Source organism: Lactuca serriola, chromosome 4 (genome assembly GCF_051521515.1).
Source record: "Lactuca serriola cultivar US96UC23 chromosome 4, Lser_US96UC23_V15, whole genome shotgun sequence".
NCBI classification, from domain to species: Eukaryota; Viridiplantae; Streptophyta; class Magnoliopsida; order Asterales; family Asteraceae; genus Lactuca; species Lactuca serriola.
Genome location: NC_136411.1, coordinates 216,413,282 through 216,485,370, shown reverse-complemented (window position 1 = coordinate 216,485,370; position 72,089 = coordinate 216,413,282). Strand labels below are relative to the sequence as shown.

General features: G+C 39.1%; 2 protein-coding genes across 2 annotated transcripts; both read right to left on the bottom strand.

Annotated features, from left to right (window-relative positions):
- Window positions 1-45,408: 45,408 nt before the first annotated feature.
- LOC145103278 (akuammiline synthase 1-like) lies at window positions 45,409-46,932 on the bottom strand. The gene has a single exon (XM_079040830.1). The coding sequence runs from the start codon at window positions 46,858-46,860 to the stop codon at window positions 45,514-45,516; it is 1,347 nt and encodes a 448-aa protein (XP_078896956.1). The 5' UTR covers window positions 46,861-46,932; the 3' UTR covers window positions 45,409-45,513.
- Window positions 46,933-61,062: 14,130 nt separating this feature from the next.
- Window positions 61,063-64,068, bottom strand: LOC145103277 (putative TPR repeat-containing protein At2g32450). The gene has a single exon (XM_079040829.1). The coding sequence runs from the start codon at window positions 63,724-63,726 to the stop codon at window positions 61,282-61,284; it is 2,445 nt and encodes an 814-aa protein (XP_078896955.1). The 5' UTR covers window positions 63,727-64,068; the 3' UTR covers window positions 61,063-61,281.
- Window positions 64,069-72,089: the final 8,021 nt, after the last annotated feature.

Sequence of the window (72,089 nt, the reverse complement as noted above, 5' to 3'; positions counted from 1 at the left end):
TACCCGTGAAAGACGGCTTGATCTTTCCTTCCCTGATAGCTTGCAGGTATTCTGGGCAGCTTCTCTTCCAATGCCCTATTTTGTGGCAATGGTGGCACTCTGCCTCCTTTGGGTTAGGATTGGGCTTAGCAGGATCAACTTTGGTCCCACTAGAAGAGGAACCATCTCGGGTCTTTCCCTTGCGGAGGCTCTTAGACGGAGCCTTCCTCTTCTTGCCTCTTCCCTGCCCAATGGCCAAAACAGGAGCAACGGGTGGATTGGGATTGGGTGCAACTGACTTGTCCTTGAGGTTTCTCTCAGCAACTCTAAGGAGACCTTGGAGCTTACTTAGGGTGACCTCTTCTTTGTTCATGTGGTAGGTCATCCTAAATTGGTTGTAACACGGAGGTAAGGAATGAAGCACCATGTCGATAGCTAAATCTTCCCCAAAGTCGACATTCAACTTGTGAAGACGATCGACATACCTTTGCATCTTTTGCAGATGAACGGTTAGAGATTCTCCATGACCCATCTTAGCGGAGATCATGTTAGTGAAGATCTCATAACGTTCCTACCTCTCGTTTTGATGGTATCTCTCCAATAAGTCTTGGTGCATTTCGTACGGATACATGTCCTCATAGGACTTTTCGAATTCGGAGTTCATTGTGGCTATCATGATGCAATGAACCTTCGTTGCATCACGTTCATGAGTGTCAAAAGCAGTCATTTTAGCCGGAGTAGCGATTTCTGGATTGATCTTCTCGAGCTTCTCATCAAGGACATACTCCTTGTCCTCGTAGCGAGCAATTGTGCGAATGTATCTTATCCATTCGCTAAAGTTCTTTCCATCGAAAGTCACCTTTTGGCAAAGGCTCATCAATGTGAATGAACTCGCAGCAGCGTTGTTTGCGTTCGACATCTACAAATAGAAAGGACAAAGATAGATTAGAATTTGAATCCCTAATTATCACCCAACATGAAAAATTAGGGCTAGGACCCAACAAAATTATTCACACATTAGAAAAGGGATGCCGTAATCCAACATGCAAATATTTTGAAGGTAAGTGAATGACGATTCACTAATTCTCCACTATGAAAACATAACCTTAAGTTCTAAATGTATTAAGAAATCCTAGGTTTCGATGAGATTCATTGAACTTTTCAATGGCATGTTTAAATCTCAATATGCCCCTCTCGTTTGTGACTGGGATACCGAGGATCACAAAGTGGGTGTGAATAACCATGCAAATCTACACGGTGCCTTCATTGTAAGAGTAAAATTTTTCTACTCTTGTACATTTGAAATTGGTAAGTTGTGATGTTTTGGATAAAACAAAGACCAACTAAGGCCAATTGTGTGAAGTGTTTGTCTTGATTAGAATCCACACTATCTCTTGGATATTTGACAAGGGAGTCTTATAGGTCAAGAGGACAGTGGGAGTCTTAAAGGTCTTGAAAGTCTCAAGAACTAATCAAGAATAAAACCTGAAGTTCTTCACTAGCACACGACTTGAGGTTTATAACCTATCGTGTTGACATATCTGTGCCCCTTCCAGTTAAAGTTGGCTTTGCATATGAGTTCTTAGAGTTCTCAGTTTGTTGCATAACAACTTGGAAGCAATGGAAGGCCCTTGAGCTGCCAAGTGGCAAGAAATTAAGATTGAGTTCAGTCCATATGAGTTTGGATTTGTCATTATCCTTGTCTTGTGACTATGGTTTTGAAAATTCACATGGATAAGAACACATACACCATTAAATCTAAGTGTCATAAGGTTTCTCTCCGATTCATGAAAATGATGGTGAGGAAACACTTTCACTAAGTAGATTTTAGCTAGATAGCAATTGTGATATTTGCATTCTCAAAGTCGTTAGTGGAGCGCGTGTGGTTAACCGGCACACTAACATGGACTTGTGAGAAGTGGCAAAAAGGTCTAAACATTATGATTACGGCATCCCTCTTCATAATTGTTTAGATACACAAGTGTGCTATCTAAGGGAAGGTGTATGATTTTGATAAAGTCTTATCAAAACAATCTAGTATCAGAAATCTGAACTTTGGTAAGAAAGTCAATGAAGTATTGATTTCTAGAAGTCCAGCTGATTTCTGAGTACATGTCAAAGCTAGTGGGAGCATAAGTGTTATGCTAATAATCATCATGTTAGTGGGAGCAATGATAATTATGTTAAGTATTGCAAGCTAGCAATGTTAATTATAGAAAACAAAGATTTCAATTGGGAAAAGTTGTTTTGCTATAATTAAGGGAGAGGAAATTATACTTCATCTCAAATCTATAAGCTTAGATTGTGAGGTTTTAATCATTTAGTCAAGGATATATATATGAATTTCATGTTGGAATGGCTCAACATAAGGAAATTCTGTATATGGGTCCATTATTTGCGTTCTAAAATTCGATTATGATTACGGCATCCCTTTTCATAATCTGAATTATGAGAACTTGGCAAATTGAAATGGAAATATTATAGCAAAAGACTAGTTTAGTCTTTATGTGAGACATCATGAATCGTGTCCCATATGCTTCGGATATAGGACCGATTACATGTGCTATAATCATCCGTTCTAAAATTTTCAAAATGCCTGGGGCATTAAGAAGGGAAAAGGTTTAGAACTGGATATGACTAAAAGGATTAAACAATTTTCGAGGACAATCTAAGGTTTACCAAAGATTGGTTGCTCAAGGACAGTTGGAAGTATAGTGATAATTCTGGAAGGACCATATTGACATAATCTGTAAGGAGGCAACTCTTGGTCAGAAGTGATAGTCAAAATGGAATCTGGAAATGTTTCAAAGTTAGAATTTTTCAATCTGTGTAAGATTAAGGAAACTCAATGCAAGAAGGATGTTTCCAAGGAGCTGATCTCCTTTGGAATACTCTGTAATGATTGTTGCCAAGTCTTTATGACTTTGTGCATAATCATTACGAGAGGATCAATGCATATAAGTTTAGAATCTAACAGATTTCAGTAAATGGCATGAATTTGGAATTCTTGCATTTGCAGTAAGGATTTGGGAGTGTGAAAAGAGAATCGTTGAAGCTATGTTCAATTGATCTAGTTCACAAAGTAAAGATCATAGACAAACATAGTATGCATACTTGGTGTATGGCATGACTAGTGTTTAAGAAAACATAGTGTACATGCTTGGAGCATGGGACAACTGTTGTTTTAAATTCAAGAATAAAGTTGATAGCTGAAACAGTATACAATGAATAATGTGTAAATCATATGGTGATAAATAAAAGGTGTTTTATTTATGTTCAAAGGGTTGATACCATATTGGATTCAGTTATTATTGTGTTTCATTTTGCATGTTTTGACTTCCCGAATAAACTGGGTTATTCTTCCGGAATGACTAAGTTATTCAAACTATCCACAGTCGGTCATATGTTGGAAGTAGATATGAATTAAGACTGTCATGGGTTGGCTTGTAGAGGTCTAAGGTGTTGGACAAGGCTACAACACTCATGAGTGCTCATAAGTTCTGAGTATTGGATTCAACCCGCGCTCATTGGAATCACTTCATGGATTTTATCACGAGTGATCATGAGATGATAATATCTTATATTCTTCAAACCTAGAGATATGAGTTGTTACTATGAGTTAATAGTACATTGATTGCACGAAAACGCATTTGGTAACTCTGTGCTATAAAACGTGCCTTTGTGTATGATTCAACAAGTAGTAGAACAAGCCATATGAGTCGAAGTTTATCCATTCCTTTTACCTTCGGGATAAAAGCGATATCTGTGGGCCCCTCGATGATTTGATGATGACAAATGGAAGTGCTCGGCCGGGCCAGGACTGATTTGATTTGTTCAATTAGTCAGTCGTCATAAATCGGAAATTGGGAAACAACAAATGGACAGAGAGAATGATTATAATCCATGTCTCAGTCCATATGATATCTAGAATGGAGGAATATATGATCCCTTATCTAATGGACAAGTCACTGACAAAGGTCAGAGTTCATCTACAAGGTTAGAGTTCGACAGAAGCTTTTTGAGAGCTACGATTGCCGGTTGGTTCCTGAAGTCATACGCAATAATAGTTTTAGACTTATCCAAGTGGGAGACTGTTGGATTAATGTCTAAGTCCATAACTATAATTGGTAAGACTTGACCCGACCCGACATGGTCCATTTGGGTTGCATACCATCATGCACTTGGATGAGAGAAATAAGACACTTATGGTTATTAATATATTATAAGTTCTAGTATATTAATAATAAGAATAATAAGATTATTTAATTAGTATTGATCAAGAATTAATCTAGGATTAATTAAGTGATCAAAAGAAGACTAATTAAATATATGGGTTGATTGTGTAAATCATCCATACTTGTATAGTGGGCTAATGCTCCATGGATAATCAAGTTGGGCTAAAACCCATAGGATGGTCCATGGATGCTCCATGGTGTATTTGTACCCATGGATCCAAGGAAATGGAAATTCATGACAATTAGGGTTTACCCTAATTGTAACACTATATAAAGATCTTATTCTTGACAAAATTGGTAACTAGAATCACACTAGTATGATTCTAGAGAGGGCTAGCCGATTTTGATGAGTGTAGAATTCTCTCAAGTCATTCCAAGTGTTTTGATGATTGTGATTCCATTTGAGGTGTCACACTTGGGGCACTAGGCACTCAAGCTTCATGAAGACATTCTACACCAAAGAGGTATGTATTCTATCTTGCTATAGTCATTGTTTTGTATGCTAGATTAGGATAATACCTTGGAAGTTCTTATTTGCATGTATAATAGAGAAAACATAGATCCAAGGTATTTAGGGTTGCATGTACACTTAGGAAGTGTTAGAATGCTCAAAACCCAACACCCCTACGATCATGTCAATAACTCAACCAGATCTAACCCGTCTAGGAAATCCTGAAATCCAATCTGTGGATTTCCACATCCTTACTGTTACACCCGAGCTAATGGGTACAACCGTTCATTTTGCATCCTAACAACACGCTTATGCTATCTACCCACCAAGTGAGGATTGCGGCTACACCCACAGACTTACCTCACTCAAGCACTATCTGCTGCTACTGAATGCTACGACTACCCCCGTAGTCTTAGAATACCTTCCCATACTACCTGATCGCTAGTGAATGCTACGGCTACCCCCGTAGTCTTACAACACTTTCCATGCTAACTGGCCACTAGTGAATGCTACGGCTACCCTCGTAGTCTTACAACACTTCCCAACCGGGTCGAATACGTACCCGACCTAACACACAACTGAACTTCAGCCCCAACTAGAACTCTAACTTGGTTCCTAAAACCTTCTATTTGTCTCCAAGGCAAAGTGTGAAAAAATGTTGGAACGTCTACTAAACTCCCAACTCATACAATCCTCAACCGAGATGGCCACTCGTCCGCCTTTTCCCCGACGGGGATGCGAAACTCATCCTAGTTTCACACCTTGGCTGCCATGGATACCTAATCAATTCTCCCCCACTTAACTCCAGCTAAGTCTTCACAGCACGTGAGAGTTGAAGGGTTCCCAATCCTTCTTACCTTCTAATAGTCCACTGACAGGAATCTGAGCGTACTAATGCTGCAATCAATTACCAACCAAACCTCAAGATTTCCCATTTCATAAAATACATCCCTCTGTAGGTTCATCAAGGACTTCTCGATATGCAGGATGGCATATAACAACCCTTGATAACCCCAAGCAATAGCGGAGAACCGACCCGGGATCCGACTTATCCCACCCCACTGATAACTATGAAGCGATACATATTCCCAGTATCCACTTTGAAATGGCAGCATATGACATTCCTACGAACATTTGACGAATCCTGATCCTGATGACAGGAACCAACTATAGAACCATCATTCTCGAAGAGTTCTAAGAATCCACAGACCTTGGGTTTCAAACGAACCCCTAACTTCCCCGCGACAAATCTGGCCTGAAGGCTTGAGACGTATACCAAGAGCCCCCAAATTCCTTCCTTTGCTGAACGGAATACCACCGCGGTCCATTCCCATAACTCTGCAAGTAGTCTCCGATGAGATAAACTCTTGCGATCGCGCATTGACTGGCCCAGGCTTTGCTCCCGAGCCGGAGCCAAAATATAAATCTTACTCTTGGGTACTTGACACCATTTCGAACTGACATTCCAAGAATTCAAATATACCCGCGAATTCTTACCACTTTCTGCTGGCATATCCAAACCCGCTACCCTGTAGCAACCTAAGTCCTTGGAGCGACAACTCCCTCGCGCACTCTCCCGTACGTTCTGTACTGACTCCGGCCCTGCTGGCCTTTCACCTGATGGTCAAAAATCATGGGTCTCTTTTCGAGACCCTTCACCATACGCACTTGGTACGACCCTCTCTTCCCAGGGTGCTCCAAACCAATCTTGTATCTACATACTCTTGGAAATCATATCCTTTAGGGTCTGACACCCTACCACGCTCACTAGCTCACTTGCCAATGTCCAAAGCTGCAACAACCAGAACATCCTTTATTCCCAACCGGGTCACAAACTCTTCCCCGAAGCTTCTCAGATTCTCCGAGACTCTCACCGATTCGAGTACGGATCTTGTGCTTTCAGTAGTACGGGCCCAATACTACCTTCCATACCTATCCATACTTTCCTCAGCAATCCTCCCAGATCCTCCAACTCACTTCCTCAACTGGTACCCCCAAGTCTCGCTGATCCACACTACTAACCCACTGAATCATATCCTAGGCTTCCCTAGATTCCCGAACACATCCAGTCCTCAGCTACTAAAGGATTTCCTACTAATGTCAACTAGCTACCTCGTGGATATATCCATTCACGATTTAGCATATTCACTTAGTAGCTAGTTCACATTACCAAGAGTCCCTCAAATCACAAAGCAAGCAACATTCAGACAATAGGAAATCTAACCAACCTATTCCAATCAAATCAGTTTATCCTCCTATCAGGAATCTATACTACCATGTAGCTTTAAAGGCTCATACAATCAGGCATAACCTAAACAGGCTATCCTATCACTGACTGATCAGTACTATCATGTAATTCAGCAAGCACATACAACATGCACATAAGGCATCTTCCTAGATCCTTAGTCCTAGTCTAGCATGCAGTTCTCATAATCATAGCATATCATGACACAACATGTATGGGTATCTTGGGGAAAACTTACTTGAGCTCGGCTGATTGCACACATCACACACTTTGTTCTTTTCGAATTGTTGTTCTCTTTTCAAAATTGTTTTATAAAATGATCTTACTTTTGAAAATTTCCATACCAAGTCCTTAGTTTGAGTTCAGACACACCCGAGAGTGTGCCCGAATCCCTCAAATCAAGGCTCTGATACCAACTTGTAACATCCCAAAATTCAAGGCCAAAAATTTCATTTTTAATTAAGTTATTACATAAAACCAAAGTGTGAATAATCAAAATATAATATTATGAAACCATATAAGAGAATAATCCCAAGGATCTCGTGTGCGGAAACATAGTGTGATGCGCTGCAACCAAGCCAGCTCCTTTCCTTTGAAACAAAGTACTTGAAACCAAAATTGTAAACCGTAAGCGCGAAGCTTAGTGAGTTCCCCCATCATACGACATACCACATAACATCATTGGTATCTCTCAACCGGTAATTGCCATCGGTATCTTTCAACCGGTAACCAGGGCCTATTTCACCCCTACCGTTATCACATAATAATATGTCATAAACATACTGATCACATACTAACATCATAAACATGTTGATCACATACTAATATATCATAAACATACAGATAAGCATTGCATGGGTTATGCATAACCCTTCGGTATCTTTCAATCGGTAACTGCCATCGATATCTTTCAACCGGTATCTGCCATCGGTATCTTTCAACCGGTATCCGCCATCAGTATCTTTCAACTGATATCCGGGGACTATTTCACCCCTACCACTATCATATAATATCATGATATAATTATGTAGTTAGGCATTTCCGGGGTACTGACCTACCCTTCGATCCTAACGACCGAGTCTGGGAAAAACTATTCCCTGCTACTACCACTAACACACATATCATATCACATAAGCATATCACATGAGCATATCACATAAACATACCAAGAAAATTATCACACAGATAATTATCTACCAACTACCCCTGTTGGTGGGCCGATATTGTGGCCTTAGACCCACCCCTACTGAAAGGTAACTCACCTCGCATTGCTGAAGTCCCGTAGACTCAACCCCACACTGCTGAAGTCCCGCAGACTCAACCATAGCTGCCGGATGACAGATTCCCGATCTGTCAATATCAAAACATTACCCAATTAATAATTGGGTTCCATTACATAACCATGAGTACATGCTTTGGGTAATTAATACATTACCCCTAGCTTGGCTTATTCCAGTCCAAGGCCCAATTCATAGGCCCAAAGTCGACTAGGACTTAAAGCCCAACATATGGCCCAATTTTCCAAATTGGGCCCAAGCCTATACATAACCTTATTCTAAGGCCCAACATCATATGTAATCATTAAGGCCCAGACTATGGACCATCTATGGCCCAATTTTCCAAATTGGGTCCAACTCCTCAAAGCCCATTAATTTTTCTAGTCCAATTGCTTGACTTTGGATGGCTCAATAATAATCCAATCATCAAGGCCTAATAGAAAAGGCCTAACAATAAACCCAAGTGAAATTAAGGTTTCACATAAAATGATGATTAGGGTTAAGTGTTTCTCACTTAACCCATTAGGGACTTAATCCACTAAGGACTTAATCCGTTAAGTCCAATATTGCTTATATTAATTTTTTGCCAATGATTATTACTTAATATTCCAAATTATTAAATAATTCCCGAATGTTCCGATTAATTCCCCAAATTAGGGTTTCATGGCATTAGGGTTTTCCAAACCCTAATTAGGGTCTCCAACCCAAAGACTAGCCCATTTATTAACTTGCTGCGCTTCTAGATCATTTAGGGCTTTATTGGGCCTATCAAGCCCATAAGAATGTCATCAAGCCCATTGGGGTTTTATTAGGGTCCATTAAAGTCCATTAAGTTTTATTGGGCCTATTTGAGCTTCCTTAGGCCCATTAGGGTTTCAAGCACCACAAACGAACCAGCACACCGCCACCCGACACGGCGGCCAGTGGCGGCAGCCACCACCCTAAGGTGGTGGTTTTCAATTTCTTTCCATTATTCCACTTTTACAATTTACAATGAAATACTAAAATAAACGTACACACACCCTACACTAACATAAACAGACACACGCAACCACCCTTGCGGTGGCCGGCGGTGGCACGAGGCGGCAGCCACCACCTTACGGTGGTGGCGGTGGCTTTCTCATGGACTTTCCGATCTAAAATATCTCAACAACCATCACAGCCCTAAAATTACATGCAATGACACCCTAATACTCACCCAAAGCCACCCACCCATAGTGGTTGTTGGTGGCGGAGAAGGAAAGAGTGGCGATAGCCACCATGGTTGGCAGCCATGGTGGTCTTTTCGTGATCTCCGACCATTCTTGCATATCAAACTGATGAACACATGTTCCCTCGTTGCCCTAACCGGACACACACACACACCAAACTCACGGGATGACACCCACACCCCCTGACATGAACCATTCTGAACAATAGCTCTCACAGAATAAGGAAACGCCATCACAACCGCCATCTCGGTGATAGGCCATGGTCGAAGGTAGCAACAGTGGCACGGTGGCAGTCTCGGGCTTAAGTGGGGCAGCCGAAAACCTAGCCACGAGCTGCAATAACACCCACGAACAGTGATTTACGATCTCCTTGTAACCCTTCATCTTCGTTGGCAACGAAACCAGGATGCTTTGGTCATTCTTTGGCGGTGGCGAGGAGGCGGCAATGAAACAGTAACGAGACATGTCTTCGCCGGTAGCAAAGCCACGATGGCTTCTTCGATGATAAGGCAGTAGGCGGCAGCGTTCGAGACTTCATCTGATCGTCGGCGGCGGCTGAGGAGCATCGAAAGGAGGTGGCGCCGGAGATGGGAGATATAAGGGTGAGGGGGTGACGGTTGTAATATGATTTAGGGTTAGGGTTCCTTAAACAATATATACCCGATGCCTTTCCAAAGTTGCTGCCATAATGGCAGAAATGGCCCTTCTCCAGAATTACCTTTTCAAATTAAATCCCATATTTTGCCCTTTAAACCCTCAACATTAAATCCTTAACAATTCAGGTCCAGTTTCTACTAAAATAGCCCCTCCCCTACAAACTATTTTCAAAAGAAGTCCCAATAATTACCAAGTAATCCCTGACCTCATAATTCTTTAATAATTGATGATTTTAGGGCTATATTACGATCATTAATTTATTTTTTTATTTATAAAAAAAATAAACGGGTGTTACATAAATCTAAAAGGGTTATGCTAGCCATAGTTGTGTTTCATGATTATGAAATATGGCAGATGGATGTCAAAACCGCTTTCCTTAATGGGAAGTTGGCTGAGGATGTTTAGATGAGTCATCCAGAAGGTTTTGTCAATGCAGAACACCCTAATAGAGTGTGTAGGCTTGAGAAATCCATTTATGGATTAAAACAAGCGTCTCACAGATGGAATCTTTTTTTCGATGAGAAAGTCAAAGAGTTTGGTTTCTCAAGAAGCGAGGATGAGTCATGTGTATATGTCAAAGCAAGTGGGAGTATATTTACCTTTCTCGTATTGTATGTGCATGACATACTGCTCAAAGGAAACGACATTCCATCCTTGCAGGAGGTCAAGTCCTGGCTTGGGAAGTGCTTCGCTATGAAGGACCTTGGAGAAGTTGCATATATTCTTGGGATAAGGATATTTAGAAATAGGAGTAAAAGACTAATAGGACTTAGTCAAAGTACTTACTTGGATAAAGTGTTGAAACATTTTAGCATGGAGAATTCCAAGAAAGGGGAGTTCCAATCCAAAGCAATACCAAGTTGAGTAAGACTCAAAGCCCGAGTATCGATGTCGAGATAGCAGAGATGAGCAGAGTACCTTATGCTTACGTAGTTGGCTCAATCGTGTATGCTATGACATGTATTCACCCTGATGAGCCTTCGCTTTGAGCATGGTCAGCAGATATCAAGGGAACCCTGGTAAAGCACATTAGACCACAGTAAAGTATATTCTCAAGTACCTTCGGAGGACTAAGGAATGGATTCTTATCCTCGGTGGGAGTGATGACTTGAGAGTGCGAGGGTATAGTGACGCTATTTTTCAGACTGACTGGGATAATTTCCGCTCGCAGTCGGGCTAGGTCTTTACCATGAATGGAGGAGTACTGACATGGAAAAGTTCCAAGCAGGAGACTGTAGCTGATTCAACATGCGAATCAGAGTACATAGCAGTGAGCGAAGCGTCAAAGGAGGCAATATGGCTAAAGAACTTCAGTGGAGACCTTGGAATTGTACCGGCCATAAAGGAGCCTATGGATATTTTCTGTGATAACGAAGGTGTTATTTCCTTAACCAAGGAACCGATGGATCATGGCAGATCCAAACATATCGACAAGAAAAATCATTTCATTAGACATCGGGTAGAAGAGGGACTCCTCGTGGTAAAGAGGGTATCGTCAGAAGAGAACCCAACAGACCCCCTTACGAAGGGACTGAGTAGGGTTAAGCACTTGCAGCATGCTAGGAGCATTGGGCTGAAGGACGATATTAGTTTTAGTGATTAGATAGACTTAGAAACTTGCAATAGATAAATTGTAATTGACATTTTGATGATTAAATAAAGATGTATTATTTATAAGTAATGTTACTGTCTTATGTCAATTATTTACTATTGTTTCACTTTTCATGTTTTGACTTCCTAAATAATAAGATTATTTAAACCATCCACAGTCGATCATACGTTGGAAGTAGGTATAAAAGAAGATTGTCATGAATTGGCTTGTAGATTGTCCAAGTGTTTAGACATAGCAAAAGTTTGCTGCAACGTTCATGAGTAATTTTGAAATATAATTTGAGTATTGGATTAAACCCACACTCACATGAATCACTTTATTGAATTTAATCACGAATGATTGTGAGATGATAATATCATATAGTCTTTAAACCTAGATATATGAGTTGTTGTTTACGAGTCGCTTATGCATTGATAATGCGTAAACGCATCAGTAACTTGAGGTTATAAAACACATTGTTGTGTACGATTTGATGAGTAAATAGTACAAGCATATAATTCGAAGTTTATCTGTTCCTTTTATCCTACGAGGGTAAAAGCGATATCTTGGGCCCCTCGATGATTTGGTTTGACTTATGTGTCGGGCCTGATCAGGAATATATTGATGTGTTCAATTAAGTTCTATGTCATACGAATAAGAGATCGAGAAACAAATTGCTGGACAATAAGTATGACAATGTTCCATGTAATTATCCATATGATATCTTGAGAACGAAGGACTATACGATCCCTTATCTAAAGGACGTGTCAGAGTTCAACATTGGCTTTTGAGAGCTACGATTGCTAATCGGATCTTGAAGTCGTACTTGCATTTATAGTTATTAGACTTATCCAAGAGGGAGACTGTTGGATTAAATGTCTAAGCCTATAACTATATTTGGTATGTACTTGACCCGGTTATAGCCTGGTCCTTTTGGGTTGCCTTCACCAAAGCAACATAACTGGATGAATAATGGAGAAAGAGGTTATTATGATTTATTAATATATTATATGAATAATATGTTAATAGAGAAATCATATTATATAATTAACATTGGTCAAGAATTAATTTAGATTTAATTTTGTGGTCAAAAGAGGTTAATTGAATTAAAGGGAATGAACTTGTAATTATAAGATAATTGAAACATGGGCTGTGGAACCCTTGGAAAGGGGTTGGACGAAATCTTATGGGAGCCCATAAGGATTTCGTCCAAGGGACCAAGTTCTGGAAGGTTCTTGCGGATTGCTTAGAGCCTAAGCAACCGGATGAGGACTTTGACTGAAACCCTAATTCCTTACCTATATAAGGACCCTATTGGCATCTGATTTTCGGATACACTAACCCTAAGAAGAGTTCCAAGAGCCGAAATTACCTTCTCATTTCTCTCTAAGATTTTCCAAACTTTTTTGGTGTTTGTGATCTATTAGAGGCATAACATTTGAGGTGCTAAGGTTCTCAAAAGCTCAAGATCTTCAAGCTACAACCAAAGGTGTAACATCCAGTTTCCCTGGTATTATATTTTTGTTCTTTTATTTTTTTGGGTATTGAGGGGAGACTCGGCGAGTTGGAGTCTAGACTCACCGAGTATGGTCGCGGATTCGTATGCGAGTTCACAACTGGACTCGGCGAGTTCATGAGTGGGCTCGGCGAGTCCACACTGTTTAATGAAACCCTAATTTCCAGGGTTTGAGACCTATTTAAAGGGTCTTAGGGCCGTCATTTGCGGCCACCAACCCCCAGAGAGAAACCCTAAGAGATCTAAAGCGTTTGTGAGGAAGTAGAGGCCATTCTTGAACCTTTTGTGGGTGTTTTTGCAAGAAGGAAGCGTTAAAGGCAAGAGGAGGCTGAAGGAGGTGCGATTTTGGTGGTTTTTGAGCTCATAGAGATTGTATTGAGGTATTATTCTCGGACCTTCTTCAGTTTTTGGTGTTGATTCTTAGTGTTAGTGTTTTCTAACCCTTTTAGAGGTTGATTAAGTGGAGCACTTGGTCCTTTCTCGAGTTTGTGTTCTGGATCTGGACCCAAAGAGGTCCAGAGGCCTTAACCCTTGGAGCTTTATGAGTTATTTTGGGAGCCATGAGCTAGGAATGTCATTTTTGGGGCTATATCACCATTTTGGGCCATGTAGATGTTATATGAGTGCCAAGGTCGGAACTTTACTTAATTATCATGCTTGGGGAGGCCAGATATATGATTGTATGGAACAGATCTGACCTCAGGAGTTGTATAGAGTTTATGCATGGCATGAACTCACCGAGTCCGAAGAACAGACTCGGCGAGTAGTATGAAGGTTGCCCGTTAATCACTCAGTGAGTGGACTTGCCGTGTTGGGGAATAACTTGGTGAGTCAGGGAGAGTCAGGGGAGTCTGAGTTCATGTTGGAACTCGCCGAGTTGTTCTTGAGACTCGACGAGTTGAGTCGGGGTGGCCCCGCGATTCATGTCAGGTGGAACTCGTCGAGTCAGGGGAAGTACTCGACGTGCCAAGAGAGGGACTAAGAGAGTCAGTAGACACGTGTGGACTTGCCGAGTTGCCCTAGTGCACTCGACGAGTCGAGTCAAAGTTGACCATTGACCTTGTTGACTTTTAGGGTTGAGTACAGTTGTATTTATGAGAGTATTTACTTTATGTGATTAGGCGGAGGCTAGATCACATTTCTACCGAGTCAGATACTTACCGAGACATCGAAGTGATTCTTCTCACTATACGTTACCTAGAGTGGTATTATGTGTTGACTAGAGGGTCTTATGTGTTACGTATGAGTTATGTGCTATGTGATATATGTATGTGTATGATGTTATAGACCGGACCGGAGGGTCCAACGAGCTATGACCGGACCAGAGGGTCCAACGAGCTACGGGACTGGAGGGTCCCGCTGAGACACATCGACCGGAAGGTCGTATTATAGCCTCGAGTGGCGTATATGTTGTATGCAGTATTTTGGGGAACTCACTAAGCATTTATTCTTACAGTTGTTGTGTTATGTGTTTCAGGTACTAGTGATGAGCGCGGGAAGGCGCCGACATGATTCATATACACTTATGGAGTTTATGTTTGAGATTCAGGGGAGATGTTTTGTGATGATAACAATTGATACAATATGTTTTGACAATATTTTATGAGTAAATGTATGTTTTAAAAATGAAAAATTGTTTGAAAATTTACGTTGTTACAAGTTGGTATCAGAGCCTTGGTTTGAGGGATTTGGATGCATCTTCGGGCATATCTGAACTCAAACTGAGGATTTGAGGAAAATATTGATAATGAAGTAAAATTTTTGAAAAGAATAAAAAGAGTTTTGAGACAAACAGAGCAGAGCTGGTGTACGATCAGCCAGCGCCCGAACGGTGAATCCCCAAAAAGTACCCTTACATTATGTGATATGAGATATGTTATGTTACATTATGCATGCTAGAGTAGGCTAGGTATACATATTTGGACTAGAGTGGTCTGATTTATGATGCCTTAGCCTAGGAGATTTCTGCTGCAGAGATGCTTTGAGAGCGAGTAGATAGCAGTTAGGAGCTCATGAGAATAGAGTACTTGTAATCCAAGATCCAAGGAGGAGGACTTGGAGTGAATACTGATGCGGTGTGGTCAGTAGTATTGGGCCCGTACTACTGAAGACACCGGATCAGTGGGCATTCCAAGTAAGAATCTTTTGGACAACGGAGGACAAGTAGGGTTGCGTCATCGAGTATGTGTACGCTTGATCGAGTCTCTGAAAATTTTTGTTGCATTTCAGAGGCATCATGGTTGGGACTCGACACACACCTGAGAGCAGTGATGTCAGCTACGAGGAGATCCGTCGATTGATTCACGAGGAGGTGGCTGCTCCCATCCGGGCTGAGATTCCTAAGATGTTTGGGGACATAAAGACCACGTTGAATGAGACTTTTGATGAGCAGTACGTAGCGCTGACTGAGGGTCCTGCAGCTGCAGCTACTGTCACACCCCCAAACCAGACGGCGGAAACGTCTGAGGGCTGTCGTGACTTAATTGAATACCATAACATTGAATATATATGAAACGTAACAACATTCGTCACCATGCATTAATATAGTACAACCAATAAAGTTTACATGAAGTACATTGTTTAAACATTACATTCCCAAAATAAATTGTTCGATTCGTTAATAAGTAAACTACAAGCCATCACCGAGTACATTTTCCTTTGATTCACTGGTTACCTGAGAATACAAGTATTTTGAAAAACGTCAACATGTGAAATGTTGGTGAGTTCATAAGCGATATTTGAAAAGCAATGTTTTGTATCATTTTGAAAACCACCAGAAAATCCGATATTTTCTGAAAAGAGTTCTTGAAAACTTTTGTGAAGATCCATAAGTATGCTTGTTTGTTTCTATAGTTGTAAAGAAAATGTTCATCAAAATTGTGTACGTTTTGAAAACCGTGTGTATTGAAAAACCCTAGGAAAACCCGATGTTTTCCTAATTCTTTGAATTCCATGAAGTTAAAAATAAAACCATTGCAGCGCGTGAAGTTATCAATTCTAGGCGACGTCGGATTATTTTTGCGCATGATTAATTGCTATAAACACGCGTTACACAAACGACCAGTTTATAACTATACTAACGATCCCGTAGGCGACGTCCGTACTAATCACGTTATCCGACCGCCCTGACTTCGAGTAATCCCACATCCGAAGAGAAAGAGGGCACGAAGACCTCGATGACTCCATTAGCCGGTTGGGGATAAAAAAAGGTACGAGGGGCCCTTGACCCGCCTCGCATGAAATACCGACTTTACTAGCAATACCAAAGGACCCTTGGGGACCAATATTATAAAAGCCATTGAAAGTCCTTTTACGCTGTGTTAGATCGTGTAAGACGCAACAACTCATAAGGTAGAAGTCTTCGGGCCTTAAGATCAGGTCATTGGGCTAGCTAGGCCCAACAAACAAGATTTTACACTTTTGGGGCCCAAAGATAGTGCGTAGATGTCTGTGCACTCTCACGTGTGTATTAAATTCCCAAATGTTACTTGTATGAATCGAGGTATCGTCGCGTTAGTAGTTTCGGATTTTTATTGGTTCGAGACCGAACCAATTCGTTTAACAACGATTTTTGGTATTGTTGTGTATTGTATTTCGTCGATAGTCGCGGTGCCAATATTTGATCAAGTTGCGTGTATTGAATTAGCCTTGAAAGTTTTCTGTTTTCAGCCCCTCATTGTTTGTAAAATTTACTTTTTCAACCCTCTAATTAAATAACTTTCCGGTTTGGTCCTTAAATCATTTTTCTTGACATTTTAACACCAAAAATTATTGAAATTAATATTTTTCAGCATATTTTTCATTGAAAACAGTTTAAGTCCCTGAAAATGCAGTTTTCTCGGTTATAACCCCTCTTTTTCGCAATTTTGACAATTTTGGCCCAAATTGGAAATTTTTTGCAACTTTGGTCCTTTTTAAATTTGAAAAGCATTTTAAACCTTTGAAAAGTACTTGGAACACTAGTAGTCCACTGTTTTACAGAAAAACACAGTTTTGGCCCTCCAAAACAGAAAATTTCGCATAATGGGCCTTATTGGGCCGAAATTGTCATTTTTAGCCCATTAAGCTTGAAATTTATATTTTTAACCCTCCAACAAGTATATTTTCAGAAAATACATTATGGAAACTGTTTTGACTCATCTCACCCATCAGATTTCGAAATATTTCAATTTGGGCCCTTTAATTTTATATTTTTAACATTTTATGTCCAAAAATTGAGTTTTTAGCCCAAAGAAAATGTTACTAAGCCATTTAGCTATTTTTCCTGGAATACTTTATATGTAGAAATATATTTGATGCTAGTATCATTTAACATAAAGTATATCTCGGTTTTTAGGGGTTTATGGCTAGATCCAACATTATAAACACACAAAAACACACATATAAGCATAGAAATCATACAAGGCATACAAAACACATATAGATCTACACTTTCACTTGTATTCCCCCCCCCCCCACAAAACTCATAAAAACAGAAAATAGGGGGTATGAAGCTCACCTTAGTGTGTGATTTCGGTTTTTGAAGAAAAGATGGAAGAAAACTTGGTGATTTTTGGCCTTAGCACCCTTTTCTTGAAGATCTCGAGTTTGATGTGCTTCTAGGATGTAAGATCACGATTTTGGCATGGATTAGGAAAAGATTTTGATGACAAAAAGAATCTAAGTCATAGATCCAAGCATAATCTTACCTTAGATGAAGAATTTGTGGAAATTTCCTCTTGAATGCTTCCTAAATTTTGAGATCTTTGAGTGGAGAGGGAGGAAGTTTTCTTGAGTGTTCTTGAGAGAGTTTGTGAGGTGTGTGTGTGTGTTTGCAATGGCCGAGAGTAAGGGAGAGAGAGAGAGAGAAATAGACCCTTGAGGTGATATGCATGGAGATATGGAATAAGTTGCATTGATATCCAAAAGACAATAATGAGGTGGCAAACCAAAGTCAACTCCTCACCATTTCTTCTTGGACTTGGGCCTTGGGCCGAGAATCTTGAAGGAAAAGGAAAATTTGGGCTTTTTGCCCCTAAGCCCAATATTAGAGTTTGTTTGGGTGTGTTTCAACCTAAAAGAATGTGGTATGATTTTTACATTTTTGTTGGACTAGTTTAGGTTATTCATGGATCAAAGCTTTTAATTCATTTCATTCTAGGCCCAAAATGGCCCAAAATGTTGAAATAAATTAATGTGGGTCCAATTAGAGCCCAATTAGGGTTCTATGCCCATGATAGTCAAATTGGAAGCTTATTGGTCCATTTGGGTCCAATAAGGAAGTCCTAGTCCAAAAATGGACCTAAACAAGAACTTCTAGGGTTTCCAATTGTTTGATGACTATTTGTAGCACTTGTATGATGTATTTGATTGAAGTTTTTGATGTCATAATAGTAGGTATCACACATGCTCTTAAGTTTTTGATTCACATTAACTTGAGTATATAGATTACATGACACAAAATTTCCAGTTGTGACATCATCCCCCCGTTAGAGGGAATTTCGTCCCGAAATTCTGTTTGAAAGCTAGATTTGAGAATGCTAGAATAGGTGAGGGTACTTTTGCTTCATTTGGTCTTCGCGTTCCCACGTGAATTCTGGCCCACGCTTTGCGTTCCATCGTACCTTCACGATCGGGATGCGACTTTGCTTAGTACGCTTCACCTCCCTGTCCATGATTTCGATTGGTTCTTCAACGAACAGGAGATTCTCATTGATTTCGATTTCGTCAAGAGGAATGACAAGGGTTTCATCTGATAGGCACTTCTTCAGGTTAGAGACATGAAACACGGGGTGTACGCCGTTTAGCTCTGTGGGTAGTTGCAGTCTGTAGGCTACCGGGCCTATTCGGGCGACGATTTCGAAAGGTCCAATGTATCGCGGGTTCAGCTTTCCCCGTTTTCCGAAACGTATAACCCCTTTCCAGGGTGAGACTTTCAACAGTACTCGATCGCCGACCTGGAATTCTAAGGGCTTTCGCCGTTTGTCGGCGTAGCTCTTTTGTCGGTCACGCGATGCTTGCAATCGAGCTCTGATTTGAACGATCTTTTCCGTGGTTTCGCGAATGATCTCCGGTCCCGTTAGTGCCTTGTCCGACGTATGTGTTCTTGCTAGCTGGGTATCACCTACTTCAGCCCAACATAACGGTGATCTACATTTACGCCCGTACAGTGCTTCGAAAGGAGCCACCTTGATGCTCGAATGATAACTGTTGTTATACGAGAACTCGATCAAAGGTAGGTGGGTATCCCAATACTTCCCAAAGTCTATCACACATGCACGAAGCATGTCTTCAAGCGTTTGAATGGTTCGCTCACTTTGGCCGTCCGTTTGTGGGTGATACGCGGTGCTCATGTCGAGATGAGTTCCCATTGCCTTGTGGAGTGATTGCCAAAAGCGCGATGTGAACCTATTGTCCCTATCCGAGATAATAGACTTTGGCACTCCATGGAGTCTCACGATTTCTCGTAGGTACAAACGCGTCAGTCTCTCCATCTTGTAGGATTCCTTGATTGGCAGGAAATGGGCAGATTTCATCAGTCGGTCGATTATTACCCATATGGTGTCCAGTCCGTCCGACGTCTTGGGTAGTTTGGTCACGAAATCCATAGAAATCCCCTCTCATTTCCACTCAGGGATTGCCGGTTGCTGTAACAATCCTGAGGGTTTCTGGTATTCCACCTTTACTTTGGCGCACGTAAGGCACTTACTAATGTAGGTCGCGATTTCCGCCTTCATGTTAGGCCACCAATATTGTCGTTTAATATCCAAATACATCTTGTCTGAACCGGGATGAATGGAGTATCGTGTCTTGTGGGATTCCTTCATAACGGCCTCCCTAAATCCTCCGATTTTTGGGACCCAAATTCGGTTCATGAAGTAGTATACTCCATCCTCCCTTGCTTCAAGATTCTTCTCCATCCCGCGCAATGCCTCGCTAGCTCTATTTTCCGTCCTCATGGCCTCCGACTGGACTGATGCAATTTGAGTGGCCAGATGAGATTGAATGGTTACCGAGTGAGTTTTCGTACGGCGATTAGAGTACTCCTTCCGACTTAATGCATCAGCTACCACATTGGCCTTTCTTGGGTGGTACTTGATTTCGCACTCGTAGTCGTTTAGCAATTCAACCCATCTTCGTTGTCTCATGTTCAGCTCCTTCTGGTTCAAGATGTGCTGGAGACTCTTGTGGTCCGTGAAGATGGTGCACTTTGTACCGTACAGGTAGTGCCTCCAAATTTTTAGAGCGAAGACCACGGCTCCCAATTCTAGGTCATGGGTCATGTAATTTACTTCGTGCGTCTTTAGTTGGCGGGACGCGTATGCTATCACTCTTCCACGTTGCATGAGAACGCAACCTAAGCCCTGATTCGACGCGTCGTAGTAGACTACAAAATCATCCGTTCCTTCAGGTAGAGATAGTACGGGAGCGCTACAAAGAGCTTGCTTCAAGGTTCGAAACGCAATCTCTTGTTTGTCTGTCCATTTGAATGGTACGCCCTTTTGCGTAAGTGAGGTAAGTGGCTTGGCGATCTTAGAGAAGTTTTGAATGAATCTCCTATAGTAGCCTGCTAGGCCTAAGAACTGACGAATTTCGGTGGGCGTGGTCGGAGTTGCCCATCCTTCCACAGCTTTGACCTTAGAGGGATCCACATGAATTCCGTCTTGGCTAACTATGTGGCCTAGGAAATTCACACTCTGGAGCCAGAACTCACACTTGGAGAGTTTGGCGTAAAGCTTTTCCAATCGCAGAGTGTCTAGGACTTGTCGGAGATGTTGGCCATGCTCCTCTTTGCTTCGAGAATAGACGAGAATGTCATCGATAAACACAATGACGAAGTTGTCGAGGAACGTTCGGCAGATTCGATTCATTAGGTCCATAAATGCGGTAGGTGCATTTGTTAGACCGAAGGGAATTACGACGAATTCATAATGTCCGTAGCGGGTTCGGAAAGCGGTTTTAGGAATATCCTCTTCCCGGACTTTGAGTTGGTGGTATCTGGACCGTAGATCTATTTTAGAAAAATAACTAGCTCCTTGGAGTTGGTCGAATAGATCATCGATTCGTAGGAGTGGGTAGCGGTTTTTAACAGTGAGTTTATTTAACTCTCTGTAATCGATGCACATTCTGAAAGATCCGTCCTTCTTTTTGACAAAGAGCACCGGAGCTCCCCATGGCGAGTAGCTAGGTCGGATAAATCCCTTGTCCAGAAGCTCACTAAGTTGGCTGGACAATTCCTGCATTTCAGCAGGAGCCAACCGATAGGGTGATTTAGCGAGAGGAGTTGCTCCTGGAACGAGGTCGATTCGAAACTCAGCCTGTCTCTCTGGGGGTACTCCCGGAAGATCTTCAGGAAACACGTCTGGAAATTCACACGCTACCGGGATATCTCGGATGTTAGTTTCTTCCTTGGCCTTATCCACTATGTGAGCCAAGAACGCCAAGTTGTTCTTTCGTAGATGTTTTTGTGCCTTGATGCACGAGATGAGGCGAAGATTCGTGCTGGGTTTGTCTCCGTAAATTACTAGGGTTTCGTGATTTCGGAGACGAAGGCGAACGGCCTTCTCGTGGCACATAATCTCAGCATGGTGGGGGCTTAACCAATCCATGCCGATAATCACATCGAAACTCCTAATTGACACTGGCATTAGGTCTATTCGGAAGACGTGTTGGTTAAGCGTTAGGGTACATCCGATGTAGATTTCCCCAGTGGATTCGGTTTTCCCATTGGCCATTTCCACCGTATAGGTTTCATTTAGCTTTTGGGGTTGTTGTGTTAATAAATGTTTAAACTTCTCACTTACGAAACTTCGCTCCGCTCCAGTGTCAAATAAGATGCATGCATAAGTGTGGTTTAGGAGAAACGTACCGGTCACAACTGCGGGGTCCTGAACTGCCTCACCCTGACCCATAGCCAGCATCCTTCCTGCTCCTCTGTTTCCTGAATTGTTGTTGTTAGGGCAATCTCGGCGGAAATGCCCCGTCCTTCCACACCCGAAGCAGGTGTGGCTAGGCCCTGCATTATTGTTGCCGGCATTGGTGTTGTTGTTATTGCGGTGGTTGTTGTTGTTGTTGTTGTGGTTGTTTCCCTGACTTTGATTCTAAGGAGGATAAGTCCTGCAGAACCTTGCAGTGTGTCCCCTTTGGTTGCAACTGGTGCAATGGAATTCCCTGCATTCGCCGTGATGATGGAGACCGCACTTATTACATTTGGGAAGATTACCGGAATAGGGTCTTGAAGCATTTGAAGCAATTGAGGCTGGAGCATGTGGTGTGGCTGGAACCGGTGCGGTGACAGCGTTAATTGCCACTGTCTGTTGCTTTTTAGAGGTCTCGGGGCCCTGACGTCCCTTCCTCTTGTTGTTCTTCCCTTTCCTGCCATCACCCTCCTTTTTCTTCTCAGCCTCCACTGGCTTCTCGCCCTTCTTGTTGTTATGATCATACAACCTCTTCGCCAATCTCTTCGCACTGTCAAACGTTTCAGGGTTCACAGCTATCACATTCCCTTGAACGGGTGATGTCAGTCCCCAGATGAATCGCTCAATCTTCTTTCCTTCTGATGTGATCATACCCGGGCACAGCAGAGATAGTTCACTAAATCTCGATATGTAGGCATCGATATTCGCATTCTGCACAGTGAGGTTCCATAGCTCCTGCTCCATCTTCTGTATTTCGTCTCGTGGGTAGTACTCAGCCATTAACATTTCTTTCATCTCTGCCCACGGCATAGAGTTGGCTACAGGGAGCGTCATGGCTTCCACATGTCCGTTCCACCAAGTGAGTGCTTGGTCCACAAAACTGCAGGCCGCGAACTTCACCTTCATCTGCTCGGGGCAATCGCATATCTCGAATACCGACTCCACCTTTTCAATCCATCGCTTCAGAGTGATCACCCCTCCAGTGCCGTTGAAAGTTTGTGGTTTAGCGTTTGTGAAGTCCTTGTAGGTACATGTTTTGGTAGATCCTTGGTTCATCCCGTTGTTCGAACTTCCTGCCCCTTGCCCGTTGCCTCCTCCATTATTCCCCTGATGGAGTTGTGCCATAGCTGCGGTGACCGCAGCAGACACGGCTGCCTGGAACGCAGTGGAGTCAATCTCAGGTGGAGTTGGTCCTGGGTTTCCGCGAGTAGGTCGGAGAGGCATCTTTCTGTCACGAAACGGAAAGATGTTGAGTGTATGTGGTTTCGGTGAGGTTGTGATCCTACTAACTAGGGGCATGGTACGGACTTAGACATTACTACCATCGGACATACAATCATAACTTCTCAACACATAGCAATTTGTAATATCATAGCAAAGCACACAAAAGTTCATTAATATCATCCGCATTTAATACAAGAAAATTTTGCTCGTAAGAGCATACATAAGTGACGCTATTTCGACAGCATAACGGCTCTATGAGTAGTGTAGTCATTTAAACATAGAGTCGGATTACATAGCATAGTTCCTAACAACCTACTAAGAAAAGTTTATCCCTAACCGTGATGAGCTGCATCCGGAGGTGGTGCCGAGGATGTGGATGCTCCCTGAAGACGAGCCACCAAGCGTTCTGCGTCCTGAAGTCGAGACTCCCACCTTACCTGCCTCATGTGAAACTCCCGAAGGACGTCACGCGTCTCCTGTTCCGCACGCTCGACCCTAGTCCACAGCTGGCGTACCTGATCAGCAGTGCCCTGAGCAAGGTCGCCGGTGTCCCGTAATCGTCTCACCATGACCGGTAGGGCTCGGTCGGCCGGTCCTTCGTCCCTCAGGTCAAAGAACTCATGTGACATGCCAAACGGGGGTCGCTGTCCCTGATGTCTGCTCCATCTCCAAAGATCAATGCCCCAAGGAGGGGTAGGACCAGTGGGGCCCACACGATAAGCAGGCACCCTGATCGGGTAAGGGGGGTCGATGACCTCGGACTCCGCGTTCGAATCACCCCCTTCGCTGTCATCGAGCTCCTCTTCGAAATGCTCTTCGTCTTCTTCGGGTTCGTGTCACACCCCAAAACCAAGAACGGCGGAAACGTTCTGGGGCGGAGGATGTCATGTAAGGTAATCACAACACAGTAAATGTAAATAGGCAAACAACATCATCCATTGCATTAAATATATAAATTTAATACATGTGTGTTCTGTACAGTTTTAGACACCAAAAATATAACGTAAATCAAAATAATAAAATGATGAGTCTTGAGTACGCTCCATCATCTCAAAAGCTGGCATCGGTACCTGTCTACTGATGACCTGAGAATACAAGTTATTTTGAAAGAGTTTATCAGCATTAAGCTGGTGAGTTCATAAGTATTTTTGTGTCAATGTTCGTTGTCAAAAACGTTTGAACCTGTCTTAATGTATAAGTTTGTAAAAGTTTGAATCTCTCAGAAAATCCTATATTTTCTATAAAAGTAGCCTTCTACCAAGGCTTAACTGTTTTGTAAACTCGTCTGTTGTAAAAGTGTATAATTACCCAAGTATAACTATCATTTCTTAAAATATAGTTTGTACATTAATGCTTAAGTGAGATTATCACCAAAATATGTAATGGGTAAATCATTGTAGTACTGTAGTTTTGTATAATCAGAACTACTGTTGTACTAATTACTACTACCTTAAACCGGATTTATATTAAGGTATAATGTGATAATTGCACCATACTATCGACTGATAACAACGACATAAAGAACGGTCGTAATAACGGAATGACGTTTGGCACCCGCAGACCTGCAGGTCCGGCTGTAGCTAGCAGCAAGGTGTAGGATAGTCAATCCAGTATAGATCTATACGCAAACTCAACGCTCTCCCTCCAAGAGAATTCTGGCTACAACTCGGGCCATGACATTTAAGGCATGTTCCGATACAGTGGATCACATTTGTTATCGTGTTCTTGCATATTTGATGAAATGTTTCTTGTTCTAGTATAGTTGTATCTCGTAGTATAGTTGTATATATTCTCTTCCTAGTATAGACTCATGAATGAACTGACTCATTGATCTAGTAGTTGTAATAGTATGATTCTGTGTTACCCCGATGGTAACTTGTTAACAGTGCGTTTAGTACGTATGATTATGGAAGTACTTTTATGTCTATATATGTATATTTGATATATAATTAATATGGAAACGACCTTCGGATGGTCACCCAAAATCCTATCAGACCACATCCAAATCGAGGAAAAGGAAACAAGGTGGGTAGCCTTCCTAAGTCTTTTAAACATTACTTATATAACTACACATATACGGGCATGCAATTTATAAAATAAAAGCATAAATAAGTATTTATAAGGCATTTGAAACATAAGTATTTATTTTTAAAGAAAGATTGACTTGATGTCAATCTATAAAACCATTTAAAGGTGTAGATTTGATTAAAACAGTTTAAGTATAAGGAACATTTGTTTAAATCACAGTTGCAGTGTAAATTCGTAAAGTAAATGGGTTTGGAAAACATTTAGAAGTAAAACAGTTTGATAGATAGTTTGAATAGTGATAAAATCACTGGTTTCCCTAGTTATTAATCACATGTGATTAGTGCAATCATATGTGATTGAAACAATAACTATAAGTATTTAACTTGTATTCCCCCCCTTTGAAAGCATATAAACGCATTTAGAATATTTAATAGGTTGATTAAGGGGTATGAAACTCACTTGATTGATTGAAGAAAGCGAGATGGAAAACCGGGCAGAGTTTCGTCTCGGAAAACGGATTTTTCTCGGGATTCTCGGGAATCTCGGGAGTAAAATCGACCCTCGGGACTTGAGCAAAAAGACCAGAGCTTCGGGTTATAACGGGCACGGAAAACGAGGCAAGGTTGTGAGAGAGAGGAGAGAAATGAGCAACATTTTCGGAAAGCCTCGCATCCTATTTATAGGAAGGCTGAACCGCCTCCGAACGCGGGGCGTACGCTCGTACGCAGCGCGTACGCGTACGTCATGCATGACCGAAGCCTCGACTGCCTCGGTTCGGATGGGACGGGTTGCTGGGTACGCGGGTCGGATGGGACAGCGGGTCGGACGGGACAGCGGGTCGGACGGGTCGGAGCTTCGGACGGGTCGGACGGTTTAGAATTCTTCGGATAGCGCGACGTGGATGATCCGAGACCCTCGATCTCAGTACGCAGGGCGTACTTCGGTCCAATCCGATGACTCCCCTTCGGATAATACCGGGAATATATAATTAAATTCATATTTATTTTAAATAAACTTCAAAAATTCATATCTCCCTCATACGAACTCCGTTTTTGACGTTCTTTATATCCACGCGAAGGTGAGACCATGATCTACAACTTTCGTTTAGATTCCGTTGGCAAATTCCGAAATTATTTTTATTATTTATTTATTAAAATGACGTGATTAAGGAATTTCTTCAAAAATTCATAACTTCCTCATCCGAAGTCAGATTTGGACGTTCTTTTTATGTACGCAAACCTTGATATGATTCCTACTACTTTATTTAATCCAATAAGATTTTAGGAAGGTTACATTTTGACCTAAATTTGATCGGTTTTACATTACATTGACTCGAAATATCGGGTTGTCACAGTTCGGCAGGCTCGCCCTTGACCTCTGCCTCCGGTTCCCCGTCAGATTCCTCTTCGGGGTCTTCCTCAGGTTCTTCTTCAGGTTCTTCCTCAGGCTCCTCCTCCTCTAGCCATCCGTTGTTTCCCTGATTAGGGAAATAGGGGTCTCCAGGGTGATGAAAACCAGCCATGCTGTCTGCGCGAGTATGTAAATATGCTAACATTATTCCTAGGGTGCTATGACTATTGTACGGACTAAGCAAACGTTCTCTTTTTGGTGATAAAGGGTATAGTTTTAGGTTCCCTAGCTATCCCGATCTCATCAAGACGTGTGTTAGTTTTACTTTGGAGAGAATGTAGTTGATCAGGCTACATCCGCTCCTTGGTATCACTAAGAACAGTCCCGAATTAACCGAGATACTAGCATTATTGTGTTTGATTCGGCGTTATGTTCTTATTCCTAATGCAAACAAGGGTTTTTTATTTACTTGTTTTGTTCAGAGTTATGTTAGTCCCTCTTTTTGGTTTATAGTTGCATATCAATGTGTGGCTCGACATGCTAGTTCACTATAAACAAAGCTCTGATACCAACCTGTCACACCCCCAAACTAGACGGCGGAAACGTCCGAGGGCTGTCGTGACTTAATTGAATACCATAACATTGAATATATATGAAACGTAACAACATTCGTCACCATGCATTAATATAGTACAACCAATAAAGTTTACATGAAGTACATTGTTTAAACATTACATTCCCAAAATAAATTGTTCGATTCGTTAATAAGTAAACTGCAAGCCATCACCGAGTACATTTTCCTTTGATTCACTGGTTACCTGAGAATACAAGTATTTTGAAAAACGTCAACATGTGAAATGTTGGTGAGTTCATAAGCGATATTTGAAAAGCAATGTTTTGTATCATTTTGAAAACCACCAGAAAATCCGATATTTTCTGAAAAGAGTTCTTGAAAACTTTTGTGAAGATCCATAAGTATGCTTGTTTGTTTCTATAGTTGTAAAGAAAATGTTCATCAAAATTGTGTATGTTTTGAAAACCGTGTGTATTGAAAAACCCTAGGAAAACCCGATGTTTTCCTAATTCTTTGAATTCCATGAAGTTAAAAATAAAACCATTGCAGCGCGTGAAGTTATCAATTCTAGGCGACGTCGGATTATTTTTGCGCATGATTAATTGCTATAAACACGCGTTACACAAACGACCAGTTTATAACTATACTAACGATCCCGTAGGCGACGTCCGTACTAATCACGTTATCCGACCGCCCTGACTTCGAGTAATCCCACATCCGAAGAGAAAGAGGGCACGAAGACCTCGATGACTCCATTAGCCGGTTGGGGATAAAAAAAGGTACGAGGGGCCCTTGACCCGCCTCGCATGAAATACCGACTTTACTAGCAATACCAAAGGACCCTTGGGGACCAATATTATAAAAGCCATTGAAAGTCCTTTTACGCTGTGTTAGATCGTGTAAGACGCAACAACTCATAAGGTAGAAGTCTTCGGGCCTTAAGATCAGGTCATTGGGCTAGCTAGGCCCAACAAACAAGATTTTACACTTTTGGGGCCCAAAGATAGTGCGTAGATGTCTGTGCACTCTCACGTGTGTATTAAATTCCCAAATGTTACTTGTATGAATCGAGGTATCGTCGTGTTAGTAGTTTCGGATTTTTATTGGTTCGAGACCGAACCAATTCGTTTAACAACGATTTTTGGTATTGTTGTGTATTGTATTTCGTCGATAGTCGCGGTGCCAATATTTGATCAAGTTGCGTGTATTGAATTAGCCTTGAAAGTTTTCTGTTTTCAGCCCCTCATTGTTTGTAAAATTTACTTTTTCAACCCTCTAATTAAATAACTTTCCGGTTTGGTCCTTAAATCATTTTTCTTGACATTTTAACACCAAAAATTATTGAAATTAATATTTTTCAGCATATTTTTCATTGAAAACAGTTTAAGTCCCTGAAAATGCAGTTTTCTCGGTTATAACCCCTCTTTTTCGCAATTTTGACAATTTTGGCCCAAATTGGAAATTTTTTGCAACTTTGGTCCTTTTTAAATTTGAAAAGCATTTTAAACCTTTGAAAAGTACTTGGAACACTAGTAGTCCACTGTTTTACAGAAAAACACAGTTTTGGCCCTCCAAAACAGAAAATTTCGCATAATGGGCCTTATTGGGCCGAAATTGTCATTTTTAGCCCATTAAGCTTGAAATTTATATTTTTAACCCTCCAACAAGTATATTTTCAGAAAATACATTATGGAAACTGTTTTGACTCATCTCACCCATCAGATTTCGAAATATTTCAATTTGGGCCCTTTAACTTTATATTTTTAACATTTTATGTCCAAAAATTGAGTTTTTAGCCCAAAGAAAATGTTACTAAGCCATTTAGCTATTTTTCCTGGAATACTTTATATGTAGAAATATATTTGATGCTAGTATCATTTAACATAAAGTATATCTCGGTTTTTAGGGGTTTATGGCTAGATCCAACATTATAAACACACAAAAACACACATATAAGCATAGAAATCATACAAGGCATACAAAACACATATAGATCTACACTTTCACTTGTATTCCCCCCCCCCCCACAAAACTCATAAAAACAGAAAATAGGGGGTATGAAGCTCACCTTAGTGTGTGATTTCGGTTTTTGAAGAAAAGATGGAAGAAAACTTGGTGATTTTTGGCCTTAGCACCCTTTTCTTGAAGATCTCGAGTTTGATGTGCTTCTAGGATGTAAGATCACGATTTTGGCATGGATTAGGAAAAGATTTTGATGACAAAAAGAATCTAAGTCATAGATCCAAGCATAATCTTACCTTAGATGAAGAATTTGTGGAAATTTCCTCTTGAATGCTTCCTAAATTTTGAGATCTTTGAGTGGAGAGGGAGGAAGTTTTCTTGAGTGTTCTTGAGAGAGTTTGTGAGGTGTGTGTGTGTGTTTGCAATGGCCGAGAGTAAGGGAGAGAGAGAGAGAGAAATAGACCCTTGAGGTGATATGCATGGAGATATGGAATAAGTTGCATGGATATCCAAAAGACAATAATGAGGTGGCAAACCAAAGTCAACTCCTCACATTTTCTTCTTGGACTTGGGCCTTGGGCCGAGAATCTTGAAGGAAAAGGAAAATTTGGGCTTTTTGCCCCTAAGCCCAATATTAGAGTTTGTTTGGGTGTGTTTCAACCTAAAAGAATGTGGTATGATTTTTACATTTTTGTTGGACTAGTTTAGGTTATTCATGGATCAAAGCTTTTAATTCATTTCATTCTAGGCCCAAAATGGCCCAAAATGTTGAAATAAATTAATATGGGTCCAATTAGAGCCCAATTAGGGTTCTATGCCCATGATAGTCAAACTGGAAGCTTATTGGTCCATTTGGGTCCAATAAGGAAGTCCTAGTCCAAAAATGGACCTAAACAAGAACTTCTAGGGTTTCCAATTGTTTGATGACTATTTGTAGCACTTGTATGATGTATTTGATTGAAGTTTTTGATGTCATAATAGTAGGTATCACACATGCTCTTAAGTTTTTGATTCACATTAACTTGAGTGTATAGATTACATGACACAAAATTTCCAGTTGTGACAGCTACTGTTGTTGTTGCTTCCGCCAGACCTCAGGGAGGTGACTCGTTGTTGTTCCGGGAGTTCAGCAACACGAAGCCACCAGAGTTCGACGGGACGCAGGACCCGATTGCCACTATGAGGTGGATCTCTCACATCGAGGGATGTTTCTATACGTGTTCTTGTCCAGAGCACTTGAGGGTTCGGTTCGCCTTGAACCAGCTCCGCCTGGGAGCGAAGGATTGGTGGAGGTTCGTGACGACGAACTTCACTTTGGCTAAGATTTCCGAGGTGACCTGGGAGAGGTTCACCGCTATGTTCAGAGAGGATTATGTTCCCCCAGTGGAGAGGGAATAGTTGATTCAGAAGTTCTTGACCCTCAAGCAGGGTACTGATTATGTGGTAGTGATCACCAGGAAGTTTCAAGAGAGGGAGATGTTTTGCCCCGAGCAGGTGTCATCTGAGCAGGCTCGTATGATCCGTTATCTGAGTGTTCTGAGGAGAGATATTCGGGAGTTCGTGGCGAACTCGACTTACCGGACATTTGCTGAGCTCCAGAAAAATGCCCGGAAGAGGGATATCGAGTTGGAGACTCAGGCCAGGGGGGATGCCGAGTCACAGAGGGTGGATCGACGGTCGGCTCAGTCTCAGCCGGTAGCCAAGCGGGCTAGACCTGTTGATTCGAGATCTGGAGGCGCGAAGGGCCGCACTTGTGGGAAGTGCGGTAAGAGTCACGAGGGGTCGTGCAGGGCTGGGGTATGCTACAAGTGTGGGAAGGACGGACATATCGTGAGGGATTGCCCCAAAAGATTTTCGGTTTGCTTTCATTGCAACCAGACCGGCCATCGGAAGGCCGAGTGCCCGCAGCTTCTTTAGGGATCAGCACAGGGATCTGCGCTTGCTACTAGGACTACCGAGGTTCGGCCGGTGAAGGTCAAGGCCCCGAAGGCTCGTGGGAGAGCATTTCAGTTAACCGCGGAGGAGGTCCGTGCGACACCCGATGTTGTGGCTGGGATGTATTCTTTTTTCATCTTTTATTTGAGTTGAGTTTTTTATGCTTATATGATGGTATGCGTAGGTACTTTTCTTGTGAGTTCTGTGCCTGCGTTGGTATTATTTGACTCGGGTGCGAGTCGATCGTTTGTTTCCGTAGCATTTAGTCAACATATTAGTATCCATAGAGAGGCGTTGGATCGGCCTCTGGGAGTTTCCATAGCTGATGAGCGAGCAGTGTATGCTTCAGATGTGATTCGAGGATGTGTCCTTGAGATCTTCAGTGTGGAGTTTACGATAGATCTGGTTCCGATCGCGATGGGGGACGTGTGTGTTATAGTGGCTATGGATTGGTTCAGCCGATATGGAGCTGTGATAGATTGTGAGCGTCAATTGGTGACGATTCGAGACCCTAGTGGGGGAGTTCTTACGGTGTACGGCGAGTGTACACACTCGGGGTCAGCATTTTGTTCGGCCGCCAGAGCGAGACAGAGTCTACAGCAGGGCTGTAGGGGATTTGTGGCATATGTGATGGATGCGAGGGTTGATTCAGAGAGACCGAAGTCAGTTGAGGAGGTCCCGATAGTGCGTGAGTTTCCGGATGTGTTTCCAGAGGAGTTGTCAGGTGTGCCTCCGGAGAGGCAGGTAGAGTTCGGTATTGAATTGGTTCTGGGAGCTGCGCCTATCGCCAAGGCGCCATATCGCCTTGCGTCTTTGGAGATGCAGGAGTTATCCTCGCAGCTTCAGGAGTTGCTGGGGAAGGGGTTTATCAAGCCGAGCAGTTCGCCATGGGGGTGCCTATCCTTTTTGTCAAGAAGAAGGATGGCTCGCTCCGGATGTGCATTGATTATCATGAGCTGAAAAAGCTAACGGTCAAGAACCGTTACCCATTGCCGAGGATCGATGATTTGTTCGATCAGTTGCAGGGAGCATCTTGGTTCTCCAAGATCGATTTGAGGTCTGGTTATCATTAGGTGAGGATGCGGGAGGAGGACGTCCAGAAGACAACATTCCGGACTCGTTATGGGCATTACGAGTTCGTGGTGATGCCTTTCGGACTCACCAACGCACCGGTGGTGTTCATGGATCTCATGAACAGAGTGTATAGACCGATGTTAGATCGCTCAGTGATCATGTTCATCGACGACATATTGGTGTATTCGAGATCCAGAGAGCAACATGCGGGGCATTTGAGGGAGATCCTCGGAGTTCTGAGATCAGAGAGGCTTTATGCCAAGTTCTCCAAATGTGAGTTCTGACTACGAGAGGTTCAGTTTCTGGGGCACCTCGTTAACCAGAATGGGATATTGGTCGATCCGGCCAAGATTGAGGCGGTCATGAGGTGGGAGGTGCCGAGATCACCCACCGAGATCAGGAGTTTTCTGGGTTTGGCCGGCTATTATCGGAGATTTATTAAGGATTTCTCCAAGGTCTCTGTGCCACTCACCAAGTTGACCCGGAAGGGTATTGCGTGTTCTTGGGGTCCGGAGCAGCAGACCTCGTTCGAGACACTTCGCCAGAAATTATGCGAAGCCCCAGTGTTAGCCCTTCCGGAAGGGATGGAAGATTTTGTGGTATATTGTGATGCATCGATATCCGGTTTGGGAGCGGTGCTTATGCAGAGGGGGCATGTGATTGCATATGCATTGAGGCAACTTAAGCCTCATGAGTCGAGATATCCCACTCATGATTTGGAGCTGGGAGTGGTAGTGTTAGCTCTCAAGATTTGGCGACATTATCTGTATGGGGTTCGGTGTACAATATACACGGACCACAAGAGCTTGAAGTATTTGATGGATCAGCCCAACCTGAATATGCGCCAGAGGAGGTGGTTGGACGTGGTCAAGGATTATGATTGTGAGATCCTGTACCACCCGGGCAAGGCTAATGTTGTAGCCGATGCTTTGAGTCCTAGGGCGGAGGGCACCCCATTTCGAGATGTCTGTTTGAGATTGACAGTGATGACCCCGGTGTTGGATGATATTCGTGGGGCCCAAACTGAGGCTGTGAAACCAGAAAACCAGAAGAGAGAGCGAATTGTCGGGCTGGTATCAGAATTAGTACCGTATACCACCCACAGACTGATGGATAGAGTGAGCGGACTATTCAGATGCTCGAGGACATGCTCCGGGCATGTGTGTTGGATTTCGGTGGGATTTGGGACACGTATTTTCCCTTGGCAAAGTTTTCTTAAAACAACAGCCATCATTCGAGCATTGGCATGCCGCCCTTTGAGCTGTTGTATGGGAGGAGGTGTCGAACCCCTATTTGCTGGGGAGAAGTAGGACAACGTGTGATGGGCAGCACCGAGATTGTGCTTCAGACAAAAGAGCAGATCCAACAGGTCAGACAGAGGTTGTTGACCGCTCAGAGTCGTCAGAAGAGTTATGCGGATAGATGTCGGTCTGAGCTCGAGTTTCAGGTCGGCGACTTCGTGCTCCAGAAGGTCTCTCCTTGGAAAGGAGTGATCCGATTCAGGAAGAGGGGAAAGTTAGGGCCCCGATATATTGGTCCTTTCAGGGTGATCGCGAAGGTAGGCAGGGTAGCCTATCGTTTGGAGTTGCCAACAGAGTTGGGGCAGATTCATGACACTTTCCACGTGTCGCAGTTGCGAAAGTGTATAGCCGAAGAGTCGGCAGTGGTGTCATTAAAAGATATTCAGGTGGATGCGAGCCTGAATTATGCTGAGAGACTGGTGGCGATCAGGGATCGGAAGATCAAGGTTTTGAGGAACAAGGAATTGCCTCTGGTGCAGGTCCAGTGGCAGCATCGGAAAGGGTCAGAGTTGACTTGGGAACCAGAGCGTGAGATGCGGGAGCAGCATCCAGAGTTGTTTGCAGAGTGAGACTTCGAGGGCAAAGTCTGATTCTAGTGGGGGAGAATTGTAACATCCGGTTTCCCAAGTATTATATTTTTGTTCTTTTATTTTTTTGGGTATTGAGGGGAGACTCGGCGAGTTGGCGTCTAGACTCGCCGAGGATGGTCGCGGATTCGCATGCAGGTTCACAGCTAGACTCGGAGAGTTCATGAGTGGACTCGGCAAGTCCACGCTGTTTAATGAAACCCTAATTTACAGGGTTTGAGACCTATTTAAAGGGTCTTAGGTCCGTCATTTGCGGCCACCAACCCCCAGAGAGAAACCCTAAGAGATCTAGAGCATTTGTGAGGAAGGAGAGGCCATTCTTGAACCTTTTGTGGGTGTTTTTGTAAGAAGAAAATGTTCAAGGCAAGAGGAGGCTGAAGGAGGTGCGATTTTGGTGGTTTTTGAGCTCATAGAGATTGTATTGAGGTATTATTCTCAAGCTTTCTTTAGTTTTTGGTGTTGATTCTTAGTGTTATGGTTTTCTAACCCTTTTAGAGGTTGATTAAGCGGAGCATTTGGTCCCTTCTCGAGTTTGTGTTCTGGATCTGGACCCAAAGAGGTCTAGAGGCCTTAACCCTTGGAGCTTTATGAGTTCTTCTGGTAGCCATGAGCTAGGAATGTGTGACAACCCGAAATTTCCATTCTGAACAAACCATTTGAAGCCAATAGAAGTAGAACAGTTACAGTGAAAACTCAGATTTCGAGTATAAGTTTGGCAGTTTTCAGGATTTTACACATAAGGAGATATTAGGAGAGTGGATGCACTAGGGTTTTGTGCAACACTATTATTCCAATACACTAGGACATTAGAGTTCGTTCCAGGAATAAAAATATTTTCTGCCAAAAATATCTCAGGACTATAAATAGAATTCTGAACCAAATTGGTTCATTTGTTGAATTCCATTTAGAGAAAAGTTAAAATTCTCTCTCACAGATCTTCGGGTTTTTATCCCAAATTGTGAGTACTTTAATCTAGTTATGTTATATAGCTTAGATTGTGTTTAGAAACATCAATTTCATAACAAAATAACTAGACTCGGGAGTTTGCCGCCCAAGAACGTTCTTGGGGAGTAAACTCCATTTTAAGGTCCTAAGGTGTCCCAAAGTCCCTCAAAGCCTTGGAACTCCAACTAGAAGCCTCCATTTCATGCTTTAGACCACAAAACAATTAGGAATCATGGCTAGAAGTGAGTTCATGGCCAAGGAAGTTCTTGGGCCATGAACTCCATGTATAAGTGCCAAAATGATTTGAAACACTTCCTAAAGATTAGACTTAAATTAAGACAAGTACCCTAAAGTGTTTAAAGCCTAGAAAACATAAGGAATCACTAGTATTGAGGAGTTTACGGCCAAGACAAGTTCTTGGGCCGTAAACGCCTATAAAGGGGTCAAATGACACCCTAACTCCTTCCTTAAGCCAAGAGATCAATTTGGGCATGTACCTAAATGAGTTTTGGACTAGCTAACACACTTAGAACACCAAGAGTAAGGGAGTTTACGACCCAAAAGGTTCTAGGGCCGTGAACTCCATAAAATGGTGCCAAATGGTGCCATAAACTCTTCTAAAGCCAAGTACAAAAGCCTAGTTTAGTTCCTAGTTAATTTAGAGACTTGAAAACACCATAATCACCCTCCCAAGGGAGTTTACGGCCGTAAACTCCAAGGGAATATGGTCCCAGGGCCGTAAACTCCTCAAAGGAGTTATTAGGAAGCCCAAACACTTGTTTAAGCCTTGAAGCAATTCACCACATGAGTTGTATAATTGTTAGACTTCATCTAGGGACTTGGTTGAGAGTTTACGGCCAGGAGTTTACTCCCCTGGGCCGTAAACTCCAAAACATATGGCCATTAGACCATAAACTCCCATTAGGGGCATTGCACTCCTTTGTTGCAACTCATTAGCCTCCTAGTACTTGACCAAAAGTGCTTTCCTCGCGTTTAAATGTTTATACTTGTATAATTAGTGTTTTAATCACTAATTATTTATATGCATATGTCTTCATATGTAATTAGGCTCATTGTGTGTGTCTAAAGTCTTCACTTGACACCGAGCACTTGCCCGATCCTTCCTTACGATAACAGTCCGTTCAATTCCAGTCACTTACTACAGGTGAGTTCATACCCCTTAACTAATGTTTTAAATTATTTTTAAATGTTTTATGGGGGGGATACAAGTAGAATTATGCTAGTTATTATATCAATCACATGTGATTAATAAGTAGAATTATGCTAGTTATTATATCAATCACATGTGATTAATATGCAGCATTCAAATGATTTACTACACATTAGCCGTTTTACCAAACAGTTTCCTTCAAATGATTTTTATAAACATTTTATATGTTTTAAACTCCTTATTACACTGTACATTTTACTCTGTATATTACATTTCAAACTTATTTACAATTGTGTTTCAAACAAATGTTTCTTTATACTAAACTGTTTTATCAAACCCATGCCTTCAAATTGTTTTATAGATTGACATCAAGTCGATCTTTTCTTAAAATAATAATTATGTTTCAAATGTCTTACAAAACTTATTTATTCTTTTATATTATAAATTGCATGCCTCTATATGTATAGTTATATAAGAAATGTTTAAAAGACTTAGGAAGGCTATCCACCCTATTTCCTTTTCGCGCTTGAGATGTAGTCTGGTGGGATATCGGGTATTCGTCCGGAAGTCGTTTAAATATTAGTTATATATCATGTGTACATATATATTCATAAAAGGTCCTTCCAGTTCATCCCATGCCCTTGAGTAGCAAGGGTATACATCTATGTCCATACGTACCAGTTAGATTACTAGTAAACTACCATATGGGTAGTTTAGGGAGATACTAGAACTATTACTAGAACGCAATATCATACAATGAGTCAATTCATTCATGAGTCAATACTTTCTAGAACATTACAGTACATTACTATACTTGCTAGATAGAGAGAACACACATTACATCTAGCACACGTAGAACATTTCCGTACATTACACTTACATTAATACGTTAATAAAATTGTGATCCACTGTATGGGAGCATGCCTTAATTGTCATGAACCGAGTCGTAGCCAGAGTCTCTTGAATGGAGAGCGTGAGTTTGCGTATAGATCTATACTGGATTGACTATCCTACACCTTGCTGCTAGCTACAGCAGGACCGGCAGGTCTGCGGGTGCCAAACGTCATACCTTATTTTCGACTATATGTTGTCGTTGTTACCAGTCTATAGTATGGTGCAATTTATCACATGATGCCTTAATATAAATCCGGTTTAAGGTAGTTAGTACAACAGTAGTTCTTATAGCGCTACGTTTTAGTACTACATTAATTTTCCCTGTACATATATTTAGTGATCCTTTCACTTAAACTATAGATGTAAAAACTATATTTTTGTTAATAATAGTTACACTTGGGAAAATTACACACTTTTACGTGACACGAACATTGAGAACAGTTAGGTCTTGGTAGAAGACACCCTTATATAATAGTAGGAATCATAGGGATTTCTAGAGTTTTTCAAACGTTTACAGTTGTTTTACAAACATTTTCATACTTACAGTTCGTATACATTTTCCATACTTACAATTCATTTACTTACAAATTCTTCATACAAATTAAGACACTAAATACTTATGATCTCACCAGCTTCAAAGCTGATACTCGCTTTCAAAATTACTTGTATCCTCAGGTCATCATAGACAGGTACCGATGCAAGGAGAAAGGAAGATGGAGCTTGTTCAAGACTCATCTTTCATTTTGATTTATGTTTTAGTGTTTATCAAAATTTGACAGAACACTTGTATAATAATTATATTATTAATGCAATGGATGATGTTGTTGCTTGTTTACTACTTTTCATTGTTGTGATACTGTACATGACGTCCTCCGCCCCAGAACGTTTCCGCCGTTCTTGGTTTTGGGGTGTGACAGAATGTCATTTTTGGGGCTATATCACCATTTTGGGCCATTTAGATGTTATATGAGTGCCAAGGTCGGAACTTTATGTGATTATCATGCTTGGGGAGGCCAGATCTATGATTGTATGGAACAGATCTGACCTCAGGAGTTGTATAGATTTTGTGCATGGCATGAACTAGCCGAGTCCGAAGAACAGACTCGGCGAGTAGTATGAAGGTTGCCCGTTAATCACTCAGTGAGTGTACTTGCCGAGTTGGGGAATAACTCGGTGAGTCAGGGAAAGTACTCGACGTGCCAAGAGTGGGACTAAGAGAGTCAGTGGACACGTGTGGACTCGCCGAGTCGCCCTAGTGCACTCGACGAGTCGGGTCAAAGTTGACCGTTGACCTTGTTGACTTTTAGGGTTGAGTACAGTTGTATTTATGAGAGTATTTACTTTATGTGATTAGGCGGAGGCTAGATCACATTTCTACCGAGTCAGATACTTATCGAGACATCGAAGTGAGTCTTCTCACTATACGTTACCTAGAGTGGTATTATGTGTTGACCAGAGGGTCTTATGTGTTACGTATGAGTTATGTGCTATGTGATATATGTATGTGTATGATGTTATAGATCGGACCGGAGGGTCCAACGAGCTATGACCGGACCAGAGGGTCCAACGAGCTACGGGACTGGAGGGTCCCGCTGAGACACGTCGACCGGAAGGTCATATTATAGCCTCGAGTGGCGTATATGTTGTATGCGGTATTTTGGGGAACTCATTAAGCATTTATGCTTACAGTTGTTGTGTTATGTGTTTCAGGTACTAGTGATGAGCGCGGGAAGGCGTCGGCATGATTCGTACACACTTATGGAGTTTATGTTTGAGATTCTGGGGAGATGTTTTGTGATGATGACAATTGATACAATATGTTTTGACAATATTTTATGAGTAAATGTATGTTTTAAAAATGAAAAATTGTTTGAAAATTTACGTTGTTACAAAAGGTATGTTTCTAACTTGGTTTTATTTATAGAAATCGAGTTTTTTTGTAGGCTAGATTAGGGTTTGCAAGCCTTGGATAATTATTACATGTACAACTAGAAAAACTAGATCCAATCATTAGGGTTTGCATGTACACCATAGGATTAATGTATTGCTCATAACCCAATAATTACTTCATCCTTATAAGTCTGATAAAAAAATCTTCATTCTCATCCTTATTTTTCTTGATTTTTGTAGTTAAGAAAGGGAAAACATCTTCAACAAATTTAGCATCCCTTGAAGTGATTGATTTTTTGCTGTCAATGTTGAAAACTTTGTAACCCTTTTGGCCTTGAGGATATCCAATGAAGACACCTGGTCTTCCCCTTACTTCGAACTTGTCTCTATTAGTCTTTATGTTTCTAACATATATAAGACATGCAAACACCCTCATGTGCTCATAACTAGGTATCTTCCCAAATAACAATTCAAATGGGGTTTTAAAACCAATTACCTTGGAGGGTAGTCAGTTAATTATGTAGGTAGATGTCATGATGCATTCACCCCATAACTTGATTGGCAAGTTTGCTTCGAATCTCAGTGCTCTAGGTATCTCAAGTAAATGTCGATGTTTCCTTTCAACGTCCCTATTTTGTTGTGGGGTATGAGGACACGTGGTTTCAAGAATAATTCCTTGTTGTGCATAAAATTCAATCATTGAGCTTGATGTGAATTCAACCCCATTGTCACTTCTTATTTTCTTAACATTTTTACCAAACCGAGTTTTGACCATTTTGCAAAAATTCATTAAATAATTGCTTGTTTCATATTTGTGCCTAATGATATATACCCATACCCCTTTACAAAAGTCATCAACAATGGTGAGAAAATAATGTGCCCCGGATAAAGATGGTGTATGGTAGCTTCCATGTATATCACAATGTATAAGATCAAAACACTCACTAGTTTTAATCGAACTATCAGAAAAAGGTAAACGAGTATGCTTAGCATTAACACACGAATCACAAACTATGTTTTTCAATTCAGAAGTAAAATTAGCTAAAAAATCTACTTGATGTAATTTCGCTTCGGAAGCATGTCCTAATCTCTTATACTAAACAGAAGTATCTGTTGTAATTCTTGTAGCCTTCTCTATTGTTTAAGCCATTCGATAGAGACCTTTGTCACATTGACTCGTGCCAATAAAGCTCCTCGTCCATAAGTATTGTGTAACAAGAAATCAGGAAAAACGTCACATAACAATGAAGATCATTCATCAAACGACTAACAGAAAGGAGGTTGCAATTAAATTTTGGAATGTATAACACTTTGGCAATTTTAATCCCATTAGGTAAAGTTGAGATTCCTTTTCCTTCCACTGGAACATAATCATCGTTGGGTATGACGACGAGTGCTTCGTTGTTGCAATTTATCTTGTCTTCAAGGAGATGATGATTTCTGATCATGTGTTCCATTGCACCTGTGTCAAAAACCCATGATTTACTTGTATGTATTTTACCTGCCATGTTAGCCATATTGACATTTCCTTCATTAGAAAAGTGTTTGATCAATTTCTAGTACTGCTCACTCGTGAGTCCCGGTATGGGGCTTGATTCTGTATCATCCAAGGCTGCCTTGGGTTATCCTTTTGCTTGGCCACCATTTGGGGGTAGCCAATCTTCTTGAAAGAACCATCTTTGTTGTGCCCATTCTTCCCACAGAAGGTACAATGTTCTTTCGTTGTGTTTTTGACTTGTTGTGTGTTCGAGTCATTCGTCACTTCACGATGATTCTGCGCATAACTTTGAAAGGCAGTCGCTTCCTGTATTGGTTTCTTTGTAGCTGTAATGGCTCTTTGTTGTTTATTGTAGCACCTGGTTCCTGGTACGTAAATCTTATTTGAGTAATTTCCATTTTTAGCCTTGGACTCGGCGAGTCATAGGTCCGACTCGTCGAGTAGAGACGGGACCCGGGACATGTTTAAGTTGGCGACTCGGCGAGTCACCGCTGTTTGATGAAACCCTAAGTTTCAGGGGTTTGCACCCTATTTAAGCCCTCACTTCCGCCCCAAGCCAGCCCCCTTCACCCTCAAGAGCTCTCTATACGTTCTAACCCCTTGTTCTTGTGAGTTTGAGGCCTTTTGTGTGTTTTCTTGAAGATTTTGAGAAGGAAGAGGAGTAGATCAAGAGGAAGGGAAGGAAGTCAAGCATCTTCGTGTTCTCTCAGTAATTTCTTGGAGGTATAACTCGTTTTCCCTCTGTTTTTATGCTTGTTACTCCATTAAAGTCCTTCTTGAGCCCTTCCCCAAGCTTGCATGTGCAATATAATTCGTAATAAGCTGATTGGCCTCTAGATCTAGGCATGGTTGAGCTCCAGGAGCTCAGATCTACTGCCTTTATGGACCCATATTGCATGAAGATCCTAGATCCACTCATTTGGTGCATTTTGAACCCTAAAACTCTCATTGGTGAATATCTACACGTAAAGTTGGAAACTTTACGTGTTATTCATGCTCTAGGAACCCAGATCTGTGGATAGCATAAGTTGGATTCAAGCAGAATCCAGCATACAGTGATTGCATGGTAACGAATCGGCGAGTCGTTCATCTGACTCGGCGAGTCTGCTCGCGAGTCTCCCAATTTATCCCCTTTTCGTTGTTTGAGTGGGAGTAGTGAGTCACGGGGTGTGACTCAGTGAGTTGGAAGCCAAACTCATCCATGGAGGAACTCGGCGAGTTCAAGGCAATCTCCTTAGATCAAGAACAGACTCGGTGAGTTGTTCATACAACTCGGCGAGTCGCAGCATATGTGTTCTTCGGATGAAGATGAACTCGGCGAGTTGTTTATACAACTCGACGAGTAGGATGAAGGACTTGAACCTCAGTTTAGAAGGAGAACTCATCGATTCAACGTCTAACTCGATGAGTAGGGACGGGATTCAGGGCAATCGATTGGATAGGGACTTGGCGAGTTGGAGAGCCAACTCGGCGAGTCGGGTCAACTGAAAGTTGACTCTGACTTTGACTTATGACATGATCAGGGGTAAAATGGTCATTTTACCCAAAGGACAGTTAGCAGTGATTGATTGAGTATGTTGTGGGAATTGCAGCCGGAGGATTTCCAGAGCAGCAGCAGCAGCAGTAGGCAGTCAGTTCCCGACCAGATCAGCAGCTACTTCGAGGTGAGTTACCTTCCAGTAGCGGTGGGTCTACGGCCACAATGTCGGCCCACCAGTAGGAGTTGCATGTGGATGATTGTCTCCGTGATATTCATCTAGGGTTACTACTACATGTGCTATGTTTATGTGCTAGTATAATATGATGCTATGTGTTAGTGGCAGTAGGGGAGATAGTCCCCAAGATAACCGGTCGATAGGGCCGAAGGGGTAGTTATACCCAATCATGCTAGATAGATTCCGATATTGTGGTACATGTTATGTGGTAGTAGTAGAAGGAAGAAGTAGTCTCCAGTACCCGGTCGGGAGGACCTAAGGGGAGGCCAGCACCCAGATATGCTAGGTAGTATCCGGTCGAGAGGACCGAAGGGGGAGGCCAGCACCCAGGTATGCTAGGCAATATCCGGTCGAGAGGACCGAAGGGGTAGGTTGGGCACCCAGATATGCCTGACAATATATGTATGTTATGTGATTATTATGGTATGTGGTATAGTGGGGGAACTCACTAAGCTTTGTGCTTACGTTTTTCAGTTGTTGTTTCAGGTACCTCTTCAGCCAAGGGGAAAGAGCAGGCGCGGTAGCGGCTCATCACACACACTCTTGTTTCCGCAGTTATGAGTTTATTCTGGGATTGACACTCTGATATTCTGGTTGTTTAAATGTTATGGATTTCAATTTGGTTTTCGATGTGAAATGGTTTAATCAAACAATGTTTTAATTATTAATGTTTTCTAAGTAATGTTTTATAACGAAATTTTTGGACATGAAAACTGGGTCGTTTCATTTATCTTCAGAAACAAGATGATAAGTTGTTCCTATTATAGGAGTTGGTTTTGAAGCAAGATTTTGAGTTTTTATGGTGGAAAAGGCGCTATGAAGACCCATTAGAAATTCTTAGTCTTTCCTTTTATTTAGTTTCATTCAATATTTTCCCAAGTTTACATGTGCACTTTGGAGTCGGAGACACATACTGAATTCCCTCCCAATCCCTCACACTTTAGTGTAGTAAGCCGATATTGAATTATCGTCTTGCTGATTCGTGGTGAGGGCTTATTTCAATTCATATGCATGGGGGCACTTTCTTTGCCAAGTCGCTCTTCAAGATCACCCCACATCTTCACTGTTGTGTTCGTGTATTTAACACTCGATCTGAGCGTATTTTCCATCGTTGTGGTGAACCTGCCCTTGATCATAGCATCATAACGCATCCACCTAATGTAATAAGGGGAATCGCCTTCTAGTAGTTTGATTATCCCATCTATAAAACTCATCTTGTTCTTTGTAAATATGAAATTCTTCATCTCTTGAGACTAGTCTCCATAATTCCCGTCAGTGAGAACATCGTTTACATGCATCTGCCTTGGGATACTCAGATGCATGTATGTAATATGGCGGGTTTATGTCAATACGATCATATTTTCTTTGGTTTTGGATTTGCCTACGTCATCTCCTCCTATGGTGGCGTCACTGCTTTAGGTTTTGTCCTGCCACTACAAGGAAAAAGGCAATTAGCGACAAAAAAAGTCGTCGGTAAAGAGCCCAACTGTCACCGGTAATACAAATAGCGGCGACACATCGCCGATAATAAGTCGCCGCTACTGCTCTATCGCTATTGATCATATTGTCACCGCTAGAGAGAATTGTCACCGCTAGAGAGAATTGTCACCGCTGATGATACAGTCGCCAGTAATAAGTCATGTCGCCGCTAATGACTTAGTTGCCGGTAATGCCACTGTCGCCGGTAATAACGTTTTTCGTTTTTTTTAATCATCGATTTTGGGTATAAAAGACCAATACATAAAAACGTTTAAAAAAGAAAAAAAAATTACATAACAACATCCGATTAAATACCAAATATTGTTATAATTAATTCCATACCCAATACAACCAAAAGTTTTACAATTCTAACAAGTACCAAAGTAAGTTTTACAATTCTAACAAGTACCAAAGTAAGTTTTACAATTCTAGCAAGTACCAAAGCGTGACAACAAATGTAACATACAAAAATTTAGCTCCTCCCTACATACCATCAGCTTCGTTCCCATGGTTTCCTCCTTAATTATTTTGTGATTGAAAAAAGGAATAAAGCTCCTCTCTACATGCCAGGTCGTTGAGCATTGCCTGAAGATTTTCCAACTACATAATAAATAACAACATATATAAACTTATAAGTTAAATTATCAAACATAAACAAAACTACCAAAGTACATTGCTATTTTTAAACTAAGACAAAAATCCAAAGTACATTGTTATTTCTTGCACTTGGGACAAAAACCCAATTAGCAATTAACCACCACAAAACCAAAATTACCAAATCAACATGCATTTTACGATGCCAAAGTACATTGTTATTTTTAAACTAAGACAAAAGCCAAAGTACATTGCTAATTCTTGCACTTGGGATAAAAACGCAATTTCCAAAGCTTTTAGCAAATAATCACCACAAAACCAAAATTACCAAATCAACATGTATTTTATAATGCCAAAGTACATTGCTATTTTTAAACTAAGACAAAAAACCAAAGTACATTGCTAAAGGTATGATTTCTTGTAGTGTGGAAGATCTGATCGATCCTGATACCATGAAGAATTTGGTAAACAAGAAATCTTACTCTTTCATTAATTGATTCTGAATATAAATACAAATCCATAGTTGGAAATAGGGAAAGGATAACAACTGAAAAGGAAAATGTAATAACAAATACTACGAGATAATTACAAATCTTTTAATTCTTGAATCACAAAATTTTATTCAACAAATTAAAATGCATATTCTTGTCATGATAAATGTTCAAAAAGTTGTTATTTTGTGGTAGTCGGCTTTGATTTTGGTAAAAATCCTCTTTAATAAATAAAGGTTTTTTTTGCCACTTGTCAATCTCTCATGAATTTTGACACTTGTCATTTTGTGGTATTTTTGAATAAATGTTTTTTTTCCATTTGTCATTTTCTCATTTTTTTTTATTTTTCTTAATTAACACATCATATTTACACCATAATTAATAATTGCCTCAATTGAAAATAACCAATAAATTACAATATTACAACTCATAAAGTATTTAATATATTTCATTTTAAACTCAAAATTTAAATTTTAAATTTAAATGAATTTTTGTTTAAACCTTCGTATTTTTTTTGTTTTATCCAACCCGTATAACATACGGATCTCACAACTACTCTCACAACTAGTGTTTTATTAATAAAATTTGATATCATCGACATTTAGACTCGCTCACAAATATGGTTTGATATGAAACATCCAAAAGAAAACCTCGTACATATTACTAAACATTCGCAAAAAAAGAAAAAGAAACGAAAGAGCAAATTTGAATTGGAAATCTTATTGTAAAACCTATAAGAAAACTAGCAAAAGGCAAGAAGTTCAGGGTCACTTTGTACAATGTCCATGTCTTGATTTCCCAAACACACGAGTGCTTCAATACCATCTCCGTTCGGAGCATCCATCAGAATAAAGCTATCTTTTCTTAGATCTCCAGCATGGGTTGCTTGTATGGGCTTTCCCCACCCAAAATCAATATCATATGCAGAATATCCACACAAGCTTGAACAGATATAAACGGCAGCATGTTTTTTTAGGTCTTCTTCTAAATCTTTTTCCAACAGAATACCAAAGGCAGTTTCGATATTTCTTATCGCTTGAAATTGCATCTTTTGTTTCCTGAGCTCACTGATGAACGACTTCGGGTTCATTTCACTTTCGTTCTTTGTAAGAATCTCCATGGGTAAGACAAAATTTCCAATAGTCTTCGCTGGAAGCTTCTCGATCATATTGCTTCTTAGGTTTATTATATGGCCAACACCAGTGCGTTTGAAAGAGCCTGAGTTCTTTTTCTTAGCTGCTGCCACTGAACACTTGTAAAGTAGCCAAGTCAAAACTTCGACTCGAGTAGGGTTCGTGATGGGTTCTCCAGATTCTGCAGTCATGGCTTTGACTTCGAGTTTAAGCTCGTTTATCTTTGAGTTGGGGAACACGAAGCTTCTTGTGACACAATCATCCGATCTCTCAAGGACTAACCCCTTAGAATTTACGTTCATGTATTGAAACTGAATAAACTCGGGGTCAGTGATGATTTCATGTTTCTTCGCTGTTGACCCAAATCGTGTTATTTTAGCCCAATCATTCAGGAAATGAAACAAACTACTTCCATCTGCAACCTTGTGGGATAACGATACTGCCACTGCTACTCCTCCACATTCAAAATGGTTGACCTGAACCTCCAATGGTGTCACTTCATCGCTTTGAAGATCTTGATCATCTCCACGGTTGGAGTTATAATTTACTAGACCATGTGGAAAGAATTGGTCAAGATCTTCACGCTTTGAGTTTTGAAGGAAATCCGAGAGCGTTGTATCGATAGTTGCTTCAAGGAACTCTGCTCCATTATCGTTGCAATTTACATAGGATGGTGACACTTTCGCGTTAATCCTACCAGCAAAAGGGTAGTACTTTGTTAACGTTTGTGATAAAGAGTTCTTGAGGTCAAGAGTTGTTTTATCACGATATATACCGGTGTTTGGATAGAATGTAATTATTGGTGCAAATAGGGTGGGTACGATTTGATCTATCAATGAAAGATTGTAAGTTTTGAGATGGGAAGGGGTTGGAGAAGAGGGTTTGATGATTTCTCTTGAGACTATTGTGTGAAGCTGCCTTCTACTAAATCGTATCAGGTTGCCAATCATCACCATCTTCGAAAACAAGAATCTAATCACGATTATGAAGAAGGCAAGTATTAATGATATAGCATAAGTTAATGTGCAAAGTACGAATATTTAAGGAGGGAGGTGATTGTCAAATTGGTAACTCCCACAAATGGTGGTGTGGATGAGACTGTTAGTGATGGTCAAATTATTGCATGTCATCTTAAACCATTTTTAAATTGAAAAAATTGGCAACTCCCTAGTCAACAAAGTGAAGCTTAGACTTGGAGGGTACAACTCTGGAAATATTCAAAGTGAAGGTAAGACACGGGTAAAAATTGATATATTCAAATCATAAGTTTGGATAACGGAAAGGGAAAACACAATGTTTTAAAAACTTATTCGAACCGGTTGTGAACAAGACTCAGGTAAATGAATGGTTCAATTTACCTGGTTTTATACCAATTTCTAGACCAGATAACCTGATGGTTTCTTCAAAAACTGTGTTGAACCAATGTGATCATGAAAAACCGTTTGAACCGGTTTATTAGATTTAGATAATTAGAGTTCATTTAGTCCGTTAAAAACAACTCATTTCTAAAGCAAATTGAATAGTTCGGTTGATGTAAATCTTATGGTTATGCGTACTATTAATATTTAAACTTCTGAATCTTAAATTCATGGTGTATATATGTATACAGAAAAATAAAAATATATAAAATTCTAAAAATCGGATTGAACCGACAGTCGAACCGGAAATCAATTATCAAATCGGTTCAACTAAAAAATGTTTTTAAAAACATTGGGAAAAGGGCAAAATTTGGAAGTTTAAAATAAATAAAAAAAATAGAAATTTTACCAAGAAATTGAACAGGTTTGAAAAGAGACAAAACTGGAAATTTCAAGTCATTTCCTCGAATCTTGGAGGGCGAAATTGGAATTCTCAAAAGTCGAAAGGATACGTTGATTGCCGGATGTGGAACACCGGAACTCTTCTTTTCAAAAGATTGAACATTGAATTTTCTTACCGATTATATTAAAAAGAACATAAAATAAAAACGTCAATGAATCTTTTCTTTGAGAATATAAAATAAAAACATCAATGAATATTTTCTTTGTTTGACTTTATGAAAAAATAGACCATAATAGTTATAATTTTTTTTATATATTTTTGTTACAAAATAACCAAAAATAAAAATAAAAATAACTTATATAACTATGAATTTTGCAGATAGTATTTGCGAAAATTTATGTCGCCTCCGAATTTTTTGTTTTTCAAACCATGTGGTATTGGGATGTTGGCGACAAAAAGTATAACTGTTTGTGAATTTGACTTACCAAAATTTAACTTTACCTTTTAACATTAAACCTTTATAACTTTTTCATACAAAGTAATTTTGGGGTGTATTTTTTTTCATTGTGTTTTATGTTAACATATTAGATCAATCAAAGAAGGTGCATTGATGCTCTAGCGATGGAATTGTCACTTTATTCTATGTTAAGAGTGTTTGGCAAAACATTACTCTTATGCTCCTGTGGTACCTTGGCATCATCTTATTTGGTTTAGTCAGAACATCCTATGTCATGCTTTCACCCATTGGGTTGCTATTAAGGGGCGATTAAAGATGAAGGACAAAATTTAAACATGGGATCCTTATGTGGATGCTACTTGTGGTTTTTGTAACTTTGAATTGGAATCTTAGAATCACCTTTTCATAAAATGACGGTGTATTCTAGTGATTGGGTTGTCCATGATTCTTTGGAAGAGATTATTACCCACCTCCAAAATATCCTCAAAGGGAAAGGTATATGGATCATTATCATAAAACTTATTCTCACGAGCACTATCTACCATATCTAGAGAGAAAGATACAATCTCTTGTTCAAGAGAATTGGGAAATTTAAAGACATTATATCCCGTAACACTTTTTAAGAGATTAAATTGAAACTCTTAGACCTTCGATACATTTACTCTTCTAATGTATCTAAAGTCCGTGAGATTTGGAGTCTGACTGAGATTAATGTGGAATATCTCATCCTTCATTATTTCTATTAATTATGATGTTGTAACTGTTATTGTTGATAATTCTTGTGAGATTTCGTTACCATACTTTGTATTTTTCTAGTTATTCATGCAATTTTGGTAGATTTGGGCACCAACAACATAGATGTCACTGCCTATTCTGTCACAAAGCTACTGTTAGGCAAGCTGATTATGGGTAGATTTTTTATAGTTTTGCTAGTCCTCAACATATCCGCTCCATGATCTGCATTATTGTGTTTTAAATCTCATTGGGCATTTGTCTTATTTGAAATGTGAAATGTCCAACTATTTCTAGTACATTGTTGATGTTTGGCTTATTAGCTGTTGTTTACACTAGTTTAGATACTCTTCTAGTTGTTTTGGGGCCAAGTATCATGTATTTTCTTTTTCATTTTTTAATCCATGTAGGTTAAGCCCGGCCCAATACTTGGGTGAGATGGGCTAAGGTCCAAGGCAACAAAATATGAAGGGCAGTAAATAATAATGTATATATCAATTTGGCCCAAATGATTTAGACCAATAGAGATGATCTATGTTCTCTCGATACAGACCGGAGTATCGAGGCACGACGAGGGCATGACTCGAAGCTAGAGATGTTGTCAACATTTGTGATTGGCTTAATGCCTAGAAAAATGAGCTCTGGAAATCGAGGAGTCAACTACTTCTCTAAATCGATTGACTCTCAACCTCAAAAAAGAGAAACAAAACATACAAGCCTTTGGTTTTATAAATAGGGAAATCTACAAAAAAAAAAAGTCTCAAACTTTTGGGAAAAGTTTCAATAATGTCCTAAAAGTTTTTTTTTTAACAGAAAAGTCTCAATTATTTAACATTTTGCCCAAATTAACAAAAAAATCATTTTTTATATTTGAACAACAAATGATAGATTATATGATTTTTTCAAAATAATGAGACTTTTTTGTTCAAAAAAAATTAAGACTTTTTTTGAAACTTTTTCCAAAAGTTTGGGACTTTTTTTGTAGATTTCCCTTTATAAATATACGACTGAGGTTTGATTTTTCGAAGTTGGAAACCCCATACTTGGAATTCGTCGGTTCGAAGCCTTCAGTTAAAAGGATCTATTTATTTGTCTATTCTCCAATTTCTGATTCCCGTTTTATTCAAAATATATCAGTTTTGTTCAAAATATGCTATCTTATTCTTCTGATTCTAGAGTTGTGGTTTGCTTCAAGAATAGGACTGTAGCCTATAGGAGTTCGAATTTGTGCTGAAATTTTGACTTCGAAATCAAAAGTTCACAGTTCTGAATTTTATGATGTATACCTTTTCAGTTTCTTGAGTTTTGTAATTTGTTTTTCTGATTAGTAATTATCTTCGTGATTATTAATTTTGATTGAAGGTATAGCACCCATCTTTGATTTTCGTCTTGAGATTGAAGTATTGGATTTTGATAACTCAAGGAGATGACCACTGGGGCATTGATGTAATTTCTTAGTTGAAGCTTGGATGCTATATAGTGTTTTGACATTTTGTTGTTTTTGATGATAATTTCCCTTATGTTAAAATTTAAATGGTTTTTATGTTTTGAAAATTGCCAAATTGATTGAATATGTGTAATTAGGATTTTGTAATTGCATAAATTCTTGAAATTTTGAACATGTTTGCGAAATACTGGTCTATTTATAAACTGGTTTGCAACATACTCATGTTTGATTGTGAATTTGTGAGTAACTAGATTATGACCTGCGTTAAACGCGGGAAACATAAGTTAAAATACATATTACATTAATAGGTGGCATTGTCTTAGGTGAAATTTTAATAAAAAATGTTAGTTAGATTCAGTTTTAGACTTTTTGAACCAAACTTATTAAATAAAAATATTTAATATTTATATTAGAGCAATTTGGTTTTTTAATACAATAATTTATAACATAAATGATCCACATGATCTTTGTTTTATAACAACATGATGCGACTTCTTGATTAAAACATGTTGTGTTGTAGCTTTATGAATTGACTTTGTCCGGTGTACCAGAACATTAAATTCTGTAAAACCAAAAGCAACAATAATTTGTTATATGTACCAGAACATTAAATTCTGCAAAGAAATTCGGTAAACATTACAGTTTAAGTGCAGCGTCATAACCATAAACATCATATTTAGATATTTTAATTTGGTAAATTTATAAAGTATATTTTCCTTATAAGAATTAAAATATGATTTTTCAAACTACACCCAATCACATATACATATCTTCTAATCAAAGAAATTATTACAAGAAAAAAAAACATGTTATGAACAAAAATATAATATTAGTTTCATAATTTGCCAAAGGTCAACATTAATAAATAATAATGAATTTTCACAAATCTTGCATTTTGGTCACTGCATCCAACTAACAAATGAAATTCAGTTTAGAGGATTGATTCAAGAAGTGCATCCATGACTTCGTGGAGCCAAATTTGGGGAAATGCTAAGAACTACCAAGATATGAAGGAACAGTCTATGAGGCTACAGCTAGTTTCGGGAGGGCAATACAAATTCAAAATCGTTAGCACATATCTTTCCTACCTGCTTCAATTATTAAATTTAGATCAAACTTGTAAAAATCAAATTACAAAAAAACCCAAATATATAACCTAGCAATCCAACAACATATTTTCATAAATAAATATCACAAATCCACAATTTATACTTTATATAATATTCTTAAATTATATCTTACTTTTTCATCTTTAATGGTTACTAACACCTCTTTCTGCCTTATTGTTGTTACAGGCATGTATATAAAAAACAAGAGAAAGAACTTTAGAGAACGAATGTTGATAGAGTGATCCTTCATTGAAAACGCAGCAAAATTATTCAAAGAGCCGCTAGGATTCTTTTATAGAACGCTGGAAGATCTGTATAGTGATAACCGGTGTAACTTCTATGAAAACGCACCATTTAAAGTAACAGTTATGATTAATGTAAGTGAAAAATCATTTGGAATACTTACCAATTGTGATTGTTTCTACTTGAATGTAAACATTAACATTCTTGTAGAGAAATAGAACTTCAAATGAATCCTACATAGCCAAATCAACAAACATGACAACACAAAAAGAAGCCTAAATTGATATATAACCAATTAGGTTTTGTTGAACAATTTTTTCAATTTATCAAAATTTTATTTTATTACAAACCTATATGAGTAATCAGTAATCTTAAGCAAGTGAAAGAAGTAATTGTTAATTTAAAGCTAGTAAAAAAATACAATATTGTGAAATTGCTTATAATTTGCATGTTTGCTTATTGTCCTGGAGGTACCCAACCACTTGGACATGTATGATTATTTGATTAATAAGTGCATTAATTACATTATAGAATATGAAATTTAACAATTGTTCAAATTCATTTACACTTGATTTATTAATAGAAAATTAACAAATTTATAGTCATAAAAGTATGCTTAATTCAACAATTTTTTATCAACATTAGTAGAAAACCGAGTTTCTTGAAGAAACCAATCAAATACACAAAAATGATATAAATAAAAAACAAAGAATTGAGCCAATAACATTTGAAGATCATGTCATAAAGGTATGACCAATATAATCTTTTTAGCACTTTTCAATATAGTCATGGTTAATGTTTTCTCATCTTCAAGATGATAAATACAAGTGAGTAGAGAAAACAAATTCATAAGCATAAAAGTATGCTTAATTCAATAAATTTGTTATCAAAGTTAATGAAAAATATTTTTTTTCGAAATACTCAATTATTAAGCATGTAGGATATTACCACTAAGGTATTTAGAGTTTTGCATCATCCTCAAGCTTTAATACAAACATCAACTATCAACTAATGCTCATCGCTTTCAAGTAAAATTCTGTGCAATTTAAACTTAAATATAGTAAATATAATCAATATCATTATAAAAAATGGTAAGTTTAAGAATAAATACATACAATTATTGAGTTAGATAGTTGGAAATCGAGCAATTATAATTTAACATGTATCAAACCGATTATTACTTTCAAAACTTGAGGTATTTACTATATTAATAAGATTTAAATTCAAGATGACTGTTTTTTCCTTGATGAATTTTGGTACCATCGATCTACACTGAGAAAGAAATAGAATAATTATGAAGATATATCATGTTGATTTGCAAACATATAGGATAACCAGTGCATAAATTACAGCTTTAAATTTGCAGAGGATTTAAATTTTGAATTTTGAATTTTATTTTAGGGATAGAGGAAATTGGTGAAGGTTTGAGCGGAAACATTAATGGACAGCGTGTTTGACCAAACATTGGTCAATATGACATAAGCAATTTGATCTAAGGGTGGAAAATGTATAAGCGAAACACAATCAAAAGTCTTTATTGCTTTAGATGATTGAATAAAGTTTCTCTTTTAGACATAGATCTCAATCTTCTATTTAGTAAATATAAACGTCTTAGTCTTCGTCTCTCTCTAGCATTATTGTAATGAGTTTTGTTATTTAAATCTATAAAATTGTATGATATCATTAATATCTAAAAATAATAATATTTCAATGGTAAATATTACTAATAAATTTATAAATAGTTTCATAAGAAATATAAATAATTGTTTTATAACGGTTAAAAGATTTATAAAAGTTTACAATTTCCTAAAAAGTGGTAATTTTCTAATATTTATATTGAGGTTGTAATGAATAACATTGTAACAATGTTGAAATATTCACATTCAAACGAAATAATAGAGTAAAATATGATTAAATTTTTAAATTCATCTGAGTTTAAACCTAAAAGAAAAATAGATGAATAATTCAACATTTCATAAAACCCAAAATGTATTCAACTAATCAAAATTCTAACCAAAAAACGAATAGTATGAAATAAAGTCATAAAAAATTAAACCCCAAAACCAAATAGTATGTCAACAAAATATGAAATGAATAATATTCAAATCACTCAACTACTCAAACAAAATCATGAAAATCATATATTATTTATCTTGCTTTGGAATTAACAATTTTGGCTTGCCTTCTCTAGAAGTACAATTTGTCATTGATGTTGATGGTCGTTTGTTTGAGGACATGGTTGTCGTATTATCAACATCGTAAACATCTTACTGGTTGCGTTTTAATTCTTCATGTCCATATATTTTTTTAAAGGATGTCCACTTAGTAGTGGACTTGTTGCAGTGTTTTTATCAAGATTCGAAGCGGGTGTAGCATTATCACCAGTAAACAAAACAACATCCTAAATGTAGAAAATAAATTCATATGTCAATCTAAAAGTTAATAATATTTTAAAATTTCGTTTTTTATATTTAGTTATATTATATTTAAAACCTTCTAATTTAATGTGTCTTGAGATCCGACTTCTGCCAATAAAACATTAAACGAATCAGATTTCAGCGCCTACATTTGTAGTGCATAGAAATATGTTAGTTGGTTAACAGAAATATAAAAAACGAAATTTAGTAAGTGTAATGTTTGTACTATTTTTCGTAAAAGAATGTTTCCTGTTCGATGTTAATTTTTTTTTTCCAATTCAACAATGATTGTATTATCAACAGTGATGTTTGAGATTGCATAACCGTCAACTTTGTTCTTCAAACTATTATGTGAAATTTGAATTTGAACACCAACTTTTTATCGAAAAGTACATTAAAAGCAAATGGATAAATTTCCATATTATCCTCCTAAAAATTAAAAAAAATGGTTATAAAAATAGATAGACAAAAGGTAAAAAATTAGTTTTATATAAATAAAGTTAATATCGATAACCTCATTAAACTTTTGAAGCAACTCTTGTGCGGTTTTTTCCAGAAGTTTCTTTGTGTCACGATCAAATAACGTAAGTGACACCACACCGGTAAATTCTTGTACTTGAATGTCGATTTTGAAATTAAAGTCATTGATATAAACAAATACAATAATATAAAATTAGAAAATTTAACTAAAGAGTATAATAATATGCATAAAATAATTATTGAAAAACTTCGAACAAGATATATGTATTGGTTCATGCAAGTTGAAGTGTAACAATAAAAAAACTTCTTCATCTTGCTTTTGGTCCGTTCCACGAGTTTTGTCATCATACGTTAAAATGACTTTTATAGCTTTCTCTTGACAAACATAGGTCAGCATATTAAAAATATAAATATAAAGGATATAATTTCGTTTCTATAACTAAATGAATGAAACTAATATACTTAAAGTAGATTGGTTAATTTTTTTCATGACCTCTCAACAGAAATACAGTAATAACAAGTAATAAGAACAATGTAAATACAAGAAATTGTAGAAAAAGAAGGAGGACATGGTAAAGAAAGAACCTAGAAAAAAAGATTATAGAATAAGACCGTTGAAGAAGAACACTGAAAATCATACGACTCAATCCAAAATCGTAAGAAGGACAACTTTAATGTAATCGTATATATAGGTTGTTTTCAATAAGGAAATCATTATCTTCCAAAAAAAATAGTATCCTAAAATATTATCTTGGAGATTTTCGTTTATTCATCTGGAAAAAATTATATCATTTATATTGAATTAAAATTTCAAATTAATTGACTTGTTTAATTAATGAGTTTTAAATTCAAAACCATTATCTCAAATTGATTTATTTTACATGGGATATATCGAGAGATAAATTATAAATCATATTGACTTTATTTTTGACTCTTAAATATTTTTCTAATTTAATAGGATTAGATTATATTTTATAGGTTAATAACCAAATAATTGATATGCTTATTTAATGGGTTTTTTCAAAATAAAATAATTAAATAAAACTAAACGGGTTTGAATTTTGAAGTCAGAAACTATAAATAAGAGAGTTAAATTAGTAACAATATTAATTAGAGAAACTAATATTTCGTATATAAATAGAATGATATGTTGTAATTGATAATGTAATTATTGAATTTAAAGATTCTATAATTAAATATAATTGTGTTTGAATTTTATTTGATGATGATGTCAGCAGTCTAATCTAATGGTGGAAAATATATGATTGAAATGCAATCAAGGATCGTGATTACTTCATTGATGAATTAAGAGTTCTCTTTTGATAATATTTAAAGATTTGTCAAATGCTAGTCAAGTATTTGTAAATTTGTTTTTTAAATATTCATATATTACAGTGTATTTGTGAATTGTTTGCCAAAAGCCTAGTCTAGTGTATGTGAATTTATTTGTTAAATACCCATGTAATTGTGATATTCGATTATATACTGAACAAAAGTATCCGAATTTAACTGTCAAATTTGATGTTATGCTCCCAAATACTAGCTGTCTAGCCAAGTAGTATTTGACCTTCTCTTCCGAAATACTAGTATGTCCGGGTTATAATTTATGCGATGATTTTGTTTGCTGATATCAGTTTATATTAAAATAATTTTGATTACCCAATATTAATTTTTATTGAGTAATTGATTATTTTTCATATGAGATAATTTTGATCGTCAAATTCCAGTTTCCATTAAAATAAAGGTTGATTGCCAAATACTAGTTTCTATTAAGTATTGATTATTTTCATATAATATTGATATCTTCTCTATTTATATGGATGTAGGTTATTTTTTTGCAATTTTTATTTGTATTTATATGGTTTTATTTTAAATAAAACATATATTATAATTTGTTTTATAATAGTCGTTACTTTGTGTTTGGTATATTGTACAATACAAATATAGGGGCATTATTATTTATCTCGTCATGGGCATAGAAAATCAATGAGCCTATACATATGATTGTAGTTATTAGGGAGAACGAAGTCGAGTTCAGTTTGGAAGTGGGTTGGGGCGGTACCGGCGGTATCGTCGAGTTGCGATTCTGAATAAGCAGCGGGTCAAGCAGGCTTAAAGTTATTCGATGTCAGGGTATGCCAACCCGTCGATGGCTCTAGTGTCTCTCTACTCTCTCTCATGTTTCAACACTTGTACAATAGGCTTCATCACTTATATTATACATAGTTTGTATGTTTTTAATTAGTTTATGAATAAATTTTGTATGTTTTTAATACTTTGTAAATTAGTTTTGTATATTTTTTTATTAGTCTGTGTTTATTTTAAAATTAAAAATTGAATGGGTTGAATGAGTTGAGAAAATATAGGGTTTTCATGACAAAGTAGCTTGTACTTTTTTAAAATATGCCTTATAAAACTAAGGAATTAAGGGTTTTTAATGTTTATCAAACAAATATACATATTGTCTTTAAATACAAAAGTGGCTTCTACAACATTTTAAAAAAAATATATAGATTAGGAGTAGTTTAAGAGTAATTTAGATTTACTTTTTATAAAAAAGATACATAGTGGTTTAGCATATATATCGTGTGTTGAATTTCTAAGGGTTATTGTCATTATAACCCAACAATTTTTTGTAAAATATTTTAAAAGGTCCTTGATCTTACTTATGTGCATTATAAGGGTATAAAGTCAATAACACTTTGTCATTTAGGCCATTTTCATGAAAGTGAAGGGGTCATTCGGTTTCTTGTTGTTGAAGTTTACTTTCACATTAAGAAAGCCAAATGTATTACATATGTATACATTGATGGGCATGTACATCCTAAGAAAACCCTAATAGATCACTTTGTATTCTCCTTCTTTACCCACTTCAATCCAAACAATCACTCGATATCGTTCTCTACAAACTCTAATCGAAGGGGACAACAACAAAACCAACAAAAATAAGAATCACTCTTATGTCTGTTGCATGCTTCATGATATTTGATTGGTGTAAAACACCTTCATGGAAAAAGAGAAGCACATCTCAACACCATCACAAGATCATTACTAGCGAACCTTACATAACTATAAGTATTGGTGGATCTACCATGAAACGAATGCATGTGATATCCAACTCCAGAAACCTTGTTTGGAACAAACATTATATCACGCCGCTAGCGCACCTTGTATCGTGTGTCGAAACTAGAGTTTCACGTGAAAGACAATAATATTTTAAAAGCATGTTTGATTTGAAACGTTGTCATATCTGCTGAGAGAATAATGTTGATATAGTTAATTAACTATGGGTTCCCGATAATTAGTCCTAGTTGTAAACCGGTAAAACCTAACATCGCTGTAATACGATTACAGATTAGATTCACCTATTGTGATGATCAAATCAAGGGAAAAAAATTGACATTGATAAGTTATTTGGCATGAAACATACTTATTTCCTAGTGAGACAAAGAGGGAATGTAACGTTGTATCAAGACACACACCTCCATGAGGGGCATTTACCGGTGATCGAATTGTACGGAGATAATACAATTTTCAAGTAGTGAGAGTGTTCGAAAGACAAATGTCATGCTATCTTGGAAGTTCATAATATGGTGCACATCGTTGAGTGGTAATTAACGAAAAGGTGAAGCTAGTTAAAGAACCTAGCAACCATTGCCAAGTGGTTGAAATGTAACTCTTATGAAATTGATGAACTACAAATCACAATAATGGTTTAGGGTTTTGTTGTTGGTTTGGGACGATAATATTTCACATAACAATCTCATATTCATTGATTATGTAGGAGGGAGTTATGCAAACTCACGATGAAAAACATGCAAGTTTTACAAACACTCTTTTGTCTAATGTGTTATCACCTCGATATGCAAACAATAAGCTTAGCATTGTCCATCAACAATAATACTAAAACATATTTTTTTTTGCAAGATTGTCGGAGATGGTAGGGCGTAGAACTATATTTTGAGATCACCGAAAGGGTGGTGTGGTATTTGAGTGATGTGGGGACGGTGGGTGGCAAAAGGGTTTACAAGAACTATATTTCAAAGCAATGTTGTATCATCTCACATGTGGAGTCTATATAGCATCTATGTCCAAATATGTCACATCATCTAATATGTCATTGGGTAATATCTAGTAACCGAGAATAAAAGGGTCTTATCATTTTATTATCATATCACTTTTGAGTTTATACCCTCATAATGCACGTAAACAAAGTAAAAAATCTTTTAAAATATTTTGCAAAACTTTTTTTGGATTATAATGACAATAATCCCTTTTCTTAAACAAAACTAGGGACATATCTTTATAAAATTCACCTAAGGATGCACGGTGTGGAGCCTTTTTTACAAAGTGGTGCCAAAGGTACCGAATGTATCGATATGGTCAGGGTTCCATGGAGGGAGGGTTCAGAATGCTGAGTTTGCAACGATGTCATGATTTCTTATGTTGAAATAAGATTGAGATGTAATGGATCGGTTTCAAAAAATGAGTACACGTAGATATCAAATTTAAAATTTAAGATATAATGGATCGGTTTAATGTACTAATACTTTTAATTTTTTTTATGTAATTATATTTGATCGGATATTTTTTTGGTACCACTATTACTGAAAGCTCTTGGTTCCGTCATCGGTGGTGATCATTCACAACTCATATCTCTCATTCTCTCTTATATACTTTAGTATTTGTACGACATGCTTTAGTAGTTACACATTATGATTTTAATTATCGTTTAAGAAAATGTTTTTTAAAAAAATTAAAAATAATATGGATTAAAAGGGTTGAGAAATATGGATTCCTTGTTTGTAGGGTTATGAAAAATGGACGTGGATGGTGTGATAGAAAAAACCGATGTGGCATCTATACGGCAAAAAGGTTGTCCCACCACAATACCACTAATAATTAAAATTTGTGGACCAATTATTGATAAATTCTCAAAATCTGAATTTAAAATTCAATGACAAAACCAACCTATTTTATTTGTTAAACAACTTATCTTACACCGATACAATTTAGATGATCCTTCCATATGGCATGACGAGTAATCAAATAGCAACAAGGCACGACTAGTTTAAATTGTACAAATTACCTTTATAAGAAGAAAGCTTTTTCAATTATTTATTTGATTCAAATTATTATTTACACAAACACACCATAAACCAGATAATTATAAAAAAAAATACCAGGACAATGATACTAAACAGTTAAATAATAATTAGTACATTATGACACACAATGCAGACAATCCCGTTGATTAAGGGGAATTTTAGTTTAATCGATTTAAACCAGCCAAATAAGGTCATGCCAACCACAAAGACTCTAACTTATTAGAGTCGTGTAGTACATCATGCATCAAATGTTGTATTATGGAGTAAATAGAACTACAGAAGTCAACTATTTTTATTTTAAATGCCCCAACCTAACCAACCAAATCTTATTATATCCTTGATTGAAGCTGTTATTTCTCTTTGCCAGCCTACACAATTGTTTAAGGACCTGTACAATTGGCAGTGAAATTTGTACTTTTCATTTATAGCAATTAGTCTTTGTATTCATTTCCACCAACCTCATATATAGGTCCATACCCTACAACCCAACATTTGTCTACATACCAAAGATTTCAATATCTGACCACTTCATCATGTCACCAAGATAAAGACCACCCTTTGCCCTCGTCTTAATCGGTGTTAACCGGTCTTGTATCCATTGACGGAGCTAGAAATTTAATGTAAAGACCAAAAGTATTAAAACTAAAATTATCGTTCTTATACATAAATTATTAATTTTTTTCAACAAGCGTTCAAAGCTCAAATTTTATATTTACAAGCCTAATATGTATAAAAAAATATTAGACTATGGCCTTTATAATGCTCCGCCCTACACATATCAAAACATCACATTATCCACTTTGATCAATTTGACAAAATTACAGTATTGTAGTGCTCTGGTCTAAATACGTTTAACTGTAGCATACTGATAACATGCATTATCATCCTTACTTTAAAACACGTTTCTAATAGAAAGATAATCACACCTTTCATTCCATTTCCTAATCAATATGGAAACTCTCATCCACTTCCTTAGCTTGTTTTATTCCCTCCAAACAAGTCATCTAACATCCCAAACACAAATATCAAAATATTATTATCTGTTTTTAAACGACAGGATAACGTTCTAAATCACCCATCCTAGTATTGCTCTCACCACCAGGTTTAACTATCGTATTCTAATAGAATATGTTGTTCTCGTGGTTTTAAAATATGTAAAAGGTAGTCGCACCTTTTGTTTCACAACCCATTCTAGTATTGCTTTCACCACCAGGTTTAACTATCGTATTCTAATGGAATCTATTGTTCTCGTGGTTTTAAAATATAGAAAAGGAAGTCGCACCTTTTGTTTCACAAACCATAGATAGAATAGAACCATGTTTTTGAGATATCAAAGTCTCCAAAATTTATGAGCTTTCCCAAATTGTTCAAACACACAAAAAAATCATAAATTCACAAACAAAAGATAGAATAGAACCATGTCATATCATACACCATACTCATGGGGTCAAAACCAACGTGTACAATAAGAAAGAATACATCTACAGGGTAGTTAAACAAAGAATTCAGGGAAGTTTTTGGCTCCCTAGGGTTTTATTATACACATGGACACATTAGCTTTATCAACAACACACAACAAAAACAACCAAAAGAATATATATAAACACGACGACGTTTTCAAACCTACAAATTAGTAGTAGCACCCCCCGATGAGCTCTTTTGCAAACTAAACCACATACACTTATCCTTCATCGCATCACTTTCTTTCACATATTCTTTAAATCGATATTCATCCAGTTTATAGCTCATCGGCACTTTACCTTCACTGTAGCATTGACCACAAAGACTAAACCCCGATTTCATCTCCTTGAATCTCGACCCAATAATCGGATACCTACAAACACTACACGATTGTTTCCCATGCCGATTACGATCAGAAATTTCAAGCTTTAATAAAGTCGATAGGATTCCAAAACCCCAATCGGAATCATCAAACATGGCAACGAACTCTGTAAATGAAACCATGGAATCATCGGTTCCTCCATGGATTTCAAGCAATTCGCTTGTTCCTTGAGATGGAATGTAAACTAATCGCAATAACTTTATATAATGTAAAGCATCGACTCTTTTGATTTGACCTTTTGTTGCCCCTTGTTGTTCGTTTATTGGTCGCCAAAGAAGAGAATCAAACGCCACTCTTTTTCGTTTTTCCGGGGAACCACCACAAATTGGAGCTAGAATAGCAAAAAACATACCTAAATCCACCCTTCCGGATTCCGATTCATCTAAAACAGTGAGGATTTTGAGGTTAATTTCTTTCACAGAGCCTACGAATGTTTCCGGTTTTAAGAAACCAAGTAATCTTCGAAGAACACTTTCTAAAGCCGCCTTACGGATTGATTTTTCAGGGAATCCGGTTCCGGAATATGTCAATGGAGTCTCGTTTTCGTTCATTTCCTTTTTGAGAAGATCGACATCACATCGGATTAATCTTGTGGTTCTTTGGAAAGATCGGATATCGAGAGCTGTAGCGAGATCATGTCTTAATGTGGTTCTTTCACTTACGGTTTTGAATTTCGATGGTTCCACTACAACGAAGGAATCATCGTTTCCATTCCCGTTTCCGTTTCCGTTTCCTTTCAGTTTCTTCTTCTGAAGCTGCTTCATGTGAGAAATGGCGTCATACAGTTCGATTCTGTTTGTCATCTTTAAAGCTTCTTTCAAAGCCCTTTTAGCTTCTTCGGTTTCACCTGCGCCTAATAATGACACTGCTTTATTGAGCTGAGCTCTCCAATGGTTTGGCCAGACTCCGAGAACCCTTGTGTACACCTCTGAAGCTCGTTGGTATCTCCCCATATCCATATAAAGACCACCAAGATTATATAAAGCATCGACATGACCTGGTTTTAAATCGATAGCTTTCTGAAACTCTTTAATGGCGTTTTCATCGTCTCCAATGGCGTGTAAAGCTGAAGCTAAATCACAGTGAGCGTCAGCGTAATCGTTTTTCATGTAGATAGCTTCTTCTAGAGCTTTAATGGCGGCTTTATATTCTCCAACCCCGAATAAAGCGCTACCCAGAAGCTTTAATGCGCGAAAATGAGTGGGGCAAAGAATTGCGGCTTCTCTGTAATGTTCGCAAGCACTTATAACCATACCTTCGCCTTCGAGAGAGATTCCGAGATTTACATGGATTTGAGGAAGAAGATAACTCCATTGATTACCTCCGGCTTCGGCGGCGTCTAGGGCGGAAATGAACTCGCTTTTGGCTTCGCTATGCTGGCCGATGACGTAGTAGCAGTTTCCAGCCCGGAAATGTGGTCGGACATCGGTGGGCTGTAATTCGCAGGCTCGTTTGAAACAGACTAATGATTCTTTGAATAATTGTTGATCGTATAAAACTCTACCCAGAGCCATATGCCCATCGAATGCTTCTTCTCTTGATCTTGACCCATCTGCTCTTGACCTCAATGCTCCTAATTCTTTCACGAAAACCCCATAATCATGGCCGCTTTCTTCCCAAATGATGCGTTTATCAATTTCAGAAGATGGTCCTAACTCTCTCGACCACCCTGGATCGGAATAAACATCGAAATTTTCCCCTTTTGGTTTTCCGTCTTTGGTTTGCTTCGATTTTAACCTCTTGATCAGAATTTCCAAATCGTCAACGAGCTTCCATGTGTCGTCAAAGATAATTCCGTGGTTCGGCGACGCCGCCCAGGCTGCCGTCCGGTGTGACTTCTGTGGTCCGGCAGACGAAGCCCTTTCAAGCACCGATGAAGTGGAAGCTTCTTCTAAAGCTAAAGAGGACGCGGCTTCATTATCGTCATCCGTTTTCATTTCAAGCGCAAGTGCCTCAAAATCACGGTCGACGTCACCGGCGCCGTCGTCGTACGTACGCAACAAACCGTCGTAAGTCAGGCCCTTTTCGCCGTCAATAAAGTCGCCGTACGTTCGGAAAACCTCGTCGAGGATAGCGCTGATTTGTTCGTCACTGAATTTCACCCTAGGGTTTACAGCGACAACAAGGGCAGACATCTCTTCTCTGTTGAGACCACCATCTCTGTTAAAATCAAATTGCTGGAAAATTCTTCTCACCTTCTCCGATCTACTCCCTCTCGTCGTCATTTTCGTAGGTTAAATTAACAAGAACGAATTTTTTTTACCAAATCGAAACGGGTCGGAAGTGGTTCAAGAGAGGAACAACCACAAACCAAAAAACTGGATCGATAATTAGGATTGAAACACGGGGCATTTGCGATAAAATTCCTGGAAATTACATGTGGAGTCGAATTGGGTAACGAAAATTTCACATAAATTTAACAGGAAACGTACGTGAGAAAGATCAAAAGTGGGAAAATTGTACAGAGATAGAGAGAGAGGAAGAGAGAAGTCTCTTTATCTCTTTCTTCTCATAATTTTTTCTTTCTGGTGGCCTCCCTCTCTGTGCTGGGATGATGGGGATGGTGGGCCTAACCAGCCGCAAGAGAGAGAGAGAGACCACTTTGTATATCCGAATTTTCATCTTCTTCATCCTTAAGTTTCCTTTACCAACGGTAAACAAAAAAACATCCTTTTTAACACATTACTATTTCAAACAATGTTTATAATATCTTTTTAAGTAATTTGATACAATTGTGAAGTATATTGTTTTACTTTTGATAAAAGAGGATAAATATTTAACTAGAGACATTCTTCACCATATGTCCAAGAGATCTCAAGAAGTACAAACATAGAAAGAATATAATTGCGTGAAAACATTAACACCCCGTTCTCGAGTTTAATTTAAGGAGAGAAAGGAAATGAAATTGGTGGAAATGAGAAGAAAATAAAAGAAATTGGTGTTCCGGAGTTTCATTAAAAGAGAGAATTGGAAGGAAGTGGAGGGAAATGAGAGGATCACTTTCTCTCCTAACTTTCCTTCCGATTTGGGAGGATTTGTAAAGAAAAAACAAAATGATTCATTTTCCTTCCACTTCTCTCCAATTCGGAAACACAAAAGAAAATTTTGTTTTCCTTTCCTTTCTCTTCTTTTCTCTCCTGACTTTCTTTTCTCTTCTTTTCTTTTCTTTTGTTAAACTCAGGAACGAGGCGTAAGACAATTGTAGTCGAATACCCTAGAAGTAAATATTGTTACATTTTGAAAGTATACTAATTCATGAATGATTGATGGATGTAGACGTGTTTGGCATGGAGCTTTTGGAAACGTTTGAGAGCTTATAACTTTTAGCTTTTGCCAAAACGCTATACTTTAAATAAAAAGTTTCGTTTGACGGTACGAGCGTTTAACTTTTAGTTTAAACAAAACGCTTCAAATCTAAAAACTACTTCATTTATATTTTAACAAAACGTTACTAAGTTTTTTAAATCAATTTCCATTATTGCCTTAAAAATATATTTATATATTTATTTATTTTTAAACAATTATCATTTTATATAATTTTACATATTTCAAAACTTTCAGTTATTTTTGTCAAACATTCATATGCTAAACACTCATATAACAAATAAATGTTAGAACTTCCAGCTACCAGCTTCCAGCTAACAACTACTGTTGTCAAACACACTCGTAAAAAGTGTTACGACTCCAATATTGTCATGCTAATAGGAGTCAAAATGGTAAGAGTTTTATCTTGGTGATCGGGCTATATTGAAAATGTATGTGTGAAATGTGATGATCCTATCTGGAAACCAACAGAATATGAGTTCAAGCTTTATTCAACTATTAAAGATAGACCGTGGAATTTGTGAGAGTTCAAGTGTAATGGTGGGAGCTACTGGCCAAAGTGGATGAAGTCTATAATACCTTTCGTTTATTATGTGTGTTAAAATGTCATACATAAAAGGATAACTTATGCTTGTGTTTGAGATCAAGATAAAATTATAATCTTCAACGTATATAAGATCATGAAATCGTTAAAGTGAAGAAGTTGGAGAATAAAGAGACTAGAATATGAAAGTTCTTGATGAAGCGTCAGTCTAGTCTCAGCTCGAACTTTACATGGGTAATAAAAGATGGTATGGAATAAAAATATCATCATATTATTTTTTAAATTAGATTTTTAGAATATAATTTTTTGCAAGTACAAAATGACAATTATATTTGGGTCTAATATCAAATACATGCATAAGATGTGTTGGAAAATCATTATTGCTTAAGGATTTGGATTATTAAGTATGGATAAATGTACTTTAATATTGTCAAGTTTGATTGAAATATTTTGGAAAAGTAACATGTCGAAAAAGCACGCTTGTATGTCCATAAACAAGAAGTCGTTATATTTTGATTCAGTGATATTTCCAGGTTCGATGGATATTTAAAAGGTTGGAATGTGGTGTGTCTCGACATCTCCACAAAAAGTATTGCACAAATATTTCTAGATCTTTAGATATCTATAGAGTACAAATTCCATCTGCAATCTATGTTTGTATAAGGTTGTTTACATGTTTCATGTGGCATTTGTACCACCCTTTACACAAGCTAGTTGAAAATTAATTAAAAGTCACTCTCACATTTGTAGAAAGATAAGGACCCAATATTTTTTAAATAATGAATGTTATCAAAATATGCAAGGCAATAATTAATTTGTCCATACCAAAAGTATAAGTAACCATTACATGATAATGGCCTTCAAAATGTTCATACAACCAACATTCACTTCACTTATGATCCTAATTTGAATACACATCAAAATAATGCACTAGACTTGGAAAGCCTAGTGAATTAATATGGGATTCAACCTTTTAAATACTATTAAGTTTAGCTCTAGTCCAAGTCTAAATTCAAGCTGATGGGTTTTAAGCATAACAAACAATCGCTATGTGTGCAGAAACCCTAATTTGTAGGATCTATGTTTTCACTATTGGACATGCAAGTATCGAACACAAAAGTAAACCATAGGAGGCATCTACTATAATCGAAATTCATAACAAGATAAAGTAGACTAACCTTTGAATGTTATATAGTAATAATAATCAATTCCTTGAAGTTGTTGAAGCTAGAGAACTAGTGTCACAAGTGTAACACCTCTAATGGCTCATAAACACATTTAGCAAGAGGATGTATAAGATAGGAGGAGGAGGAAGATTCAAGATTTCAGATCTTCTTAGGGTTAGAATGGTGGCCAAAATCTCAAAGGGGTATAGCCCTTTATATAGCTGTTGGTAGCTTAGGGTCAAAGCTAGGGTTTTAAGGAAGAAACCCTAATTCCTTAGCTTAACGCGTAAGCAACCCAAGAACCTCATCCAAGAGGCCCTTGGACAAAATTTCTAGGGCTTCCTTAGAAGATTTCGTCCATGTAACGCCCCATTCCTGGTACGTTGCTTCTGTGGCATTTATTTAGAAGTTTTTGAGAGGGACTCGGCGAGTCTATGGCCTGACTCGTCGAGTGGGGACGAGATTTCGAGCACGTGGTAGTCGCCGACTCGGCGAGTCCATATTCGGGACTTGGCGAGTCTGCCTGCCAGGTAGAAACCCTAAATCCCCGGGTTTGCACCCTATTTAAACCACCTTATGAGCCCCCAAACTCGTCCCCTTCACCCTCAGAGCATCATTTAGCAAACCCTAATCGTTTCCTTGGTTATTTGTGCATTTCTTGTGTGAATCTTGAAGTTTTGAAGAGAAGAAGGAGGCTAGATCCAAAGGAGAGGAAGAAGATCCAAGGTCTTGCTCCCATTTCAGAGTTCTTTGAGGTATTAGCCGAATTCCTTCTGTTTCTATGATTGATTTCTCTTTAGCAAGCATATTTAGCCTCTTTTAGCCATTTCTTAGCTTGTTCTTGGTAGAGGGATCACATTAGATTGATTAGCCTTCGGATCGAGCCATGTTTCAGTTCCAAAATCGTAGATCTATCACCTTTATGGAGCCATTTTGCATGATAACCCTAGATCTACTCTTCTAAGTGCCTTTTTAGCCTTTATCTCCTTTTTCATGTGGATGTACACGTAAAGTTGGAAACTTTACGTGGTAAATCAGCCTTAGGAACTTAGATCTATAATTTGTATGCGGTGGTGTTGAGCAGAATTGAGTTTCTAGGATCTGCATGCATGTGAATCGGCGAGTCGTTCTTCAGACTCGGCGAGTCCGGTCGCGAGTCCCCGATCTTTACCCCTTTAAGTGATTCTGAGTGGAGGTTAGTGAGCTGTAGGATGGACTCAGTGAGTCGGAGGGTGGACTCAGTAATGGTGGGACTCGACGAGTTGTTCATACAACTCGGCGAGTCCAAGGCAATCTTCTTAGATCGAAGAACAACTCGTCGAGTTGTTCATATGACTCGGCGAGTCGGATGAAGATTGTCTGAGTTCTTGGATCGAGAGGGTACTCGTCGAGTCGATGCCACACTCGACGAGTAGCCACGAGTAGGGTTGAGAAGTGAGACTAGAGACTCGGCGAGTTGGCGGCCCAACTCGGCGAGTCAGGTCAACTGTGGGTTGACTTTGACCGAGAGAGTTGACTTTGACCAAGGGTAAAAGAGTCATTTTTACCCCAGTGCAGTGTTTAGCATTTGATTGAGTGTGTTTATGGACTTGTAGCCGGGGAGATACCGGAGCAGCAGCAGTTAGCTTCCAGAGCCATTCACACTGCAGCCAGTTCACGAGGTGAGTTTCCTTTCAGTAGGAACGGGTCTAAGGCCACAATGCCGGCCCGTTCAGTTAGCCGTAGTTTCTGGACTTCGGTCTAATGTAGTAGCTAGTATGTTTGACGCCTCCGTGGCTCAGACAGGATTTATGTGTTTATGCTAGTTGATATGTTTATGGTATGTTCAGTCAGCTTCAGACTTCGGTCCGATGTAGGGGACAGAGGTCCCAGTCAGCTTCGGACTTCGGTCCGATGTAGGGGACGGAAGTCCTAGTCAGCTTCGGACTTCGGTCCGATGTAGGGGACGAAGATCCCAGTCAGCTTCAGACTTCGGTCTGATGTAGGGGACGAAGGTCCCAGTCAGCTTCGGACTTCGGTCCGATGTAGGGGACAGAGGTCCTAGTTAGCTTCAGACTTCGGTCCGATGTAGGGGGCAAGGCCCCAGTTAGCCCGGACTTCGGTCCGATGCAATGGGCAAGGCCCAGTATGTGCTTATATGTTATTATGTGGTATGTGGTAGTTTGGGGGAGCTCACTAAGCTTCGTGCTTACAGTTTCAGTTTTGGTTTCACGTACTGCCGCAAGCAAAGGGAAGAGCTCGGGATGATGGCATCGCACACACCACAGCTTCAATTTTGTCTTGGGAGTTGATTTAGTTTTCTGGATATGTTTGGATACAGTTGTGATACAGTTTTTTTTCCTCAGTATTTTATTATGGTTTTTGATACACGCATCATATGGTTTTATTATGTGATACTCAGTTTCGTGGGTTTTGTTACAATAAACATCGAAATTTTTGGGTGGTATTTTTGGGTTGTTACAAGTTGGTATCAGAGCCCTGGTTTGAGGGATTCGGATACACCTCCGGGTGCATCTGAACTCAAACTAAGGGAAAGATAAAAAGATTTTCAAAAAGAAAAATGTTTTCGAATGAGATTTTGAGAAGCACTTAGAAAGAAAAGAATTTTTTTTAACAAGATAAGGGTGTGGTGCATGCGATCAACCGAGATCAAGTAAGTACTCCTAAATTACCAATACAAGTTTTATTATTATGATTAATTGTTCCAGTTTCAGTAGAACAACATGCTAGTATAGGACTAAGGATCTAGGAGGATGCCTTATGTGCCTGCTATATGTGTTACAGCTTTATGAGAATTGCATGCTAGTATTGAGTAGACAGCAGTAGGATAGCCTGTTTAGGTTATGCCTGGTAGCGCGAGCTTAGCATTGTATGCTAGTGTAGTTTCTCGTTATGAGAATAGTTTTGTCTGAGTATGTTTCCTTTATCTGAATGTTGCTTGCTTTGTGCTTTGTGGGACTCTGAGTGGTGGGAGTTAGCCATTAGGTGAATACGTCACATCACATGTGAGTAGGGTTGAATAATCTCAGAGTGCTGGATTTGGCCCTATTGCGCAGCTCTTGTCTGAGTCCAACCGTTGTAGGGACGAGTCTTTTACTTGAAGGATTATCCGAGCCTCATTGCATGTGATGGTATTCAGGTGGTGGCTAATTAGCATTACAAGGAGGCCTTCAGCAGCTGAGGACTGGTTTGAGTGGAGTCAGAGATTTCCCTAGGGCAAGCCTAGGATGAGAGTAGCAGAGATCAGTAGTAGTAGAAGTGACTTGGTGGAGTCAAGGCAGTTCTTGAGGAAAGTACGGATAGATGTGGAAGGTAGTATGGGCCCGTACTACTGAAAGTAGAGGATCCGTACTCGAATAAAGGAAGGCCGAGACAAGACCAGGAAGCTAGTAGTAGTATCAATGATCCCTTGCGATATTTCAGTTTTCTGATGTTGCTATGATGTGTTTGAGAATGGTGGTTTTGCGTCCGAGGACAGCAGCCGGCAGTGGAGGTGTCGGGGAGGGATCAGGATCAGGCTCGGGGGACGAGCGCATGGATGAGCAGACCAGAGAGTTCCTTTCTTCAGAGATTACTCGTATCATTTTAGAGCAGACTCCTGTGATCTTCGGTTCGATCAAGGAGGGTATCCTAGAGCTGATGGATGAGAGATTGGGCACCTTCCGTGCCGAGATGGCGCCCATGATGGGGTCGCGTACACTTACATTCAGGGAGTTCAGGGCATGTGGAGCTCCAGACTATCACGGGGCGCGGGACCCCATAGCGAGTATTAGATGGTTGGTGGATGTGGCCAACGCGTTCCGCACTAGCAGGTGTCCCGAGGGGGACAAGGTCAGATTGGCGTCTTGTCTTCTGAAGGACAGGGCACGGGATTGGTGGGAGGAGGTCGGACATACCATTGGAGATGATGCAGCGTTGGATGCCATGACCTGGGCTGATTTCTCTACCAGGTTCAGGGCGGAGTTTGCACCAGTTATTGAGGTGCAGCAGTTAGCCAGAGAGTTTTAGGACCTCACCCAGACTACAGAGACCGTGGCGGAGATCACCGCCAAGTTCAGGGAGAGGGCTCTTCTTGTTCCTTAGTATGCAGCCGATGAGGAGATGAAGAAGGCCCGCTATCATGAGATGTTGCGGAGCGATATTCGCCAGTTTGTGAGCCGGTCCAGCTGTAAAACGTTGGACGACATGATTGCTAGGGCTCGAGAGAGGGAGATTGATCTCGAGATGGAGAAGAAGAGGAAACCGGAGGCGGTTTCGGGTTCAGGAAGTTCGGGCAAAAAGCCTAAGGTTTCAGATCACAGATCCAGGTTTCAGCCGAGCCACAGTCGATGTGGTAGGTGTGGGAAGATGCACGATGGGGTGTGCAAGGCAGGGAGTTCCGGCTGCTTCAAGTGCGGTCGGACTGGGCATTTGAGCAGGGATAGTACGGCCCCTGCTACTGACATTGCAGCATCAGATCTGATTTGCTTTCAGTGCAATCAGAGGGGACATAAAAAGTCCCAGTGTCCGAGTTTAGCTGCAGTAGGGAAGGTGGCTGCACCTGCCCCTGCTACTTTGAGGATTACAGATGGCCGGCAGGGCCGAGCCGAGGCGCCAGTGGCGAAGAGTAGGGCGTTTCAGATGACAGCAGGGGAGGCGCGAGCTACTCCTGATGTGGTGACGGGTATGTATCTTCCCTTCATCTTTATATTATTATTGATTGATTATTGCTTATGATTGTATGTTTTATATAGGGTCGTTCTCTGTGAACGACATTTCAGCTATGGTATTATTCAATTCGGGGGCTACCCGATCATTTGTATCGCTTGCGCTTAGCAAGAGATTTAGCAGAGCTCCAGGGGAGCTGGATTGTCCACTAGAGGTTGAGATAGCAGATGACAGGACCGTGAGGGTCGCCAGAGTGCATAGAGGGTGTTCTCTTCAGTTGTTTGACGAGCAGTTTTCGGTGGACCTGGTTCCTATTCCCCTGCGAGGGAATAAGGTTATTATAGGCATGGATTGGCTAAGCCCCAATGGGGCGGTAATTGATTGTGAGCTTCAGCTAGTGAGGGTTCGCACTCCCAGTGGGGGAGAGTTAGTGATTCAGGGCGAGAGGCCACAGCGCGGACCGACCTTTTGTTCCGCCGCAAGGGCGAGGCGCTATTTTCAGCAGGGTTGCGCTGGTTATGTAGCTTATGTCTTGGATGCCCGAGAGAAGGGCAAGACGACAGTTGATGATGTTCCGATAGTGCGAGACTTTCCGGATGTATTTCCCGAGCATTTACCGGGAATACCTCCTGAGAGGCAGGTTAAGTTTGGGATCGACTTGATTCCCGGTGCGGCTCCGATAGCCAAGGCACCGTATCGCCTAGCTTCCCCTATGTTAGGATGCAAAGTCATGCTTGGATGTGTTGTTTTAGGCTTTCCTCTTTGTATGTGTAAATGGGTTGAGTCTTTCCTATAAATAGGAAGTGAGTGACTCCCATTATGTAAGAGTCCATATGGAGTGTTAGACTAGAGAGAGAATTTGTATACAAGACCCATTTGTATAATCTTTCTAGATCTAATAAGAGCT

What these genes read in the sequence shown, in the direction of transcription:
- LOC145103278 (XM_079040830.1), bottom strand. Translation starts at nt 46,860, where the DNA reads ATGGTGATGATTGGCAACCTGATACGATTTAGTAGAAGGCAGCTTCAC.
- LOC145103277 (XM_079040829.1), bottom strand. Translation starts at nt 63,726, where the DNA reads ATGACGACGAGAGGGAGTAGATCGGAGAAGGTGAGAAGAATTTTCCAG.